The following is a 72,089-nucleotide window of genomic DNA, read 5'->3' on the forward strand; positions in this document are numbered from 1 at the left end:
ACCCAAAGGATTATAAATCATGCTGCTATAAAGACACATGCACACATATGTTTATTGCGGCACTGTTCACAATAGCAAAGACTTGGAATCAACCCAAATGCATGAATTTTTTAACGTAGTCATCCTGTGACCCTCTCAAGGACTCTAGAATCCTGAAACACCATTGTGCGAAGATTTACAATACTACCTGCGTCCCTTCTGACACCTCTTCTCTTTTCAAACATTACTCAAACAATTAACACCAGGAAGCAGAGCAGAAGCACAGGGCGCTGCCAAAGGGAAACATGGACAGGACAGCACCTGCTATTTGTCTTGTATTTGTCATGTAAATCACCTGAGCCTCCATGACTACCATGGACACTGGCGCAGGGACCAGGGGAAGGACTAGCTCTGGGCACCTCCAACCAGCAGCCTCCCCAATCCTGATACCCACAGGGGACTATGCTTCTTTATTCTGAAGGTTGAAAAAAGCAGTAAGTGTGCTGAACTGTTTGTCAGAAAACCCTGATGGAACCCAGGTTCTATGACTAACTTCCTCTGTGACTTTGCTCAAGCAGCGCCCCTCTCTGGGTCTCAGCATTCTCATCTATGAAATGAGGAGCTTGCCTTTGACAAGTATTTCACAAATTCAGAGTTGTGATCCATCAAGAGGTCTAAAACCATTATTTAAAAAATGAAATAGACTGGAAAAGAAAATATTGGAATGCTTTGTGCTTTGCAAAGGCAAGTATATTTTTGAGAAATGTTGTTTCCCAGGTGAGTGAATGTGGATACAATCTACATATTAAAATGGGTAGCAGTAAAGTTTAAATGACATCAGGTCATATGATTTCTAAATTTCCTTTCAACTCCAGTTTTTCTATTCCATGAGCGAGCCAAGAAGAAGACAGAGACATCCTCAGAACCAGAACCAGAGGATATCAATGACTTGCTCTGCTCATAGCCCTGTTTTATATTGGAGCCACATCAGAGAATATTTATAATTGCTGGGCATGCCACAAACAGCCAATCTATTTCCTTTGCCAGGAATATCCCTCCTTTCCTAACCATCTCACTCTGACCGCTTGTGTACCTGGTGAAGTCCCACGGATCCTTGAAGAGCCAGTTCAAATATCACTTTGTCAATTTCCCCAAGGCCCCAGACAGAATGAACTGCTGCTTCCTGGATGGGTCCTGCAACTCTGTACATAACACTCTACCAGCACTTCTTGTTTTATTTGAGGCAGCTGTTTATGTCTGCTTCCCCCTGCAGACTGGGAACTCGGGGAGCAGGATCTGTTTATTTCATTTCCTTATCATCAGCCTGAGACACAGGCTTGATTATGCTGGTTGAATGAAACTGAATTCTCTTTTCAGCAGATCCTACATCTGCTGGGCAGTTCAGGAAAAGAAATCACTTTTACCTCATGGAAGAACCACACACCCTATGGGACTTGGTGGAGCACTGTTGCCCAACTCTCTGCAAGCCCCTGGTCTATTGCTGGCAAGGAGAAGCCACTGCTCAAAGTCCCCCATGATGCACGCTGCTCTCCAGTCCTCCTCCAGCAGATGTTCTCTAGAAGAAGCTCCTGTGTTTCACTTTCCTGCAGTGCCTTTGGCTTTGGCCTTTTCCAGACTTGATAACCAGAGGCTGCCACTGATGGCATCTGTGCCTTCCATCCTGCACCTTTGATCCTGCTCAGCTCAGCTCCTCTTGCTCTGCCAGAGATGCAGCCTGCAGAACTCAGGGTGTACAATTCCAGGCAGGATATATAGCATGGCAGAATGAGATTCTTTTTCATGTCACTCATTACTTGAATTGCCTCACTCTCTCCTTCAGTGCTGATTGACTTTTCAAAGGCGACTGCAGTCAGCATTTTTGCTCATTTTATAAATATCCAGATGCAGACAGTTGCCAAGATCATCAAGGTAGCAGCCCTATTAAACGTCCCGCTGTGTTAACTACCAAATGGCAGATGCTCATTTACATATTTTCCTGCATACTATTTATGTCATATTTAATTATCAAACATCCATGTTTCTCAGAGCTTTGATTCCCCTACCAGACACAATTCTCTCCTGAGAACTTTAATACTTGGGTTACAATATTTTAGCGATAGACTGGGCACAGTGATTCATGCCTTTAATCCCAGTGCTTTGAGAGACCAAGGCAGGAGGATCACTTGAGCAAGGGTTTGAGGTCAGCCTGGGTAACAGAGTAAGACCCCGTCTCTAATAATAATGATGATGATATAGGAATAGTGTTATTAACTCAGTGATTTCCAAAATCTGCCTGCACACCTGAGTCATGTAGAGAACCTGACAATACAGATTCCTATAACTCTACTTCCTGAAAATAAAAAAATGGCTGGTAAGGGCTCGGGCATTTTTCAGAATCTCCCCCAATGGATTCCATGTCCCTGTTTGAGAGCCACTGCTTCATATGACACTGTCAGGGAATGAGATGTTCCCTATTCATGAACTCCAGATAAATACCATTTACGAATTCAAGAATTTAACCATTTAACCATTTATGTAATATTGCTGTAAAATGCAATTTATTAAATTTAAACAGAATGTAGGGAACATTATTAGCCTTTCTATTCATGACAAATGTCACCTTGAATCTTAAGTACTATGATGTAGTCTAGTGATGCGCTCATGTACAATTGACTGTACAGTAAAAGAGGCGTTGTTTGCCCCTTCACTGAATGGCTCCACATAAAATGATGTTAAAAGAAGGAGGATCTCCAGATTTTGGTTGTAGGGCGGGGTGGGGGGCAGTGCATCACTATCTGTTCATATGTACAAACTCTTTACAATGAGTTCTTTTCTGTACACACATAGGATGTGGCTTCACTAGTATATGGAGTTTGAAACATTTCCCAAGTGTTGGAGTGGGGAGTTCCAGGGGTACTTCTTGGTGATAAATGCAATCTCTGCCCTTAAGGACAATCATTTTAAATGGCTGAAATGGGAATGGAATCTTTCAAAACTATGTTCAAATTGACATAACTAATTGCTTCTCAAACATTACTATGAGGGAGCATCTCAGTTGCTTGTTTAAAACACAGGTCTTATAGCCCTACCTCTAGAGATTCTGATTCATAAGGTCCTAGGATGAGGCCCAGAATCTGCATTTTATATAAGAGCTTCAGGTATTCTGATGCAAGGGACTGGTCAACACGTGCTTCTCAAACTATTTCTGAACGATCAGTTTTATTTTTTGCATCTCAATTTGCTGCCAATATCTAGTCCCTCAGCTCATTCATGGAACTTAACCACACATATTTGACTAGATCCAAACTGGTCTGTGTCCTATTCTACAAAAATTATCTACTGATGATGTCTTGGAGGTTGTGCCAATAACAGTTTGCTTAAAAATTTCTAAGTACTTACTCTTGAAGACTGGCACTGGTGAACAGAGCACACTTTCACTAGTACTACTATATAACAGATGCTAAGAAATACCTCATTAAAGTATGAGTTGCTGAGAAGTCCCTAACCCTAGTAATCCTAGGGGGTCCTAACAATCATGGCTTTTGACACAGATGAATATCTAATTGGTTAAAGTGTAGGTTAACGAGGAGGGAAGTTTGGCAGCATGTGATTTAGCTCGAGGAGAAGAGAATGGAATGATTCATCTGTGACATTGATTTGTTTCCTATATGGTAAAGGAGTGGTGAGGAAAGAATTGTAAGAAGACAATTGTCTTTGTCATTTCAGGTTGCTGTAATAGAATACCATACACTGGTGGATTAACAATAGACATTTATTTCTCATAGCTCTAAAGGCTGAAGAGTCTAAAATCAAGACTCTGGAAGACCTGGGGTCTGGTGAGAGCCTACTGTTCACTTCCTGGTTTGTAGAGGGCCATTGCCTCATAGTATCCACGTATGGCAGAAAGTAGGGGTGGGGGTGGAAGTGGATCCCAGTGTCTCCTCCTCCACTCTCATGACCTAATCTGATTACCTCCCAAAGGCCCTACGTCCAAATACCATCACACTGAAGGTTAGAATTTCAGCATGTGAATTTCAAGAGGACACAGTCAGCCTGTAATAACAATGGTACAGAACTCTTGCTAAACAGTTCTGTGTTCTTAACCTAGATAGGATCCAAACCACAGGTGAAGCTCGGGGGATCCCCAAAGGACAAATTGGCTACATCCTAAATTTGGGAATTGGGACAGAATAGACTTTTCCTTTAAGATGCCCCTGAGGATGCTCAGGTCTAAGGCTTCAGCTGGAAAGCTTGGCTTGGAGAAGGGAAGGGATATCTGAAGACTACGAACCCTCTGTTACCCTACAGCCTCCTCCAATCTCTCTCACTAGGGGATTGCAAAAACACTGGAATTAACTTTAGAAATAGAAGGCCAAGAGCTATCATTATAGCAACTGTTTACTATTGCTCCTTAATTAATATGCCATAAAATAATCATCATGTGGTTCACCAGATGCATGTCAGGGTAGCTTTGATGACTACACTAAAACATCTCTGCTACATTTTTCATGTGTAATGAAATGATCTGTCTACAATCTGAGGGAAAATATTGTCTCCAAACACAACAGGGCTCCATAGGTTATGCTCACTGTCTCCATTTCATCAGCTATAACAATCATCAGAAAAGTTGAATGGCACAGACACCTAACCTTAAAATCCTAGGATCCCCAGCAGGCTCCTTCCACAATCTCATTTTCCATATCTGATTCATTTGTAACTCCTATAACAACTTCCTTGCAGAGAAGATGGGACAGATACAGAATACTTGAGAGTGCACAAGTTTTTTTCAGTTTCTGGTCCTGCCTTCACTGCCATTTTGCAGCAGAATTATGGCTTGAAGATGAGAAAGAATAATTATTTCCAGCAAATTATTAGTGCCTGTGGGGGTTCACTTATATCTAATTTGTTCCATCTTTTCTGTGTTTGTTGCCGCTTTCTTTGTTAGTTTCATCTCTTCCTTCTGAAATCGGCATAGCCACCAAACCAGTCTCCCTCTTCTGCTCATTTCCCTCATCTATCTTCCTTCCATGTATGCCCAGAAGGGTGAAGTGACAAAGTCACTCTCCAGTGAATGTCCTTCTGTAAAGTCACCTACTGGCTAGAGTCCCAGTACTTGAGCATGGTGGAATGCCTCATGACTTGGTTTTTTGTTGCCTCTCAAGCAACATTTTCCACCTCTGTCATCACCCTGCCCTCTGGCCATGCAGAACTATCTACTGTCTCTCAAATGAGGAACAGACTTTCCTCAATCTTGTTGGTTCTCTACCAGGAACCTCCTTCGCCTTAGATTCTGCTAGGAGAATTTCTACTCATTCTTTAAGACGGAGCTCCAATGTCTAAATTTCTGGCTTCTCCAGGATACCAAGACCTATTTGGCAAATAAGGACTGGGTTTAATCAACCTTTGTGTCCCCAGAGTGCAGGTGGCAGAAATCTAGTAAGCACTTAATCCACATGTGTTAAGCACCCTCAGAAGAATGGTAGAAGCATGATGAGTCAGAGTGGAATGAGAAGGAGAGGAAAGAGGGAAGCTTGGAATTCTAAGATAGTACCAACTCCTCCCAGTCTAAAATCAGCATTCTATTCACCTGAAATTTTTCAGATACGTTACATGAAACATCAGTGAAGGAATAAAGCCAGAAAATTAAGCATCGAAGTAACTTGTGATCTGATCCATCAATCCCTTTCTGTGTTCTTTAGAGTGAAAGCCTCAGTTGTGCCCTGTTTGGCTAACAAGATTCAGCACTTAAATAGGAACCACTTTCTCTCCCCTTAATCACTGCTTATACAGGCTCCTGGGGTAGAAAATTGGTGCACAGAAAAATAGCTTGTCACTTCTGAGTTGTGACAAAGTAAGACTATCCATCCATTACAGCTCCTGTTCTAAACCTGCTGGGCAAATCATAAAATAGTAAAGAATAACTTGGCAGGTGTGGACGGGCTGAAAGGATGCAGCTCACTTTTCTCTTAACCTCAGGGCATCTGAGCTTGGCAGATGTAACCTCAAAGACATTGTGTCCTTCTCTTTCTTTTATCCAGCACTCAACACGCACACACACACACACACACACACCCCTCTGACTTCTAGAGATTTACTCTCGGCAGCAGTAGAATAAATGTATTTATTGCTACTTTTCTGGTCATACATATGAAGTTGAGGTCTGGGTTGCAGTGAGGTGTTGAAATATAAATTATAATTTCAAAGTTTCTAAGGTTCTTTATGCAGTTAAAGGGGAAGGCTTTCATTCATTTACTCAATAAGTAATTAGAGAGCCTTCACTTTGATCCAGGTACTTTTCCAGGTTTCGGAGATACATCAGTTAATAAAACAAAGTGCCTGCCCTTACAGAGCTTACATGATGGAGTAGGAGATAGATAATACATAAATGAACTCATAAGTATATCACATGTCAGAGAGTGATGAATGCTATGAAAAACAGTAAATCTGGCTGGTGTAATGGGGATAGGGTGGTGAGTGTATGTGTGTGTGTGCGCATGCGTGTAGAGGGGGCTATTTTTGTATGAAAGGGTCAGAAGACATCTCCCTTCCATTCTTTTCCAGCTTCTGGCAGCTGTCAGCAATTCTTTGACTTGTGATTGCGTCACTCCCACCTCTGCCTCTGTGGTTATATTGCCTCCTCCAATCTCCTTCTGTTTCTCTCTTGTAAGGATATTGTGATGGCATTTAGAGCCCACCCAAGAATCCAGGATAACCCCCCCTTTTCAAGATCCTTAACTAAATCTTATCTTTTCTATAGAAGATAATATTCACAGATTTTGGAGATCAGACCATGCATATATTTTTGGAGGGCTACCATTCAGTCCCCCGAATGTGAGGAATAATATTACCCACATAATATGGTAGAGATAGGATATCTGGGGGAGCAGTGCTTCAGAGCAAGAAAACAGCACGTGCCAAGGCTCTGAACCAGCAAACCTTGCCTGATAAAGGAGGGGTAAGAAAGCCAGTGTGCCTGGATTGAAGACGAGGCTGACAGAGTGTAGCTATGAAGATCATGTAGGCCGGAAAGGACTTTTGTAGAAGTCACCAGAAGGTTCTGAGCAGAAAAGGGATATGAACTGACTGTGTTTCACCTAAGGACTCTGCTTAGATTGCAGAGAGGGACTGGGCACAAACTCCACCCTAACAGACAACTGATACATTTTTGAAGATGTGCAGATAAGCCTAGAACAAGCTTTCAGTGGCCCTGGAGTTTGAAAAATAAGAATTCTTAAGCAAGAGAGAAACAAGCATTTTGGAGGTTACAAACTGGTGGCAGGAAAGAGAGAAGGGAGGATAGAGTGGACTACAGAGACAGGTCCAGTAAGAAGAAGGCAAGCTGGAACCTAAGGCAAGGCAAAACTGGGGAATGACCAGCGGGAAATGATCTTTGGTGGGCAGGGATATCTGGGTTATCTTAGCCACACAATCTTCAAAATCTTCATTGCTAAGTTCTTGCCTATATTGTCTCTTTAACTTTTATTTTAGGTTCAAGGGTACTTGTGTAGGTTTGTTATATAGGTAAATTGCACGTCATAGGAGTTTGGTGTGCAGATTTTGTCACTCAGGCAATAAACACACTACCTGATAGGTAGTTTTTTGATGCTCACCCTCCTCCTACCCTCCACCCTCAAGTACACATGTATCCGTCTGTACTCAATGTTTAGTTCCCACTTATAATCGAGAATATGTGATATTTGGTTTTCTGTTCCTCCCTTAATTAACTTAGGATAATGGTCTCTGGCTCCATTTATGTTGCTGCAAAGGACATGAGCTCATTCTTGTTAGTGGCTGCATAGTATTCCATGGTGTATATGTACCACATTTTATTTATCCAGTTTACTGTTGATAGACGTTTAAGTTGGTTCTTTATCTCCTCTACTGTGAATAGTGCTGCAGTAAACACACATATGCATGTGTCTTTATGGCAGAATTATTTACATTTCTTTGGGTATATACCTAGTAATGGGATTGCTGGGTCAAATGAGAGTTCTGTTTTAAGTTATTTTGAGAAATTGCCACACAGTTTTCCACAATGGTTGAACTAATCTACATTTCCACCAACAGTGTATAAACATTCTCTTTTCTCTGCAACCTCACCAGCATTTGTTATTTTTTGACTTTTTAATAGTAGCCATTTTGGTTGATGTGAGATGGTATTTCATTGTGGTTTTGATTTGCATTTCTCTGATGATGAGTGATGTTGAGCTTCTTTTTTTCTATTGTTCCTCTTCCATTGTCCTAAACCTTCAGTAAAGATTTACTACCAAACGTACCACCCTTGGGTTAGAGTTCCTTTGGATAAAAGCAATTCCAACTGTTCTAAAGCACTTTGGGACTATTGCTTGGAATCGGAACCAAAGTCAGGTAGACTTTAACTCAAATTTCATTTCTAGGACTATTTGGGGTGGGCAGAGGCAGGCAGAAGATACTGAGAAATGAAAAAATGATAGAATTATAACTAACCTTTGTAGAGCACAGGAAAATAACATCCCGTTAATCGGTCAGGTCATTTTATCTCTCTCTTTCATCAGACGACCACACCCTGGTCTCTAGCTGGTGTGGGAAGAGCTATGCCTTGTGAAAATGTAGCTCATAGCAGCTGTGGAGAAGGCCAATGTAGACCCATCATTTGTTGGGCACTTAACATGTGCCAGGCCCTGTCCATAAATTCTCTTTAATTTAGTGCTAACAACAACCTTAGAAGTAAACTATTATTATGGCCACTTTACAGGTAAGAAAACTGAGGCCTGGGGGAATAAGGTAAAATTGTTCGAGGTCATATAACCAATAAACAGCAGGGTTCAGATTTCCACTAGGCATCTCTGATTCCAAAGAGCCCACATTCTTTACATCAGACTAAAATCCTAGGGCTCAGTTAGGCCACTCTGTCCAAGGACTTCTTACTTCTCTGGGAATTTATTGACTTAACTAAGTCAGACATTGCACAGATCCTGCATTTTGGATTTCTGCTTCCATCGTGGACACTCCTGTGAGTCACAGACCTCTTTCAATGCCTGCCCAACCCAGTGACCTCCCCTGGCTCTCACAAGGAACTCAGCATGCTTTGCGTTCAGGGCATAAGCACTTCCCCCAGACATGAAGCCTGGCTTCTTTCTCTATAGCTTTGCTAGCTCTCTAGGACACCTCATCCAAATTAAAGCATTCAGACCGGATGTAATGGCTCCTGCCTGTAGTCCCAGCACTTTGGGAGGCTGACACAGGAAGATTGCTTGAGGCCAGGAGTTCAAGACCAGCCTGGGTAACATAGCAAGATCCCATCTCAACAACAACAAAACCCCACAAAAATTAGCTGGGTGTGGTGGCATGCACCTGTAGTTCCAGATACTCGGGAAGTTGAGGTAGGAGGATTAATTGAACCCAGAAATTCAAGGTTGCACTGAGCTATGATTGTAATACTTCCTTTTAGCCTGAGACCCTGAGTAAGACCATGTATCAGAAGAAAAAAAAAAAAAAAAGCAAAGCATTCAACAAGTAGCTGGGTGGGTTTCCTCTGACCTTGTCCTGATGTTAGTCAGTCAAAGGGCTGAAAATAGTTACATTGCTCTTAAAAGGCCTATTTTTCCAAATCAGCAATATTCCTTATCAATACACAGTTTGGGCAAGTGTTGATGGGGGCCCTATATTTAGCATCTGTATTCTCTTGCTTGCACAGTACACGGGTCTCTCTAAATAAGCAGTTTCCACAAGTTTATACTACAGTGAGCCATTGTATAAAGATTTTAGGCTGTTTATTTGGGACTTGGAGCACCATTTAACCCTTACTGCTATTTGGAATTAACCCAAAATTCAGTTTTGAAACAGGCAGTTTAATTAGGATAGCAATGATAGCCAGCATTCACTAGTGCTAACCTCATTCTGAATACTTTACATGCACAGTCTCATTTAGTCCTCACAATAATCATATAGGAATCCATTTAATAGAAGAAACAGGCTGGGCACTGTAGCTCACGCCTGTAACCCCAAGACTTTGGGAGGCCAAGGTGGGTGAATCACGAGGTCAGGAGATAGAGACCATCCTGGCCAACATAGTGAAACCCCGTCTCTACTAAAAATACCAAAAAAAAAAAAAAAAAAAAAAAAAAAAACCAATTAGCTGGGTGTGGTGGTGTGCTCCTGTAGTCCCAGCTACTCAGGAGGCTGAGGCAGGAGAATCTCTTGAACGCGGGAGACGAAGCTTGCAGTGAGCCAAGATCATGCCACGGTACTCCAGCCTGGCAGCCTGGTGACAGAGCGAGATGCCGCCTCAAAACAAAACAAAACAAAAACAACAACAAAAAACAAGAAACAACTGAAACAGTATTTAAGTACAGTCGTTTCTGCTACAATGCAATATATACATTCCTAAGCAATATTATCCTCCTATGCTAAAATTATGCTGAAAATCATAATTTCACTCTGCAAAACCATGAAATAAAATCCACAGGGCTTATGAGAAAATTTGGATTGCATCTGCATTAGTGTCCTATGGTTGCCATCAAAAATACCACAAAGTGCATCTCACTGTTCTGGAGGCCAGAAGTCTGAAATCAAGGTGTGGGCAAGGTTGGTTCCTTCTGAGGACTGTAAGGTTCACTCTGTTCCATGCACCTCTCCTGTATTCTGGTGGCTTGCTGGCAATCTTTGACATTTCTTGGGATGTAGATGCATCACCCTGCTCTCTGCCTTTATGGTCACACGGTGTACTCCCTGTGTGAGTTCACAGATTCTTCCTCTGTACCTGTCTGTCAGCGTCCAGATTTCTCCCTTTATAAGGACAGAAATTACAATGGACAAGGACTTACCTGATGACTTCGCTCTAAATTCATTACTTCTGAAAAGACCTAATGTCCAAATAAGGTCACATTCTGAGTTATTGGGGATTAGGAAGACTTCAACATCCTAATGGTTGGGAAGCACAATTCAACTTATAACAGGTACTACACTCAAGAAACTTCATCAATGACACATTAAAATAAAGGTAGGGAACTCATAAAAACAATAGTATAGTTTTGGGCATATTACATAGTTAAGAAATACACAAATACTACAGTAAATATGGAACTTCACCTTTCACTTGTGAAAGCAAACTTGGGAAGTGGTAGAAGGAGGATCATCTGAAATCAGAAGGCAAGTTGTAGCACTTCTTGGATGGGTGTGGTTCATAACACATGCAGTGGACTGAGGAAGTCATTTGAAATGTGTGCATTTTGTGTATTCCTAAATGCATATTTAGGGTGCCGTTTTTTTTGCATTCACTTAGTATTCCATGAGAAGGAAATTGTGCGTAAGCAAATGGGAAGCCTGCCTGATGCTCAAAATCTTCCTATATGCCAGTGTCTCTGGAACCATTGACATGTTCAAAACAGGCACTATAGCAGAAGGGACTTTAACTTGCCCAAGGTCACACAGCCATAGTTGAGAAGCTGTGTTTTAAGCCCAAGCAGACTGACACCATGGCCCACGTCCTGTCACTAAGCTGCTGAACTCTTGGTGCTAGAAGGAAATTAATAAAATAAACAATTTAATATCATGCCATCATGACAAGGCTTGGTCATGCTCCCTGTGGAAAGCAGAATCTCAGGATCAGGTGGCCCACCCTGATTCCTGGGACTGTGAACATCATGAGATATCATGCCTGAGATCACATTATGCTTCCTGGCATAAAGGATTTTGCAGATATGATTAAATTATTCATTGGTTGATTATGAATTAATCAAAAGACATGCTAGCCAGGTGAACCTAATCTAATCACAGGAGCCCTTGAAGAGTCAAGTGTTTTCTCTGGCTACAGGCAGAGAGAATCAAAGCATGAGAAAATTCCAAGCAACTTGGCAGGCGTTGAGCGTGGAGGTCCCCAAGGAGAGTGGTCTCTAAGAGTAGAGAACAACCCCACACCAACAGCCAACAAGGAAAAAGGGTTTTCAGTCCTACGACCACTTGAAACTGAATTCTGCCAACAAACTGAATGAGCTTGGAAGCAGATTCTTCCCCAGACCCTCCCAGACAAGACTCTAGACCACCAAAACCTTGACTTTGGCCATGTGAGATGCTGTGTAGCAAACTCACCCGACTTCTGACACATAGAGCTGTGAGCTCATAAATGGGTGCTGTTTTAAGCTGCTAAATTTACAGCAATTTGTTGCAGAGCTTAAAAAACATACTACCAACCAGGCACGGTGGCTCACGCCTGTAATCCCAGCACTTTGGGAGGCCGAGGTGGGTGGATCATGAGGTCAGGAGATCAAGACTATCCTGGCTAACACGGTGAAAACTCATCTCTACTAAAAATACAAAATATTAGCTGGGTGTGGTGGCGGGTGCCTGTAGTCCCAGCTAGTCGGGAGGCTGAGGCAGGAGCATCACGTGAACCCGGGAGGCAGAGGTTGCAGTGAGCCGAGATTGCGCCACTGCACTGCACTCCAGCCTGGGTGACAAAGCAAGACTCCATCTCAAAAAACAAACAAGCAAACAAACAAAAATACTACCTCACTCCCTGTGTCTACACTGCGATGCAGACAAAGTAAAACAAAAGAAAGAGCAAATTCCTTACTGGTTCCTCTAGGCAGATGGGTCTCTATACAGTGCAGACCCTTTCTAATTTGTAACAACTCTTTTTTCCAGCTGCCCTGGGGGCACTTGTGCAGAAAGGCTACATTGTTTTTCTTTTGTAAACATATGCTTTATGATAATCTTTCTTTTGTTTTCTTTTCTTCTTTTACATATCTTGTTGCAAGCTTTCAATGTAAGAGCAATTTGGAAATGCCATCCAATTAAGTTTGTTTCCGTAAGTGACATATTTAACTTAGTTCTAGAAATTATTTTAGGTGGGGGAAATGATACTCTCCCTGTCGCTCTCCATGTCCCCACATGAAGTTTACATAGACATTACAGGGGATTACACATCAATTCAATTAGTTAATACATTTACCTCTGCAGCACTAGCTGGAATCACAATCCTCTCAAATCAAGTGCTGTTCTTGACCACATAGTCTCTGGCTCCTTTAGGTTGGGTCAGTCCTGGGCATCTCCCTCTTTGGTTGAAATAACTCAAATCTGGACATTATCAGCATGGAAAAATGAGCTGGCTCCCAATTTGCTTTATAAGGAAGTCAATGCTTTGAACACAATGTTCACTTCTTTTCAGATAAAAACATTTCTTGATAAGTGGAAATATTTTCTCAACAAAGAACCTGCTGCTCCACATTTGTTAAAAAGCTGGTTCAACAATCTGTTTCTATTCCTGTGTGAAATGTTGCAGTGAAAAGAAGGTTGAGAAACGAATTCTGTGTGTGTGTAGGGGTGTGTGTGTGTGTGTGTGTGTGTGTGTACGTGTGTGTATGTGTCATTTGTTTGGAAGAAAAATGAAGTATTTGAAAAATAAATTTTAGTCGATAAATAAATCCTATTCATTTAAAACACATATTGCAATATCAGTTGTCCAATTTTACTCAATGACCTTGTTGTATCATGCCTACAGTTTCATGTTGTTTTACAGTTTGATTAACGTTTTTACCATGTGTCTGTCATTTTTGTTGAACCATTTGCCAACTTCTTTGCTTGGTTGGTATAGGACTTTATATCTCTCTTTCAGGTGCTACCATTCTCTATGGAATTCAGAATATTTTACTTATTTCAACAAGAATTTTTTGAGGCGCTACTACATCCTATGCTTTGGATCAGCTGCTGGGAGGAAAACAAGAATAAAGAGTGCACCAGTCTCTGCCCTGAAGATGCTCATAGTTTGTAACAATTGTTCACAAGTGTGTCTCAGAGATGGAGACACAGAATTCCTCATACTTTTTGCAAACACGTTGGTATTGGTATGATATATTCAAATTAAAGCGAACACCTAGCCAGGCGTGGTGGCTCACACCTGTAATCCCAACACTTTGGGATGCCTAGGTGGGAGAATCACTTGAGCCCAGGAGTTTAAGACCAGCCTAGGCAACATAGGGAGAGCCAATCTGTACAAAAAAATTAAAAAATTAGCCAGATGTGGTGGTGCGTGCCTGTAGTGGCAGCTACTCAGGAGGCTGAGGTGAGAGGACCCCCTGAGCTTGGGAGTTTGAGGCTGCAGTGAGCCATGATTGCACCACTGCACTCCAGACTGGGCAACAGAGTGAGACCCCATCTGAAAAAAAAGCAACATGTTACAATGTTATGATGGGCCAGATACAATTTTGTATTAGAATCTAGTATAGACAGTGTTTGTGACTACCAAAGTTAAAGAAAGAAAAGCAAAAAGGCAGGAGAACACCCTAAGCACAGAGACAATTCTACACCTAATTCTCTCTGTAGATTGGGAAAGGGCCATTGCTACTTTAGGTGACCATGGTTTGGGTTCATTGTTCTATTAGGAGAAGTCAGTGTGGAAGCAAATTGAATATGGTGGGTTAGAAGTCCTTACAACATTTACCTTTCAGGTGACAGCTCTCTTCCTGTGCTTTTCCCCTCCAAAATTTCCAGCTCTTCTCTATTGCAGATAGGTTGGAAACTTAATGGCTTACCCGCACCCGCTACTCAGTGCTCACATTCTGGCTCATACACAATACAGCGCCCCATTTCACTCCACGACATGCTCTGCCCTAGCCACTCAGAACCGCATTCTGTCCCCACTCCCACCTAGACATGCTCAGCATCTTTCTCCACACATTTTCCCACAACAGTTCTTCCCTCACAGCCCCATCTTTCTAAGAAACAAGTCCAACTCGAGTCCACAAATCTTTCCCTGATATCCTTCCCCTTTCAACAGTAAGCATGGATGCTTTCTTTTCTATCTTTCCCGTTCATATTGTATATACTTAGCAAAGTCTCTCTTGCCATGGTGGTAGTAGATGCCATTTTCCAGCCAATATGTGCCAAGTACAAGGTTATTATCATGCACATATTTAGATGAGGAAACAGAGGCTCAGGGAGCTGACGCTGGAGATGACCCAGATGGTAAATAGCAAAGCTACAGTTCAAATATCAGGCTTTCTTTCAAAGACAGTGCTGCTTCCATTATACCCTAGAGCCTTCCTTCACTATTTTTATGGGGATATAGGCAGAGATGGTTCCTTTTCCTGTCTTTGTGCCTTATGCCTGGCAGCCACTCAAAATACATCTATTGAATTGAATTGAATTTATATTAGGGGGAGAAAAAGATAATATCACTTTTCCTAGCTCCTACTGGCAAATCTTAAAATGATTGATACTATTCAGTATTGGAGAGCAGGTAGAAGAAAAATAATCTCTTTAATTCATTGTTAATGGGAGTGTTAATTAAAGCAGCACTTTAGAACTGTCTATTAGAATAAAATTATGTACATGCCCTGGCATGCAATTCTGCTTTTAGAACTTTCTTCCAGAGAAATAATTAGAATCAAGTGCAAGGACATGTATATGGTGTATTTATTGCAGTATTATTTATGGTAGTAAAACCTTATGCAGTCTAAGAGTTCATCAATAGGAAAATGAGTAAATACATCAGGGGATGCAGTATGATGGAGTATTATGCAGACATTAAAAAGGTTAATGTAAATGTGTATGTACAAAGACAGAAAGGTATTCACAATATATCAGTGACTAGATAAAAGCAAGTTTTGATATGATAAATAGAGCACTTTCCTATTTTCCTCAAAATGAAACAAATCGCTCACCCTTTTAAAATCTTCTCCTCCACATACGTTCATACAAATGCAAACTTTTCAAATTGACAAGTGAATTTTTTTTATCAGTATAGTGGCTACAATCCGAAGACAAGAACAAATGCTAAGCAACCTACATTGTAAGGAGAGCCACTAGCAACTGGCTGTGGCCACCCTCCTCTAAGCCAAGTTAGACCAAGCCAGAATGGATTCTACTACCATTATACGTGTGCTTCCTTTTTCCCTCCTCTGGGCCAAAAACAAGAGTTGCTAAAGAAGCTATTAGCCTTGTGAGGTATACAGGGGTGGAAGTGAGAGGTTATTATTCCTCTTCTCAAGGGGGAGGGGAGCACAAGGGAGGACAAAGCTTACAGAAAATCCCATCTTAGGGTTGGAAGTATGTGCTGTAAGGAGGAATCACAGTAATTTTCCCTGGATGGATGTCAGCCAGGAGAAAGGAGAACAGGACGAAGATAGGTGGAGGGAGTCATGCCCCCGAGGTAGCTGGGGAGGAGATGAGAGCGGAGGCTGGAGACAGGGCCTCTGCAGTACTAGGGGATGGGGAGGCAGAGAGGGACATATCAGAGAGATGTGTGGTGACTGCCACCAGCTAGAAACCAGCTAAAAGGAGTGACCGGATGCCTCGAGGGGCTTTCAATGCCTGGCAACTAACGACTCATTTCCCCACACTGAAGCCACCAACCATCTTCATGGGGTTGACAGACAGACAACAAGATTGGTAAGTTTGTCTAACCAAAGAGAGAAATGCAGTATCACCAGTAAAGTAAGGAGCTTTAAACTTTTCCACCCCTCCCTCCTTATCCCTCTAAAACTGGTTTGTGAGTAGAAAAGGGAGATGGGATGTATCTTGAAGCCAGGGAGTATGTTACCCTCAAGTAGCTAGGGCCATACTTCTAGCTGGTACTAAAAAAACGAGATGCATTTATCAGTTTACCAGACAGAGACTTTTAATAACTTAAAGTGGTTGAAAATTATAAAAGTGGACCTAGATATCATTAAAGAAGGTTCTACCTGAAGGGAAAGTAAGAGCAACATGACTTAGGTATAGATGGTTACTGGAATTAATAAAACCTCTCATGCCTATACTTAATGGATTGAGCCTCAGTAAACTGTACACACACACACACACACACACACACCCACACACACACACAAGTATGTACACAGAAAATATTCTATAGTCGAGGGCAGAGGTCAGCAAACTCTTTCTGTAGAGGGCTTTGCAAGCCATATAGGCTCTGTTGTGACTACTTAACCCTGACATTGCAGTGCCAAAGCAGCCATGGATAATATGCACACAAATGAGCATGGTTCATTTAATAAAGTTCCGACAAAACATTATTTATAAAAACAGGCAGTTGTCTAGTCTTGATCAGTGGCTGTGCTTTGCCAACTTCTGTTCTAGAAGAACTAGCAGGACATCCATCACAATGTTCCCTCAAGGACTGGGAGGGGTGCTTCAACACAAATTGCAATGAAGAAGTGGGTCAATGGGAACCTTTTGAAAAAGTTTTTGGAGGCTGAGAATGGAAACGGATGTCACCATCAAGTGCAGGGGAACCAGCTGCCTGTGATTCCACTGGTGATGAGCTAAACTGAAAGGCAAAAGTCACAGCAGGAATCTAGAGCAGAAGGTAAGGTTTTTAGAGAGTGCTGAGTACAGAGAGACACAGCCCGGATAAAGAAACCACAGTCTCCCTGAAAGGACGTAGTGGGTTCCATGTGCTTTCCAAGGTCAGGTGAGGCATCATGGTCACTGTTGTCCATGGTCACTTCCCTTCTGAGAGTGAGGAGTTCCTGTGTAGTCCACAGTGCCCTTCTGGGGCAATCCAGGTCATGTCAGTGGCCAGATTCACCCATGGCTAAGGCTTAGCCAATGCCTTGTTCCCCATGATAGGCCCAGAATGTAGTCAAAAGTAGTACAGACACAGAATCAAACAGATCAGGGAACAGATCCTGGCTCCATCAGTGCCATCACTGTGACTCTTGGATAAATTACTTAACCTCCTGAGCTACTCTCCTCAGTAGCAGTAGTGGCAGCAGCAACAACCAACATAAGTGTTTCCTATGTACCATTTTAGACACATCATCGATGGTCTTCAAAAACTTCCTGCCAGATAAATACTGTTAATAATAAATGCCTAAAAAGGAGATGATACTATCCCCCTGGCAGAATTATATTGAGAATCCAAGGTAATTCATGCTAAATTCCTACTGTGGCACTTGACCTAGTATTGGAGTTCAAGAAATGATACTTATTATTATCCTTTTTATTAATCATTTTTCAGGAGTAGTGTGAACCTGGCACTAGGCATGGAGCTAGAACAGTCATCTACTGCAGGTCTCTGTGACTCTTTAGTAAGTTTCCATAGGACAATGTGCACATGTCTCAGATAACCAATAAAAGAAGACATTGTGGGCTAGGCCAGTGTTCCTGGAAGCCAGGTCTGATGCCCAGGATGGGATTATCCCCAACATATGGTTCAGGTAAGAAGCCCTAGACAAAGAATCCAGGTGAAGCCTCTGGCTAGCCTGATGAAAACCTTAAATGGGGGAAATCTGAAAATTCACTGACAAATGGGGAGAGTGGCAAGAGAAGACACTGGAAATGTGAATTTTGAAACAGTAACCCTTTTCCCAGTGGAGGCCAATCCACTTTCAAACATAACAAATTGATTTTTATTTTTTTTTGAGATGGAGTTTTGCTCTTGTTGCCTAGGCTGGAGTGCAATGGTGTGACCTTGGCTGAGTGCAACCTCCACTTCCTGGGTTTGAGTGATTCTCCTGCCTCTGTCTCCTAAGTAGCTGGAATTACAGGTGCCTGCTACTATAACAGGCTAACTTTTGTATTTTTAGTAGAGATGGTTTCACCATGTTGGCCAGGCTGGTCTTGAACTCCTGACCTCAAGTGATCTGCCTGCCTTGGCCTCCCAAAGTGCTGGGATTACAGGCGTGAGGCACTGCACTTGGCACAAATTGATTTTTAAAAGCATATTTTCTCTACCATAAATTCTATATTTTATTTATTAAATTTTAAATTTTTATTTAGAATAAATTATTTATTCTAATTATCTATTTAATGCTATGTTTATTAAATTATATATGTTTTCCACTGCCTTGTAGGTTCTTCACATTTCCTTCTTTTGCATCGTCTAACAACTAATCTTTTTTTGTGTCTTAAATTCAAACTCTGCAAAGAGAAGAATCTAATTGGTCCAATTTGTTCATCACAGCCTGCTTACAAGCTTGAGTCAGATGTTTTCTCCTGATAAACCACCTGCCCCAAGAATGACATCATCATGAGGTGGGGACCACGGTAACCTGAGCAGAAACAACCACCTTGGATTGTACTCTCAGCAGGGAGCTTTGAGTTGAAACAAACGGTGTTGCTGCTTCTTGAAAGCCCTTTGTTTTCCATTTGCTTGGTAGATCTTCCTCCATCCCTTTATTTTGAGCCTATGTGTGTCTCTGCATGTGAGATGGGACTCCTGAATACAGCAAACTGATGAGTCTTGACTCTTTATCCAATTTGCCAGTCTGTGTCTTTTAATTGGACCATTTAGTCCATTTACATTTAAGGTTAATATTGTTATATGTGAACTGGATCCTGTCATTATGATATTAGCTGGTTAGTTTGCTCGTTACTGGGCATATACCCAAAGGATTATAAATAATGCTGCCATAAAGACACATGCACACGTATGTTTACTGAAGCAGTATTCACAATAGCAAAGACTTGGAATCAACCTAAATGTCCATCAGTGACAGACTGGATTAAGAAAATGTGGCACATATACACCATGGAATACTATGCAGCCATAAAAAGGATGAGTTTGTGTACTTTGTAGGGACATGGATGCAGCTGGAAACCATCATTCTCAGCAAACTATGGCAAGAACAGAAAACCAAACACCGCATGTTCTCACTCATAGGTGGGAACTGAACAATGAGATCACTTGGACTTGGGAAGGGGAACATCACACACTGGGGCCTATTGTGGGGAGGGGACAGGGGGAGGGATAGCATTAGGAGATATACCTAATGTAAATGGTTAGTTAATGGATACAGCACACCAACATGGCACACGTATACATATGTAACAAACCTGCACGTTGTGCACATGTACCCTAGAACTTAAAGTATAATAATAAAAAAATAAAAAATAAAAAAGAAAGTCCTTTGTTCATACACAGATGGTCATCCCACAAAGGAGGAGAAGTCAGTTGCCGGATGGTGGGCCTGAACTTCATTGTATTCATTTCCTAAAGCTGCCATAAGAAATTATCACAAACCCAGTGGCTTAAAACAATAAAAATTTATTCTCCCTCAGTTCTGGAAGCCAGAAGTCTGAAATTGAGGTGTTCGTAGGGCCGTACTCTCCTTGCCTTTTCCAGTTCTAGTGTTCCCAGATATCCTTGGCTGGTGGCTACATCACAAGTTCTGCCTCCGTCTTCACATGGCCTACTCCTATGTGGTTCTCTCCTCTGCACGTCTCTAACAAGGATACTTGTCAAAGGGTTTAGGACTCACCTGGTAATCCAGGATCACCCCATCTCTTAGTTACGTCTGCAAAGAGCCTTTTTTCAAATAAGGTCACGTTCACAGCTTCCCAGGATTAGGACGTGGACATATATACATATATTTTATTTATATATATATATATATATTTATTTATTTCTGGAGGGCAACATTTAAACAGTGAAGGCTAAGACACAACTATGAAATATTTAAATTGTTTAATTTAAATATTGAAATATTTAAATTAAATATTTAACATTAGTCCAACTCCTGAACAGCCTGGCACATATTAACAAATATTTGTTGGATAAATCGAACAACTCAGTACTTTAATTTTACCAATTGGGAAACTGAGACCAGGAAAGGTGATTTACCAAGATCACATATCTAGATTCTATTAACTCTTGAACTGAGCCCAGATTGTCTGCCCTGGGTCTGAGGCTCCTGACTCCACAGTAAGCCATCATTTTATTGCTGTTGCATTACAAGTAAGAATAACTGAGTTTCAGAGACACTTGACCAAACTCATTAACTTGTTACGAACTAGCCTACGTCCCCAGACCCTCAGCCCAGAGCCACTTTCATCTCATACCACAACTTGAAGGCTTTCTCCATCAAGCCTGGAAAGAAAGTTTCAGATAGTAAAATGAAGTTCCAGAAAATCCAAGGAGAAAACAAAGAATAGCATCTTTTATCAGTACTAAAGAAGGTTGATGACAGAATCACATTCTATTTTCTCTCCTTTTCTTACAAATTCCTCAAAGATACACTGTCAACACACAGGAAGGACCAGGCCCTTGCCCAGTGGAAAAGCTTTGGGAGCACAGCTCAATATTTTCAGATACACAGCCAGCCCACACGATAGAGGCTCAGTCACCTCAGAACTAAGACGGCCTCTCCTGACTTCTCTGAGGTGCTGCAAAGCCAGGAGAGCAGTGTGAGAGAAAAACCAAATGTGTCTTACAGGGAAAATCAGGTCTTTATTCACACAACATCCTTCATGGTTTTTATCTAAATGCAAAAGCTATGAAAGAAAAAAGGGAAGAAGGAAGTTATCCTTTCCTGGTACCCCATTCTTGGTTGCCATGACAACATCCAACTACTGCACATCCTGTTCATCCTCTTGGTTTCCCTTGTCCCCACTCTCTGAAGTGGCCATTTGCCTTCTGGTGCCTCCCATTGGTTAAAGCTAACCAAAATATGTTTCTAGAGGGTGCCTATTTCTTTCTTAAATATTGAGAAAGTTCAATAGAAGTCAAGATTTCCTGCTTCTTTGGGAACATCCTCAGCTCATACCGGAGTCTGAATTCCCACAGGGCTATATAAGGGGCTTGAATTTGGAGTTTGATGATCCCTCCGAGTACAGCCTCTCTAGGTCGCCCCATTGTTCCCACTTGACTGCTTCTTTCCTTCATGGTACCTGCCTGAGGGCATTTTAATTTTACTTTGAATCCTTTCTTTTTGTCAACTGGTATCCATTCAGCAGGTTTCAGCTAAGCATGGCATTTACATTGTTGTAAGATGACTACTCAAGAATAGGCAAGTGCTATTCATACCTAGCTTCACTTACACTTTCAAAAGTGACTTCCACAAATGAAGGTCCTATCTAATCTCTCATACAAATTTGAGCTTGAACATCTGATTGGATTTTCCCTCAGCCACCTTAGCTCTGCATCCCCACAATACCAGAGGTTTCTGCTCTTTGGATGCCAGTTTCTTCTGAGTACTGGACAGCTCCACTTTCATATTCTGCTTAAAGTCAGAATATGGGCATCTAAAAATATCTCAGTCATCACTGCACTGACATAATGCTTTGGTTGTTCTAAGAGCAGATACTCTGTCAAAAGAATCATTTCAAGAGCCAGTTTGGTTTAAGTTCAATAGCTACTTGTGAAATGACTTTGAGCTTTCATTTTCTCTCTCTCTCTTTCTTTCTCTCTGGATGTAGAAGCTCTTTTTAAAAGATCTGGATATGGCAAAATAGTAGGAGGGAGTGTGGAGAACAATTCTGCCTGGAAATGTAGAGCATGCTTTGACTTAGCATGTGCAAAGGCATTAGTCCCAAGCATATGTCTGACACACGAAAGGTGCTCAAAATACATTGGAGGGAAGATGGAGATAGGCTTCAGTTTCTCCACCTTGTTTTAGTGACCTTTATTGAGCACCTACAATGTGTAAAGCATTCTTCTAGGAACAGTTGAGTTTCATTATTCACTTATTCATTTATCCATTCCCTGAGTGTCCACTTGGCTTCCCTACTGTTCCATTTGCATATGTGATTTCACTTGTCGACTGTCAGCTCAGAGTCTTATTACTCACCAAAATATTCTTTAAGAGCAAAAGGCTGCTCTTATCATCAGCAGTTATCACAATACATTTGCTATCTAAATTTAACAGGAAATCTCCTATATTTGTTTCACATGGTATACAAAAGAATCTCTGCAACCACTCAGGAAGAAAATTCTCCAGTAGCTTTGTCTGTAGGCTGGAGTGACTCACATCATCTCAGATTCACCTAAATCCTGGAGAGCTCACTGGGACAGGTACAATGGCAACTGGTCCACTGGACCAAGTTCACTGAATGGTACCTTGCTAACATCTAGAGAGTAACTCATCAACAAGGAAGTCATTGTGTTGTTTCATCAGATTGTGATCAAGCCCGTCCACCTCCCCAAAGCATAATACTTGACAGGGACTAGGCACTCAACATACTTTTGATCCATGAATGCATGAATGAATGCACAGAGAATGAATGAACAAACAAGCCACCAGGTTTTCAAGTAAAATGGAGACCTAGAAATCCCTGGGCTTCTGTTCTAACCACTAAATCAATCACTGTCCTCTCCATCAGCAAATCTTGTTCTCAATGGGCTGAATGCACAACCCTTTTCATTTTATATAATAAATTCAGAACTCTGACAAGGCTCAGTGCCTCATGTTGTTGTTATTTTTATTTTATTTTTTTTGTGGTAGGGATTTGAGAAAAAAAAATGCAGCAGGTTTCCTTTACCATCTGACAACAGAGCCCATGGAGATTCAAAAATGTCAAATCTTCCAGACAAAACTTGGAGAAACCAAAAGGACAAAAACAAAAACAAAACAACAACAACAACAACAACAACAACAAACTTGGTGTTATCATGAAGCAGCTTGGGCAGAGGAGAAGTTGAACTGAGGTCTAGTTTCCATAAAGGCTTCAGCTGATTTGTATGGGAGCTTGGAAACTGGGATGTAATACTAACTGGTAGCTAGTCAGATATGAACAGGGCAGGAGAGGGACCCCAAACCCCACCAGGAAAGTCAGATGGCCATCAAGTGATGGTCAGGCTGTTGTCACACTGCCTCTGTAAAATAATAATTGGTCGCAGTCAGCACCAGGGAAAGGCAGTTTCCCTGTAGACAGAAAAAAAACCTAAAACTGGTGATCGGCAGCTTCCTGATAAGATCTCAGGAGTTGGGGGCATGGGCTCACACATGCCCACTCAGAGGCAAATGGCAGAATTTTAACTGGTATATGACCTTCCAGGGGCATTCCACCAGAAAAGTGAAGAAAGTCTCAGGTAAGCATTTGTACAACTCCAGTAAAAACACACTGTGTTTTGCTTACCTCCTAAGTGTTAGCAGGCAACCAAGCATGCAGGCAGCTCACCCTAAGGGAAGAATCAAGGGAAATGGAACACAAGATGCCAGAAGTAGGTCAGCATATAAAATCCTAAGTCAGGCCAGGTGCAGTGGCTCATGCCTGTAATCCCAGCATTTTGGGAGGCTGAGGCAGGCGGATCACCTGAGGTCAGGAGTTCAAGATCAGCCTTACCAACATGGTGAAGCCCCATCCCTACTAAAAATATAAAAATTACCTGGGCGTGGTGGCGGGTGCCTGTAGTCCCAGCTACTCTGGAGGCTGAGGCAGGAGAATCGTTTGAACCCTGGAGGTGGAGGTTGCAGTGAGCTGAGATCACGCCACTGCACTCCAGCCTGGGCAACAAAGTCAGACTCTGTCTCAAAAAAATAAAAATAATAAATAAATAAATAAATAAATAAATACATACATAAAACCTTAAGTCAAAAGGTCAAACGCCACACTTGTCCTTCAAGTCGCCAGCTTGGTCCACTTCCAAGTGTACTTTCATTCCTTTCCTTCCTGCTCTAACACTGTTTAATAAACTTTCACTCCTGTTCTAAAACTTGCCTTGGTGTCTTCTTCTGCCATATGCCTCTCAGTCGGATTCTTTCTTCTGAGGAGGCAAGAATTGAGGTTGCTGCCGACCTGCACGGACTCACCACTGGTAACAAGATGGACCTTCAGAATCATTTTAAAAGGAGGCAAGGGGCCAGGTCTTTGTATTCCACGCTCTTCCAGCATCACCAGATGTGAGTTGCCCCTCAACCCTGCAGAAGGGGCTTTAAACATGGAGGAGGCAGCCCCCTTTGACAGAGGGCAGTTTCTGGGGAGGGATTCAGTGATGAGCCATCAACAGCTAATGGCTCAGGCATGTGGGTGAATGTGTGTCTTGTTCTTCAAAGGGCAACTAGGTGGCACACTACAGACATATACTGCATTATATGCATTTTCCAAAACACACACACTTTCTATGTCTCTGTGAAAACATAAAACATGTATACATATACAAATAAGGGAAAATAGAGCATAATAGTTAAAGACACACACTCCGTGTTTTTAATTTATTTATTGTAAATAGATTACCTTCCCTCGTATGTGTCTTTTAGTCTGCTGAGGGTGCCTCTCAACTTAGAGGCTAAATTTCCATGTGCTCAAATGTGCCAATGTTTTTTACAGAATATAGATTCAGAGTTCTGTGCATGTAGGCAGTGCAAAAAGGGAGTCACCACCTTGTCATGGTCTGATGCAAAGCTCCCTTTTATACTCAGAACTGCAAGATTTTGTATTGTTCCCAAACTCTTTATCTGCCTAGAGCAGGAAGCTTCTTTTTCCGTCATTTCTCTTTTTCTTTTTCCAGCCCAGTCTTGATAGTTAGAGTCTTAGACAATGTCTAATCTGCAATCTCATTCTCACAGTATCTTTCACATGGGTCTTTCCTCTCCTCCTCTTTCTGACTCTATTTTTTCTTTTCACTTATTTTGACTGTACCTGGCTTGTGAGGATGAATAGGGTAGGTCAGCTTCCAGGAGTGTGTGCCATCATCTGGCTGTGGTCACTTTTCTGCTAGGCCCCAGTGCTGGTATCATCCTCCATTTGGTCCTGGCACTAATGGTGCTGGTTCTGGCTCTGACTGGTTGCTAGGTGTGTGATTGGAGCCAGTACAGTGGGGAGGCAGAATGGAAGTGTCTATGTTTTCAAAGTGTTTTAGTGCATTGGGAGTGCTTTCTGATGCTATGGAGGCATCTAAGAAGTGCATCATTCTCAAGCAGCATCTGTTTCTGCTGCCTTGTGGCATGAAGGCCTTCCTCGGGGGCAGTTACCTTTCCCTTTGGCCCTTGCCACACTCCTTATGAGAAACAACTTTTGGCTCCTTTTCCACAGATAGACTTCAAGCTCTGGCAGTGGGGGTTAGAAGAATGAGCTGGTTCTATTCGTGAGCCCCACTCCTTTAAGAGCTACAAGGCACTTGGATGGAGTCTTCTGCCCTCTTGATTGCTCTAAAATGCTGGCCTGTCCCATCCCGCTGGTGTGGTGTACTTTGAAAATCTTCCTGTCTCTAAAGTGAGAGCTGTTTGCTATGTGTCCCCTGTGGAAGAAGTGGCTAGGAGAGAATTAACACCTTACCAACTGTGCTTTACTCAAGAAAATAAGTCTTCCTCCTTTTCTCCACATATATGGAGACTCAGAAAGGGTGACATTCCCACACAGCTTCTGGAGAGAACCACTGCTGAGTGATGCAAATGTTCCAGAGATACATTTTGGCTGCTTTTGTCTGTCAGCTCCACGATGCCTGCCCAGGATATCTGTGATTCTGTGACTCTCAGAAAGAGAGGACTTATTATGAGAATAATAATAAGAGTATTCACTCATTGAGTATTTCTGGAGTTCTGCATTTAGTATAGTAAAATAATCCCCCAGCAATCTAACATGCACAAACAGCAGTTATAAACTCTGGAAAAAATATTAAAAGAGACAATATACTCAAAGACTATGGACAGCTAACAAAGGTATATGGATTTTAGATTGGAGCTAAAACTTGGAAGGAGAGATCAACAGAGGATGAGCTCCCCCATTTTTTTCCTGCAATTTTGTCCTAGGGATGGTCCATAGTCATAGTATGATACAGGCTGTCTGAAAGTGTAAGAGAAGATCTACCATCTTTGTGGCCTAAGGAATTGAAGATATAACCCAAAGTGGCCATAGCTTCAAGAATGGGAAGAAGGAAGCCCAGAAAGGAAAATGACAGAGTAGGGGAGCCCCAGGTTTTATGTGTCAACTCTGGCTAAGTCTCTACCTTACTCCCAAACCACACATGCATAAAGAAGACTAAAACTAGCCCAGCTAAAATAGTTGAACTGAGATTTGAGCTGCTGCCTACCACAGGTGTCTTACTAGACAGAGTATGCAATTTGAATTTAAACAAATTTACTGCCTGCTACAACAAAAACAGTAACACTCTTCAGAGGAATATAATGGAATCTAGAATCTCCACAGCATACCAACACAATGACTGGAACACAATCTAAAATTTCTCCATGAAATAGAGATAACAAAAACTTCTTTTTAAGAGTGGTCATGAGACTGAAACGAGATAACGTATGTAGCATAGTGTTTGCAAAGTACCTGGCATGCAGCTAATGGATGGGTCACAACCTATGTCTCCTTGGTTCTGGAGGTGATATCACAGGGAACTCCCACCAAGAGGCTGCCGAATGCAGTAAACATTCCAAGGTGGGAGAGAAAGCACATCTGTCATTACCAGCACATTTAGGATCCAGAACCCTAGAAGTAGGGAAAAGGCATACATTGAAAGGAAGATCAGCACTTGAGTTACTCATCAAAGTTGCCAATGAATTGGCCAGAGAAAGGGAGTAAAAAGTTGTTCAGAAAGTACACAAAATAAGCCAAATGTGAAAACAATAGGAGCCAGGAGGCCAGTCCAAAAAGTACCAGGAGGGTGAAAAAATCACACACAGGTATGTACATGTCAGGGTTAGAATAAAGACAAGAGCAGGACCACTTATGAAAAAGTTGGTGAGGGTCAAGGATTTGAGAATTTGGGAAAGCAGATTTAGATCAGGTCCACAAGTTGCAGCTGAATTTTCCTTGTGATGGTGGGCACATTCTGGCTATCTATGAAGGGCATCCTAGCACTGCAATCCAAGGTTCTTTATCCCTTTATTGTCTCAAAAGGAAAGCATTTCAGAGGATGAATCAAGGGTTACCATTACCCTCCATGGGTAAAATGGAAGAATACAATGGTTGACCAACATAGTAGGGAAGCCTGTCTATTCTAGATGAAGAAGTATCACCTTCTCAATTCAGGACCAAGGCCAGCATAAGACCAAGTTTAATTTCTGTCCAATATTATCTACCTCCCTCACACAACAAAGCCATTGATAACATTTGATTTGGGTGGTCTCCTTGTCCATCTATTACTCCTACTCAGTGTTAGATCAAAGTTTTACCTCCATGTTGAAAAATAAAGAGATATAAGAATGTAAAATCTTAGCAAAGATTTTATTTCTGCTAACTATAATATCACAACCCTAGAGATATCCCAGAAATCGAATCTATCATAAGACTAATGTAATTCTCATTTTTGGAAAGGTAGGTTGGTGACAAACAGAAGAGAAATGCTACCTGCTGATGTTTACTCAAAAATATTTTAATTTTTTTCTTGTCTTTCTGTTTTATCCAACAAATTACCTGCATATAATAATTATTAAATTGTATCAAACAGTGTGCTGGTTGCATTACAAATGTTACTTCATTTAGTCCCTATAACAATACTATAAGGTAGATGCTATTGTTATTAATCTCATTCCACAGATGGAGAAATGGAATCTTAAAGAAAGCAAGCTGCATTTGAAGGGTACACAGTAACTGGCAGAGTCAGGATCCAAACACAGTAATGTGGATTCAGAGCTGGTGATCTTAATCATTGTTCTCTGCTATCCCCTTGTGGTGCCCCCATAGTAGAGGCTCACTAAGTGAGGGCAATTATAACAACAATGAGAATTATATCTTCATAACATAGTGAAGGCAATTCCATCATGCATTGTCAATGTATTAATTCAACTAGCAGATTATGCAAATGTACTGAGAGCTTGTATAATGAAAATGTGCTTCCAAAATGTGAAAAATAAATAAAATCATTTCTCTCTCCATGTACTTCTGCAATACTCATCTCTGGTATAGTAGCAGCACCTGGTGCCCTGTGGGTGTTGAACAAATGCATATTAATTTATGGCTCACACTGGTTATAGAACAAAATGATATAAATATTACTAGTAATATTACAATTGTTATGGATGAGAACTCCATATTACAGAAAAGTGCTATTGAAATATTAGTGTACAGAACGGATCTTACAGGGGTTCAGACTGAATGACCTTTCCAAAATGTAGCAAATTCCAAATTGTGTATCAGAGATAGATAGAGATGCCAGAGCAATTAGTTCTGTTCTGTCCTGTAATGGATCAAGAGGGTTAGTCTGTCTTTGAGGAACAGCATTTTCTGAAAAATGTGTCAAGCCTCTCAGTCTTGTCGTCAAGTTTGACCAATTCAGAAATTGTACAAGGGGATGAAAAACTATCACTTGCCTATGCCTGCCATCAGTGCTTGATGTGGTCAGTCTTCAGGATCCCAGTTAACTTCTGTTTGAGAAAGCTTGCAGAACTAGGAACAAAATAATTACTAATGCACAATGTACCAGGCTGCAGTGTTCCAGCCCCTCTTCCCTTTCATGTTAAATTCACTGCCTTAACTAAGTGGCCCTTTGCAAAGCCTGCCTTGTGACTAATAGGCCTTTGATCAGGTTTGGCTTCCTGACAGCTGTACATATAAATGAATGTTTATCCCAATTAAGTAATGAACATTGATTCTTTCTACCTTCTGACTGCAAAGGGGCCTCTCATCTCAAAGTACCTCCATTGTTCTTATGCCACGAATAATATTTTTCATTTGGAAGAACTCTGCTTGGGGCTGGAGCATGTGCAATTTAGGACACTTTGGAGAAAAAGAGCAGAACTTGAGGAGGTGCTGAGAACAGATTTTCTAGAATTTGTTATCATGCTCTAGTTTGGGCAAGAAAACTACAACTTTTTGAATACCTGCAATTACTGGTATGCAAGGTACTTCACATACATTGTTTCATTTTAACTCACCTTATGAGTTAAGCATCATTAGTTCCATTGTACAGAGAAGGAAAATGAAGCTAGGGGCTAAATGACTTACTCATGGTTATGTGGCTTGTCAGTGGCTAAATCACAATTCAAATAGCCCAATTCCAGGTGCTACATGACTCTGCAGTTTTATTTTCCTAATACCTTGGACTCTCATTATCTCTTCCTTATACAGCAGCAATAGTACTGGGCTTGAGGTTTGGGTCTGTTTCCTGCTAGCTTTATGACCTTGACTAAGTTCCATATCATTTTTAATCTGGACTTCTTCATCTGCAAAATCAAGATCCACCAGCACCTTCTTGCTTTACCTGACAAGGTTGTTGTGAACCTGATTTGCACATGATAACGTGCTGTACAAAATGTGGTGGGTTATTGGCATGCTTACAAACAGCCTTTGTGGCTGGCTCTGCTCCGCTCTGACTCTCCCTTTGCTGCTTCCCTTTCCTGACTCTCCTAAAGCAACACTTGGGTATGCTTTGCCAATAACAGATTTATTTTCATTATTAAGGATGATTCTGTTTTGAAGTTGGAACAGAAATGGCAACTGAATGTGCTTTCATGGGAATTTCAAATATTCCATTTTTCTGAGGGAAAGAAGAAATAGGAGCTAATGGGACAGCAATTAAATCCATAGTTTAAAAACAAATGCTACTAAGGCACAGATGATATCATGCAATAGTTGGAATTTCTCCTGTTTTCTCAGGCTCGTGGAGCAGGGGCAGCCCTATGAAATCCCTCACCAGCTGTCAGTGCCTGTTTCAGAAGCTACCACTCCCAAGCATTTCTTTGGCAAATTCCTCTCTCCAACTCAAACCTGTTGTACTGAGCTCCTAGCAGAACCCAGGAAACCATGAAGTGCTGCTTCAGCCACCAAGGGCTCATGCAGTGTCAGAGGGGTCTCGCTCTATGTGGTAGTTTCCTGGAATGGAGACTCATTGATCATTCAACAGGAACCACTAGCTGAGCTGTGGGTGTCCCTGCAGGTTATATCCACTGGGTCCCTCTAATGCCAGGTGAGTTGACATGCCTACAGGAGATGAGAGGAAACTGTAGCCTGTCTAATCAATCCCTCTTCTCACATGCCACTAAAATCCCTGCATATTTTATCCAGAGAGGAAGCTACTCAAGGGAAAAACTGAACAAGAGAACGATCTAGATTGAGCAAGTGATTTCCCAGGGTTCAAAAACCTCCTACCAGGGAAATAGTTTGACAGTTCCTCAAAAAGTGAAACATAGAATTACCATATGACCCAGAAATTCTACTCCTAGGTATATACCCAAATGAATTGAAAACAACCTCTGAAACAAATCCTTATACACAAACTCTCAAATAACACAATCTCCAAAAGGTGGAAACAACCCAAATACTCATCAATGGATAGATATACAATTCACGATATTTGTATACAATGATCTCATTCAGCCATAAAAGGAATGGAGTACTGATATGTGCTAGAAGTGGATAAAACTTTCAAACATTATGCTAAATGAAAGAGGTCAGACACAAAGACTATATATTGTATGATTCTGTTCACATAAAATATCCAAAATAGGTAAATCAATAGAAACAGAAATCAAATTGGTAGTCGCCGGGGACTGAAGGGAAGACAGAATGAGGAGTAACTGCTTAATTGGTAAGAAGCTTTATTTTGGAGTGAAGAAAATGTTTCGGAACTATACATAGGTGGTGGTTGTACAACATTATGAATGTACTCAATACCACTGAATTATTAACTTTAAAGTGGCTAATTTTGTGCTCTATGAGTTATAGTTTTTTAAAGAAAAACACTACTAAATGTCTGCTGCTTCCTTTGAAATGCACAAAAAATAAAGATGAACTGACAAATGAACAGACATAAATATGGAATAAAGCACTAAAAGTAACATGCTAATTGTAGAACCCAGGTGGTAGACACATGAGTATTCACTGTAAAAGTCAATGTTTCGATATGTTTGAAAATTTTCATAATAAAACGTTAGGAGGTTAAGAGAATAATAAAACCTTACTTATCTCAGCAGGCAGTTAGAAAGGAGGTACCAAAATCCTGCTTTCTAATATGGGTCTTCTGGTCTTGGTCCTGGCCAGGATACATTTGGGAATTTCTCAGGATATTCTGTGAGACTTATACACCTCTGTTACAGGCCAGTGCCTGCGCTAGGTGACTTACATTCACTGTCTCCAATTCTGAAAACACTCTAAGTGAGTTACTGAAGAGAAACCTGCTACAAGGATGAGCAACATCAGACACAAGAGTACATACGTTTCATACAAGTACATTGTATATAAAGTAGGAAAAGAGACAGACAAAATGAATTTATGTTGTTAAAAGGGAAGATAATGCTACCTTTGGGAGGCAGCATTAGAAGAGCTCATGAATGGGGGTTCTGGGAAGTTTCCTGGTATGGAGACTTATTGAACATGCAATAGGAACCATTAACTGAGCTGTGGCAGTACTATTTTGTTTCTTGATCTAGTGTTGATTATACTTGTGTAATCAAGTGTATTTACTTTGTGGAAATCCATTGAGCTATACTATGTGTACCTTTTTATATGTACACTACATATCAATAAAAATTAAAAAAGGAAATGAATGAAAGACAGTTAAGTAAAATTAATCAGTAAGCCAGAAGTCAATTTACTGAACAGATTAATTAAAAAGATAAAAAGAAAGTGAAAACACAATTGATTAATATTAGGAATAAGAAGAGATATAACTACCAACACAGAGAGAGCTAAAATTTTACAGCAGAATACTGTATACAGATTTACCCCAATCGCCTCAAAAATCTTAATGATATGGATGCTTTTCTAAGAAAATGACTAAAACTGAGATTGCAAGGGAGCAGCAACCAATCACAGATGCCGCCGCTGCTGTCTGGAGTCTGAACAATAGTTGAATTCACAAATCCCTGGTCTCTTGCTGTGCCTGGAGGGCCCAGCAACATGCACTCAGAATGACCAATTAGCAAATGGCTAGGGGCCACTGTGAATGGTAAGTGCCTTGTTTTGCAGAAACTCCAAAACCCTGCCTATGAACGATGGTGAAAGTCACTGTGGTTAGCATTTAAATCCATTTCTTATGAAATTGCAAAGCACTGGGACATGTCCTTGTCTTGGTTGTCTTCCCAAGACCAGGTGTGGTGACCAGATTAGACTAGGATGGCTCAAACCTATTGAACAGGTGCAAAGTTACATTGGGAGATGGATATAGTGTTTTTTTTGTAATAGATATCCTTTTATATATATCTATATATAAATATATAAAAACAAGAAGCCACCTTTTGTCCACTTTACAGGCAATTGGAAGTTATTTTTGCATTAGATTGATTCTTAAAGAAAAGTGAACCCAGTTGATATGGAAAAGAGGGAATATAACAAATGTTAAGTTTGGAAAACAATCCATCAGTATCTAGGCAGAATATTATTGAGGGAGTTTTTCTTTTAGCTGGAGAACCCCTGTAAACCCTAACTTTATACTCCAAGATCAGAGAGAAACTTCAAACAGGAAGAGTCATTGCAGAGGGAATCACAAGGACCAAAGAGAACCAAAGTTTATGGGGTTAAGTAGGGGTTGAGCAACCTGAACTTTCCTAGTAAATTCAAAAAGGCAGTTTTTGCAATGAGAGCAAAACTCAGCCCAGAAATCGGTGCAAAATGAAAGAGAGAAGGGATCCTTCCTTGGAATGGTTGTGGAGGGGGAGGCTTTTGTGAGGTGTTGGTGGTGTTAGAAAGGAGTTTCTATGTCAAAAATAGAATCAGTTAGAGAGAAGCTTGTTTGTTTCAGGTCAGAGCATACTTTTAGGATGAAGGGAAGGATCAAGTCAAAAATGTTAAAAATACAAAAGAGGCCGGGCACAGTGGCTCACACCTGTAATCCCAGCACTTTGGGAGGCTGAGGCAGGTAGATCACGAGGTCAGGACATTGGCACCATCCTGGGCAACACGGTGAAACCCCGTCTCTACTTAAAATACAAAAAAACAGCTGGGCATGGTAGTGCACACCTGTAGTCCCAGCTACTTGGGAGGCTGAGGCAGGAGAATCGCTTGAACACCAGAGGTGGAGGTTGCAGCGAGCCGAGATTGTGAGACTGCACTCCGGCCTGGTGAGAGTGAGAGTATGTCTCAAAAAAGAAAAATACAAAAGAGAAAATGGAAATTATCAACAGAACCAGATCCTAGATTCAGGAAGATGAGACAACATGGACTCAAAAGGAAGGTTTGGCTTTGGAGAGGTGGCAGTTTAAGAGAACAGTCATAAACCTCTATAGTGGGGGTACACAGTCACCCCAAAAAGGTATATTCATTTCCTAGCCCCTAGTACTCGTGAATGTGACCTTATTTGGGAACAGTCTTTAAAGATATAATTAAAGATCTCCAGATTAGATTATTCTGAATTTAGGATGGGCCTTAAATCCAATAACTGGTGTCCTTATAACAAAAAAGAGTGGAACATTTGACACAGGCACAGAGGAGACACATAGGGGAAAGGGCCATATAAAGAAGGCGACAGAGTCTGGAGTCACACAGCCCCATGCCAAGGAACTCCTGGAGCCACCCGAAGCTGAAGAGGCAAAGAACAATTCTCCTCTAGAGTCTTCTCCCCTAGAGGAAAGGCAGTCCTTCCCGGACACCTTTGTCAGAGGCGTTTGAACCAGAGCAACTCCATCTTGAGTAGGGGTGAGGTAAAATGAGGCAGAGACCTAGTGGGCTGCACTCCCAGATAGTTAAGGCATTCTAAGTCACAGGATGAGTTAGGAGGTGGGCACAAGACACAGGTCATAAAGACCTTGCTGATAAAACAGATTGTAGTAAAGAAGCTGGCAAAATCCCACCAAAACCAAGAGGGGCAAGAGAGTGACCTCTGGTTATCCTCACTACTACACTCCTATCAGCACCATGACAGTTTGTAAATGCCAAGGCAAGGTCAGGAAGTTACCCTATATGGTCTCAAAAGGGGAGGAATGAATATTTTACCCCTAATGTAGCGTATAATCAAGAAATAACCACAAAAATGACCAACCAGCAGCCCTAGAGGCTGCTCTGTCTATGGAGTAGCCATTCTTTTGTTCCTTTACTTTCCTAGTAAACTTGATTTCACTTTACTGTATGGACTCGTCCTGAATTCTTTCTTGCGGGAAATCCAAGAACCCTCTCTCGGGGTCTGGATCCAGACCCCTTTCCAATAACACCTTCATTTCAGGATTCTGGCCTTTAGATCACGGGAGAATGAATTTCTGTTTTCTAAACTACCCAATTTGCGGTAATTTCTTATGGCAGCCCCAGGAAACAAACATACCCTCCAAACTCCAGGTCAAAGATTGACCTAGTAGAGGGAACAAACCAAGATGCACCAACATACTTCAGAGATGTGTCCTCACTCAATGGTTTGGTTAGGAGGAATGTCCAGTTGTTGCAGTGAAACTTTGTTCCTGGAATACTCATGCCTGTGTCAACCTCTCCCTTAAATGTACTCTTCATGGTCAAGGTACAGTCTCAGGTCAGCCTTTGCTTTTCACTGCTCTAACTGGCATTTCGTGCTGTACCCCAGACACTCCATTCCATCACTTCAGATACAAAGCATTAAACCCTCTGGTCTCTCTCTCCTTGCCACATAGGTTTATATGGAAAATCCAATTAAACAGGCCAGGAAAAAGTTTTATTATATATGAAACTTCTGCTCCCGAATTTTTATTCAAACAACTATATTGTTCTTCGTGAGTACCCACACAAACACTTCTTTTCATGGTTGGCCTAAATTACTGCTAATTCCTTCCACTTAAGTTCAATTTCCTCAATTCCTCATGACTTAATGTGCCACCAACTACAGAATAATGAGGCACTAATAATCATTCATTTGAATCATTTTAACTCCCTTGCTGAGATTCACAGGAGAGAGACATTAATTCTATACATCTAATTCATTGAGAAATTCCTATTCTAGAATCAACATACATCATGTAGGTTCCAAAGAGGGCTTTAGAAATACATATGTGATAAAGGAATACCTCATTTACTCTGTATGTATTTAATACTTACTCTTTACCAGGTATTTTGCCAGGTGTTAGAAATATGTGTATGAATGAGAGGAAGGAGTGTGACCTTCAAAGAACTCATTGTCTTTGTCTCATATGTAGTTGGGGAAAAGCATTTCATTGAACAATGTGAATAGAATATGAAAAAGATTATCCTGCAGTGTAAACGGTGCTGCTAAGGAGTCTTGAGAAGGGAGTGTTTCTGGAGAAAGAGTTTGTGGGATTGCGTTGGACAGTTTCCGCTTGCCCTCTGAATCTACTACTACCTTCTTCCACCTGCTCTGTGCCCTGGGGCTGCTGAGCTCTATGGGCACTCATGCCATTTGCCTTTCAGATGGCTCAGTCAGTGGGAGAAAATGGCAAGACATGAGAAAGTGTAAGAGGGACATCTGTTTTTCTGCCACACTAGTTGAAGTCACTGGTCTACCTAGAGCACTCTTATGAGTCTGGCCATGTCCTAGCAACTCCTTCCTTCTTCCGGCTTCCAGCAGCAGCCTTAGGCTGCTTCACTGTTTCATCTCAATTTCTCTTAACACTGCCCACACTTCTGTAAATAGTTCCATCATTCAAGTCCCTTTAACCACTCACTGGAGTGTGACATCTATTTCCTGCTGGGACCCTGATGGATACTGGCGTCAAGGGATGCTTCATAGAGGGGTGACCTTTGAACTATGCCCTGATGAATGGGTAAGGTTTCACCAGATGCATACAGGTGAGATGGGGTCTCCCAAGCCAAGGTACAAGAAGTATGAAGGCTGGGAAGCCCAGGAGTCCACTGCACATTTGGGCAGTAATAAGAAATACTTGTCTTCACACAGAGAGGTCTGCAGGGAATGGTGGAAAAGGAAACTGAAAAGCAGAAAGGCCTTAGATGTTTGGCTAAGGCTTTGGGGTTTTATTCTGGAAATGACGAGAAATTCCAAAGACACTGATGACATTCCAATGCCTTGCATCTCTAGATGCCCAGGTCTTTCCAGGAGAACTGTATTCTCGAAATGAGAAGCTGGTGTTGATCTCTGCTCTGAATTTATGCTTTGTTGGTTTTTGCACTCTTCCCTGCATGATAGTTAATAAAATTTACTTGCAGCTAGTAAGCTGAGTAAACCTGTTGACTTTTTTAAAAATCAAACTACTTCAAAATCTTTTCTTTCTCAGTCCCAATTTATTGGGTCTTCTACTTGTGTATTAAGGAAAAAAAGGTAAAATTCCTCTTGAGAAATGTCAGTTTCATCTAATTGCAAAAAAACTTAGCTAAATATGACAGCCTTTCATAGATCTTTATAATCTTAGTGGTTGATCAGAGCTGAGATTCTTGGCTTAGGTGTTAGGGAAGGGGAAGGAGAGAAGCCAAACTAACACCTGGCGAAGGGTAGTTGAGGCTTCATGTATGGGAGTGAGAAAGAGAGGCCATGAGATAAAGGAGGCATCAAGGAAGACAGAAAAGTTCAGAGCAGCACTGTTCAATAGAGATATAATGTGGGGGGCACCCAAGATGACTGAATAGGAACAGCTCCAGCCTCCAGCTCCCAGCATGAGCGACACAGAAGATGGGTGATTTCTGCATTTTCAACTGAGGTACTGGGTTTATCTCACTGGGGCATGTCGGACAGTTGATGTTGGTCCAAGGGTGCAGCCTGACCAGCGAGAGCTGAAGCAGGGTGAGGCATTGCCTCACCTGGGAAGTGCAAGGGGGAAGGGAATTCCGTTTCCTAGCCAAGGGAAACTGAGACACACAACATCTGGAAAATGGGGTAACTTCCACCCTAATACTGCACTTTACCAAGGGTCTTAAGGAAATGGCACACCAGGAGATTATATCCCACACCTGGCCCGGAGGGTCCCATGCCCACAGAGCCTCCCTCATTGCTAGCACAGCAGTCTGAGATCTAACTGCAAGGTGGCAGCTAGGCTGGGGGAGGAGCGCCCGCCATTGCTGAGGATTAAGTAGGTAAACAAAGCTGCCGGGAAGCTCGAACTGGGTGGAGCCCACCGCAGCTCAAGGAGGCCTGCCTGCCTCTGTAGACTCCACCTCTGGGGACAAGGCATAGCTAAACAAAAAGCAGCAGAAACCTCTGCAGATGTAAATGTCTCTGTCTGACAGCTTTGGAGAGAGCAGTGGTTCTCCCAGCATGGAGGTTGAGATCTGAGAATGGACAGACTGCCTGCTCAAGTGGGTCCCTGACCCCTGAGTAGCCTAACTGGGAGACATACCCCAGTAGGTGCAGACTGACATCTCACACCTCACATGGCTGGGTACACCTCTGAGATGAAGCTTCCAGAGCAAGAATCAGACAGCAACACTTACTGTTCAGCAATATTATATCCTCTGCAGCTTCCGCTGCTGATACCCAGGCAAACAGGGTCTGGAGTGGACCTCAAGCAAACTCCAACAGACCTGCAGCTGAGGATCCTGACTGTTAGAAGGAAAACTAGCAAACAGAAAGGACACCCACACCAAAACCCCATCAGTATGTCACCATCAACAAAGACCAAAGGCAGATAAAACCACAAAGATGGGGAAAAAGCAGTGCAGAAAAGCTGGAAATTCAAAAAATCAGAGCGCATCTCCCCCTCTAAAGGAACGCAGCTCATCGCCAGCAACAGAACAAAGCTGGATGGAGAATGACTTTGACAAGTTGAGAGAAGGCTTCAGTTGATCAAATTTCTCAGAGCTAAAGGAGGAACTACGTACCCAGCACAAACAAACTAAAAACCTTGAAAAAAGAATGGAAGAATGGATAACTAGAATAACTAAGGCAGAAAAGTCCATAAACGAACTGATAGAGATGAGAACCATGACACGAGAACTACGTGACAAATGCACAAGCTTCGTTAACTGACTTGATCAACTGGAAGAAAGAGTATCAGTGATTGAAGATCAAATGAATGAAATGAAGCGAGAAGAGAAGTGTAGAGAAAAAAGAGTAAAAAGAAATGAACAGAGCCTCCAAGAAAGATGGAATTATGTGAAAAGACCAAATCTATGTTTGATTGGTGTGCCTGAAAGTGACAGGGAGAATGGAACCAAGTTGGAAAACACTGCAGGATATTATCCAGGAGAGCTTCCCCAACCTAGCAAGGTGGGCCAGCATTCAACTCAGGAAATACAGAGAACGCCACAAAGATATTCCTTGAGAAGAGCAACTGCAAGACACATAATTGTCAGATTCACCAAAGTTGAAACGAAGGAACAAATGTTAAGGGCAGCCAAAGAGAAAGGTTGGGTTACCCACAAAGGGAAGCCCATCAGACTAACAGCAGATCTCTCAGCAGAAACTCTACAAGCCAGAAGAGAGTGGGGGCCAATATTCAACATTCTTAAAGAAGAGAATTTTCAACCCAGAATTTCATATCCAGCCAAACTAAGCTTCATAAGTGAAGGAGAAATAAAATCCTTTACAGACAAACAAATGCTGAGGGATTTCTTTACCATCAGGTCTGCCTTGCAGGAGCTCCTGAAAGAAGCACTAAATATAGAAAGGAAAAACCAGTACCAGCCACTGCAAAAACACACCAAAATATAAGACCAATGACACTCTGAAGAAACTGCATCAACTAGTGTGTAAAATAACCAGATAGCATCATGATGACAGGACCAAATTCACACATAACAATACTAACCTTAAATGTAAATGGGCTAAATGCCCCAATTAAAAGACACACACTGGCAAATCAGATAGAGTTAAGACGCATTGGTGGGCTGTATTCAAGAGACCCATCTATGTGTGCAAAAACACACATAGGCTCAAAATAAAGGGATGGAGGAAAATTTCCCAAGCAAATGGAAGGAAAAAAAAGCAGAGATTACAATCCTAGTCTCTGACAAAAAAAGACTTTGAACCAACCAAGATCAGAAAAGACAAAGAAGGACATTACATAATGGTAAAGGGAACAATTCAACAAGAAGGGCTAACTATTCTAAATATATATGCACCCAATACAGGAGCACCCAGAGTCATAAAACAAGTTTTTAGAGACCTACAAAGAGACTTAGACTCCTACACAATAATAGTGGGAAACTTTAACATGCCACTGTCAATATTAGACAGATCGATGAGACAGAAAATTAGCAAGGATATTTAGGACTTGAACTCAGCTTTGGATCAAGTGGAACTAACGGACATCTATGGAATTCTCCACTCAAATCAACAGAATATGCATTCTTCTTAGTGTTACATGGCACTTTTTCTAAAATGGACCACATAATTGGAAGTAAAACACTCCTCAGCAAATGCAAAGGAACTGAAATCATAACAAACAGTCTCTCAGGCCACATTGCAATCAAATTAGAACTCCAGATTAAGAATCTCACTCAAAACCACACAACTACATGGAAGTTGAACAACATGCTCCTAAATGACTCCTGGGTAAATAAGGAAATTAAGGCAGAAATCAAGAAGCTCTTTGAAACCTATGAGAACAAACAGACAATGTACCAGAACCTCTGGGACATAGGTAAAGCAGTGTTAAGAGGGAAATTTACGGTACTAAATGCTCTCATCAGAAAGCTAGAAAGATCTCAAATCAACACCCTAACATCTCTAAGAGCTAGAGAGGCAAGAGCAAACTAATCCAAAAGCTAGCAGAAGACAAGAAATAACTAAGATCAGAGCAGAACTGAAGGAGACAGAGATATGAAAACCCCTCCAAAAATCATAAATCCGGGAGCTGTTTTTTTTTTTTTTTTTGAAAAATCTAACAAAACAGATAGATTGCTAGCTAGACTAATAAAGAAGAAAAGAGAGAAGAATCAAATACACACAATAAAAAAATGATAAAGGGGATATTACCACTGACCCCACAGAAATACAAACTGCCGGCCGGGCACGGTGGCTCATGCCTGTAATCCCAGAACTTTGGGAGGCCGAGGTGGGCAGATCACCTGAGGTCAGGAGTTCAAGAACAGCTTGCCCAGCATGGAGAAACACTGTCTCTATTAAAAATACAAAAAATTAGCTGGGGTGGTGGCAGGCATATGTAATCCCAGCTACTCTGGAGGCTGAGGCAGGAGAATCATTTGAACCTGGGAGGCAGAAGTTGCAGTGAGTCAATATCGTGCCACTGCACTCCAGCCTGAGTGACAAGAGCAAAACTCCATCTCAAAAAAAAAAAAAAAAAAAAAAAAAAAAAGACAAACTACCATCAGAGAATACTGTACACACCTCTATGCAAATAAACTAGAAAATCTAAAGACATGCATAAATTCCTAGACACATACACCCTACCAAGACTAAACCAGGAAGAAACTGAATCTCTGAATAGACCAATAACAAGTTATGGAACTAAGGCAGTAATTAATAGCCTACCAATAAAAAAAGCCCAGGACCAGACAACTTCACAGCCGAATCCTTCTAGAGGTACAAAGAGGAGCTGGTACCATTCCTTCTGAAACTATTCCAAACAGTCGAAAAAGAGGGACTCCTCCCTAACTCATTTTATGATGAAGCCAGAATCATCCTGATACCAAAACCTGGAGAAGACACTACTCAAAAAGAAAACTTCAGGCCAATATCCCTGATGAACATCGATGTGAAAATCCTCAGTAAAATACTGGCAAACTGAATCCAGTAGCACATCAAAGAAATATACACCATGATCAAGTTGGCTTCATCCCTGTGATGCAAAGCTGGTTCAACATACATAAATCAAAAAACATAATCCATCACATAAACAGAACCAATGACAAAACCCACATGATTATCTCAACAGATGTAGAAAAGGCTTTTGACAAAATTCAACATCCCTTCATGTTAAAAACACTCAATAAACTAGGTACTGATGGAAAATATCTCAAAATAATAAGAGCTATTTATGACAAACCCACAGCCACTATCATATCAAATGGGCAAAAGCTGGAAGCATTCCTTTTGAAAACCAGCACAAGGAAAGGATCCCCTGTCTCACCACTCCTATTAAACAATCAGGCAAGAGAAAGAAATAAAGCATATTGAAAAAGGGAGAGAGGAAGTCAAGTTGTCTCTGTTTGCAGATGACATGATTTTATATTTGGAAAATCTTACCATCTCAGCCCAAAAACTCCTTAAAGTGAGAAGCAACTTCAGCAAAGTCTCTGGATACAAAATCAATGTGCAAAAATCATAAGCGTTCCTTTACACCAACAATAGACAAGCAGAGAGCCAAATCATGAATAAACTCCCATTCACAATTGCTACAAAAAGAATAAAATACCTAGGAATACAGCTAACAAGGAATGTGAAGGACCTCTTCAAGGAGAACTACAAACCACTTCTCAAGGAAATAAGAGAGGACACAAACAAATGGAAAAACATTCCATCCTCATGGATAGGAAGAATCAATATCGTGAAAATGGCCATACTGCCCAAAGTAATTTATAGATTCAATGCCGTTCCCATCAAACTACCATTGACATTCTTCACAGAATTAGAAAAAACATGTTAAATTTCATATGAAATCAAAGAAGAACCTGTATATCCAAGACAATTCTAAGCAAAAAGAACAAAGCTGGAGGCATCATGCTACCTGACATCAAACTATACTACAAGGCTACAGTAACCAAAACAGCATGGTACTGGTACCAAAATAGACAAATAGAACAATGGAACAAAATAGAGACCTCAGAAAACCACACATCTACAACCATGTGATCTTTAACAAACCTGACAAAAACAAGCAATAGGGAAAGGATCTCCTATTCAATAAATGGTGCTGGGAAAACTGGCTAGCCATATGCCAAAAACTGAAACTAGACCCCTTCCTTACACCTTATAGAAAAATTAACTCAAGATGGAATAAATACTTAAATGTAAAACCCAAAACCATAAACACCCAAGAAGAAAACCTAAGCAATACCATTCAGGACACAGGTATAGGCAAAAACTTCATGACAAAAACACCAAAAGCAATTGCACCAAAAGCCAAAATTGACAAATGGGATCTAATTAAACTAAACAGCTTCTGCACAGCAAAAGAAACAAACATCAGAGTAAATAGGCAACCTACAGAATGGGAGAACATTTTTGCAAGCTGCCCATCTGACAAAGGTCTAATATCCAGAATTTACAAAGAACTTAAACAAATTTACAAGAAAAAAACAACCCCTCAAAAAAAGTGGACAAAGTATATGAACAGAGACTTCTCAAAGAAGACATTTACATGGCCAAAAAGCATATGAAAAAAAGCTCAACATCACCAATCATTAGAAAAATGCAAATCAAAACCACAATGGGATACCACCTCAGGCCAATCAGAATGGAGATTATTAAAAAGCCAAGAAACAATAGATGCTGGTGAGGCTGTAGAGAAATAGGAACTCTGTTACACTGTTGGTGGGAATGTAAATTAGTTCAACCATTGTGGAAGATAGTATGATGATTCCTCAAGGATCTAGGACCAGAAGTACCATTTGACCTAGCAATCCCATTACTGGGTACATACCCAAAGGATTATAAATCATTCTACTATAAAGACACATGCACACATATGTTTATTGCAGCACTATTTACAATGGAACCAACCCAAATGCCCATTAACGATAGACTGGATAAAGAAAATGTGGTACATATACACCATGGAATACTGCACAGCCATAAAAATGAATGAGATCATGTTCTTTGCAGGGATGTGGATGAAGCTGGAAGCCATCATCTGCAGCAAACTAACACAGGAATAGAGAACCAAATACTGCATTATTTCACCTATAAGTGTGAGTTGAACAATGAGAACACATGGACACAAGGAGCGGAACAACACACGGCAGGGCTTGTTGGGGGAGAGGAGGAAAAGGGAGGGAACTTAAAGGATGGGTCAATAGGTGCAGCGAACCACCATGGCACAAGCATATTTATGTAACAAATCTGCATTCTGCACATGTATCCTGGAACTTAAAGTAAAAAAGAAAAGCTGGAAGGTAGCAGAGGTTGATTCATGAGGTTTAAGGAAAGAAGCTGCCTTCATAACATAAAAGTGCAAGGTGAAGCAGCAAGTGCTGATGTAGAAGCTGCAGAAATTTTTCCAGAAGATCTAGCTAAGATCGTTGATAAAGGTGGTGACACTAAACAACAGATCTTCCATGCAGATGAAACAGCCTTCTGTTGGAAGAAGGTAACATCTAGGACTTTCATATCTAGAGAGAAGTCAATGCCTGGCTTCAAAGTTTCAAAGGACAGACTGACTTTCTTGTTAGAGACCAATGCAGCTGGTGACTTTAAGTTGAAGCCATTGCTCATTTATCATTCCAAAAACCAGGGCCTTTAAAAATTACGCTAAATCTACTCTTTTTGTGCTACACAAATAATGTAAAATAATGCCTGAATGACAGACAGCACACCTGTGTACGGCATGGTGTACTAAATATTTTAAATCCACTGTTGAAAAGTACTGCTCAGAAAAACAGATTTATTTCAAAATATTACTGCTCATTGACAATGCATCTAGTTACTGAAGAGCTCTGATGGGGAGGAAGATGATTTCCGATGGAGATCTACAAGGAAATTAACGTCGTTTGCATGCCTACTAACATAGCACTGATTCTGCAGCCCATGGATCAAGGAGTTATTTCAACACATTTTGTTTTTTTTTGAGACAGAGTCTCACTCTGTTGCTCAGGCTGAGTGCGGTGGCACAATCTCGGCTCACTGCAACCTCCGCCTCCTGGGTTCAAGTGGTTCTTCTGCTTCAACCTCCCAAGTAGCTGGGACTGCAGGTGTGCGGCATGAAGCCTGTCTAATTTTTGCATTTTTAGTAGAGATTGGTTTTGACCATGTTGGCCAGGCTGGTCTCGAACTTCTGACCTCAAGTGATCTGCCCACCTCTGCCTCTCAAAGTGCTGGGATTACAGGTGTGAGCCACTGTGCCCAGCCTTCAAGTCTTGCTATTTAAGAAATATACTTCTTAAGTCTATAGATGTTGTATATAATAATTCCTATGATGGAGCTTGACAAAGTAAATCAAAAGCCTTCTGGAAAGGATTCCCCATTCTAGATGCCATTAAGAACATTTGTGATTCATGGGGAAAGGTAAAGGTATCATTAACAGGAGTTTTGAAGAAGCTGGTTGCATCCTCATGGTTGACTTTGAAGGACCCAAGCCTTCAGTGGAGGAAGTAACTGTAGATGTGGTGGAAAGAACAAGAGAGCTAGAATTAGAAGTGGAACCTAAAGGTGTGACTGAATTGCTCCAATCTCATGATAAATCTTGAGTGGATGAGGAGTTGTTTCTTATGCATGAGCAAAGAAAGTGTTTACTTTAGATGGAATTTACTCCTAGTGAAGATGCTGTGAACATTGTTGAAATGACAACAAAGGATTTTGAATATTACATAAACTTGAGTTGATAAAGCAGTAGCAGGGTTTGAGATAATTGATTCAAGTTGTGACAGAAGTTCTGCTGTGGGAAAAATGCTATTAAACAAAATATGCTACAGAGAAATATTTTGTGAAAGAAAGAGTCAATCAATTCAGCAAACTTCATTATCTTATTTTTAAAGATTGCCCATTTATCTTTTTTCATTTTTGTTGCATTTTCTTTTGGAGTCTTCATTATAAATTCTTTGCCTAGGCGAATGTCCAGAAGAGTTTTTCCTAGGTTTTCTTCTACAATTTTTATAGTTTCAGGTCTTACATTTAAGTCTTAATTCATCTTGAGTTAGTTATTTATATATGGTAAGGGATAGGAGTCCAGTTTCATTCTTCTGCATATGTCTAGCCAGTTTTCCCAGCACCATTTGTTGAATAGACTGTCCTATCTCCATTGCTTATTTTTGTCAACTTTGTCAAAGATCAGTTGGTTGTAGGCACTTGGCTTTGTATTTGGGTTCTCTATTCTGCCCCATTGATCTATGTGTCTATTTTATATGAGAATCATATTGTTTTAATCACTGCAGCCTTGCAGTATAATTTGAAGTCAGGCAATGTGATCCCTTTGCCTTTTTCTTTTTTTATTTCGCACTTAGAATTGTTTTGGCTATTCAGGGTCTTTTTTTGGTTCCATATGAACTTTAAAATTGTTTTTTCTAATTCTGTAAAAAATAACATTAGTAATTTGATAAAGATTGTGTTAATCTGTAGATTACTTTTAGCAGTATGGGACTTAATTAAAATAAAAAGATTCTACACAGCAAAAGAAAAGAATCAACAGAGTAAACAACCAACCAACAGAATGGAAGAAAATATTTGCAAATTATCCTTCTGACGAAGGACTAATATCCAGAATCTACAAGGAACTCAAACAACTCAACAAGAAAAGAGAAAAACATTAAAAACTGGGCAAAGAACATGAATAGATGTTTTTCAAAAGAGAAAATATAAGCAGTAAAAAAAAAGAAAAAAACATGAAAAATGCTCAACATCAATAATTGTCAGAGAAACACAAATTAAAACCACATTGAGATATCTTATGCTAGTCAGAAAGGCTATTATTAAAAAGTCAAAAAACTACAGATGTTGATATAGATATGGAGAAAAGGGAATGCTTATACATTGTTGGTGGGAATGTAAATTATTTCAACCTCTGTGGAAAACAGTACGGAGATTTCTCAAATAACTAAAAATAGAACTACCATTCAACCCAGCAATCTTACTATTGAGTATCTACTCAAAGAAAGAGAAATCATTATATAAAAAGACACCTGTACTCATATGCTCACTGCAGCATTATTCACAACAGCAAAGTAATGAAACCTGAGTACGTGTCCATCAGTGATGGACTGGATAAAGAAAACGTGGCGTGTGTGTGTGTGTGTGTATATATATGTGTGTGTGTGCATATGTATGCATATATGTGTACATACGTATATGTGTGCATATATATGTATATATGTGTGTACATATGTATATGTGTGCATATATATGTATATCTATGTGTACACATGTATATGTGTGTGGTATATATATGTATATATATGTATACGTGTATATATGTATACATATATGTCTATATGTGTATATATGTATACGTATATATACCACACACACATATATATGTATATACCACACACACATATATACCACATTAGGCATACACACAGACATAATGGAATAATACACAACCATAAAACAGAATGAAATCATGTCCTTTGCAACAACATGATTGAAGCTGGAGGCCATTAAGTTAACTAACTCAGAAACAGAAAACCAAATACCATATGTTCACACTTATAAGTGGGAGCTAAACAATGGGTACACATGGACATAAAGATGGAGATAATGAACACCACTAGGGACTCCAAAAGGGAGGAGAATTGGAGGTGGGCAAGGGTTGAAAAACTACCTATTAGATATAATGTTTACTATTTGGGTAATGGGTACACTAGAAGCCCAGTCCCCTCCAGTATGCAATATATCCATGTAACAAACAACCACATGTGCCCCCTGAATCAAAGAAAATAAGAGAGAGGAAAAAAAAGAAACTGCCACAGTCACCTCAACCTTCAGCAACCACCACCCTGATCAGTCAGCAGCCATCAACGTTGAACAAAAATGTTATGACTCACTGAAAGCTCACATGAGCATTTGTATTCTGTAGCAATTTAAGTTTTTTATTTGTATGTACTTATTTTTATTTTTATTGTTTTTGAGACAGAGTCTTTCTCTGTGACCCAGGCTGGAGTGCAGTGGTGTGATCACACCTCACTGCAGTCTTGACCTCCCAGGCTCAAGTGATCCTCCCACCTCAGCCTACTGAGTAGCTGGGACTAATTCTTGTATTAGTCTGGTTAATTTTTGTATTTTTTGTTGCCCAGACTGGTCTTGAACTCTTAGACTCAAGTGATCCGCCTGCCTCAGACTCCCAAAGTGCTAGGATTACAGGTGTGAGCCACCATGCTTAGTCTGTAATTAAGTATTTTTAAATTCAGGTATATGCATTGATTTTTTAGATATAATGCTATTGTACATTTAATAGACTACAGAATAGTTTAAATATAACTTTCATATGAACCGGAAAACCAAAAAATTCATGTAAATTTTGTTTTATTACAATATCCACTTTATTTTGGTGATCTGAAACCAAACCTGCAATGTCTCTGAGACATGCCTGTAATAGGCATCAGGGTCAGACTCACTAGCTCTATGACCTGGGACAAGTTGCAAAACATCTCAAAACCTGAGTTAGTTTCTTGGTGAAATAAGCGATATGGATGGTGGCTATTTTTCATGGATGTTGTGAGGATTAAATAAAAATTCATGCACATGTTTAAGTGTCGTTTTCTTATTATGAATTCTTCTCCTTTGGGTACATACCCAGCAGTGGGGTCACTGGATCAAATGGTAGATCTACTTTCAGCTCTTTAAGGAATCTCCATACTGTTTTCCATAGTGGCTGTACTAATTCACATTCCCACCAGCAGCGGGTAAGCATTCCCTTTTCCCCACATCCACGCCAACATCTTTTTTTTTTTTTTTTTTTTTTTTTTTTTTTTACTTTTTAATAAAGAGTGATATAACGGACTTTAGAGACTCAGAAGGGGGAGGGAGAAGGGCGACTAGGGAGAAAAAAACTACCCGTTAGGTACAAGGGATATTACTTGGATGGCAGGTGCACTAAAATCTCAGAATTCACCACTGTAGAACTCAACCACTTGTACTCCAAAAGCGACTGAAATAAAAATTTTAAAATAATATTTTTTTCCTCATTAATTAAGGAAATTGATTAAAAACCAACATCAAATGCTAGTGAAGATGTGGAGAAAAGGGAACCTACATGCACTGTTGCTGGGAACGTAAATGAGGATGACCACTGTGAAGAACAGTTTGGAGTTTCCTCAAAAAACCCAAAATAGAGCTACCATAAAATTCAGCAATCCCACTGCTGGGTATATACCCCAAAGAAAAGAAATCAGTACATTTGAGATATCTGCACTCCCATGTCTTTTGCAGCTCTGTTCACAATAGCCAAGACTTAGAAGCAACTTAAGTGTCCATCAACAGATGAATGGTAGAGAAAATGTCGTACATACACACAATGGAGGACTATTTAGCCCTGAAAGGGAATGAGATCCTGTCATTTGCAACGTCATGGAGAGAACTGAAGTTGTGGTTATGTTAAGTGGAATGAGCCAGGCACAGGAAGACAAACTTTGTATGTTCTCACTTACACTTGTGGGTGCTAAAAATTAAAACAGTTGAACTCATGGAGATAGACAGTGGAAGGCTAGTTACCAGAGGCTGGGAAGCGTAGTGAGGTGGTATGGGAGAGTGGCAAGTGGGGCTGGTTATGAGTACAAAAAGTAGTTTGCAAGTTTAAATAAGGCCAAGTATTTGATAGCACAACAGTGTGACTATAGTCAATAATGATTTAATTGTACATTTAAAAATAACTAAAAGAGCATTATTGGGTTGTTTGTAACACAAAGAATAAAGATATGAGGTGATGGATGCCCCATTTATCCTGATGTGATTATTACAAATTTTATGCCTATATCAAAATATCTCATGTACCCCACAGATATATACACCTACTATGTACCCACAAATATTAGTAGTAAAAAAATTTATGCTCAAAGCCCCTATAAAAAGTATCTGGTACATAGTAAATAGCATTAGTCACTATTGTGATGTTGTCATCTTTACTGTTATTATTACTAGTGCATTTTAGCTGCACAGTAGTGTTTCAAGGCTCTTTTAGAACTTTTTTTTTCTTTTTTTTTGAGATGGAGTCTCGCTCTGTCGCCCAGTGCAGTGGTGTGATCTCGGCTCACTGCAAGCTCCGCCTCCCAGGTTCACGCCATTCTCCTGCCTCAGCCTCCCAAGTAACTGGGACCACTGTATTTTCAGTAGAGATGGGGTTTCACCATGTTAACCAGGATGGTCTCGATCTCCTGATCTCGTGATCCGCCCGCCTCGGCCTCCCAAAGTGGTGGGATTACAGGTGTGAGCTACCGCGCCCGGCCTCTTTTAGACTTTTGATCATTCCCTCATCCCATGTTAAATGAGTTGATGGTCCAGTGATTAAGAATGCAGACTCTGGAGCTAGACTGGGCTCAAATTGTGGTCCTACAACTTTTAAGTGGCATGAGACCCTTTTCTCTTCTGTCATGCCTTCTCATCCGCTGGCTGGCATATGTGAGACCCCATCTACTCTCCGGTATAACTTCCTTGTTTCTCATTTTTAAAAGGGAAATAATAATAGTGCACACCACTAGGGTTGTTGTGAGGTTGTTGTTGTTGTGAGGGTTGTTGTGAGGATGACATGAAACAATGTAGATAGAACACTTAAAGCATGGCCAACACACACAGCAAGCTGTAGGTAAGTGGAAGCTGTCATTATTAGGTGAGAGATGGGAATGCATGCAGTGAATAAAGCTGAAACCACATTTGCCCTCCTGAAGTATAATTTTGCAGAAAAGCTAGACCTTAAACCAATAATACATGAAAGATTGAGAAGTGTTACCATTTAGAAAGTCCTCCTAATGTCTTCCTTAAATACTATCGTTTAAAAGCCTCTTACCCTCTCCTTAGTGGACAAAAGCTTTATTCTTTCCCACAGGCCATGGACACACCATTTCTCCTGTCCATTCTAGATGTCCTTTCCTTCCTGAACCACTGCCCCACCACTTCCACTTGAAATCACACTCAGATCAGACTCCAGCTTCCAGTAGTTCCCCAGTTTTATAAAGCAGTCCTTCTTCTAATAAGCCCTTGCAGTCTGAAAAAATCAGTCAAGCTTCTAAAAAAAAAATCACATGTATCAAACCTGCTTCTATATGGTAGGAAAGTCTTGCTCCCAAGACAGTGCTATTTCCCACTTGTGCAGGTCAGAGTGGGCAAATGCATGCTGAGCTGCTGTGTGGCTGCCACTGGGCACCCTTGGCCTTTGCACAAATTATCATTGAATGAATAAAAGAGATTATCACTGAAGCAATTTATAAGTGAGTTACCTAGGAGGTCAGGAAAGCACAGATTAATCTCCAAATGGATAAGACACAAAGCAGGAGAAAATAAAAGAAAAGATAACTTGAAAAAATTGTCCTCACAGCAGGTAGAAACTGAAAAAGAAGTATTCTAGAAATCTGATTTGATAGGGGTTGACATTCAGAAACCCTTACACCCTGTCTGGCTTCCATCACTAAAGCGCATGCACTTGTGAGATCATTACAGGGCAGTGGAAATCACAAGACATGTTCCTTTTTTTCCCCCTGATTACCTTTGCTAATCTTCACCTTGCCCAAAACCCCAAACCCACTCTGCCAGACATGAGCTTCAAATCCTGCCCAAGAAATGGGCTTAGCTCTATTCTGGCTCTGTTAGGGGAGGGAAGGAAGACAGAGGCCCCAAGGCATCTGCCAGGATTGAGCTCTAGGGCTTGGAAATATTCCAGGCTGGCTTCCCCTCGTGTAAACCCTGGCTCATGATTTTCAGGTGCCCTGGTACAGGGTGGAGATCTTCTACTTTTCCCTTCTTCATCCTTTACAGGATGGAAATGAGAGGCTGCTGAGCTTGATTTCCTCATGCCTGTCATGGACAGAGTGAAGGCACCTGGGAAGCTGCAGGCCTGTCCTGGGGAGGACAAGAATGCTTGGCTCACTAGGAGTCAAAGCAAGCTTTAAAAATGAGGGCCAGTACCATTTTACAGCTCCTAATTTAGGGAGAGAAAAAAATAAAGAATGTGCATCAGGCTCTAGATAATTGGTGTTTATCTGGACCATATTATTGATGATTTTGAAAAATAGGAACATGTTTCAGAGAAGAGTCTGGTAACAGGCATGAAAAGCCATAAAAAATTCATATTTTCTTATCTCAGTAATGTCAATGTTGAGAATTCATCCCCCCAGGAAGTAAAAACTCTTTGGGCACAGGAATATTCATAAGTGGCATTACGATTATGAAAAAAACTGTAAGCAATTATATCCAACAATGGCTAAACAGATTACAGCATATCCATATAGGGATTCATTCATTCAATCCAACCACAATTGATAATCTGTATGAAAGTTGTACTGAAATAAGGGAAAGTATTATGAAATAATACTACAGAATAAAGCAAAACAAATACCTATATCTAAACCATGGTTACAATTATGTCAAAAATGTATACATGGACAAAGATTGGGAGATGGCACAGGGAAAAATCAGAGGTGCTAAAGGGGTGAGATTAGGAGAAGATCCTTTAAAAACACTGTAACGTTTCTGCGATGCATTAATAGTAACAGGAAAAAATAGAGTCGCAGGCATCAGATTATTCATATTGCCCCATTTTGTTGGCTTTTCCTGGGTTGCTTAAATTAGCTCTTCTCAACCTGTCTGCCAAGGCACACCACTGTGTCATGGAAGGGTCCAGATATGGTGTTGGCCCCTAGCATTGAGCCCTGTCCACTTGGACGACCACTTGAGCCCTCTTGCTACTCATCACCTGATTGGAACAGCTTTCTCCGTTTACCCCCATGTGTCATGGTGGGAGAAAGCATGGGGAGAACTGCCTCAGTGAAAGAATTTCTTGTAGAAGACAGATGGTTCCTTTCTCTCCCCAGTTCCCATCCCCTGGTTCATATTTCATTGTATGTCCCATAGCAACTTGGGAGCTGGGGCCCTGACCGTCCTGCGTAATAGTATTCAGTTGTGCATCCAAGCATCCGGCTGACCACACCACTCCTGGCCAAGTTCCAGCGCAGAGTGCCTCAGACCCTTCAACCCTCATTACACAGAGCTGCTGCTCAAAGCCAGCTCTAAGGATAAACAGAGTGCCCCTCCATGCTCCTTCCTTCTTCCCCCTTTCCACCTCTCTTGGAGATGAACTAGTGTGCATTTACTGCAGATTCCCAAATATCTAGACCTTCAGCACGACACGCTGAGAAACATCAAAGCCTCTAAAGAAAGAAGCAGGGCAGGGAGGGGGATCCTGTGTCTTCAGACAACTAGGATATAGGTAACTTTATGACCAGATACACTTTTGCTCAGCACAATATTTAGCATCAGTAACGACCATTACCCAAAGGTATACAGCACTTTCCTACGCTAAGACAACCTGATGCTCACCGCGAAAGTGTTTTACAGCAAAATCATCCTTACCTGTCTCCTTTCAACTTCAATCTATCCAGCGTTCACAGATAGCAAATTTCAGGGCTTAATTAAAAAAAAAAAAAGAAAGGAAAAGGAAAAACTTTCCCATAGTTCAAAACAGGTGTCAATGCTGAAATACCTTGTTATTTTCCCCAGGCTGAGAGGATGGGTAAAATGCAACTCATGCTTTTCCGTGCCCAGACTGTGTTCTTTGAACACATTCAGCATTGACAGTTGAGAGGTTAAACCATATTGGATTTGGTGCTGTTTACTACCGGCAACTCCAGCTGAGAAAAAGAGGTACAAAAGTCACCCTCATCTTTTTGCAGCTAGAGGGATGGAAATACCCCTCCAGATTGAGGAGCTTGATGGCAAAGAAATAGCGATCACAAATCTGCAAAAGAAACTTGGGAAAGGAACCCTCTAGGGAGTTCTTTCACCTGGGAAAGCTCTTCTGGACAGTGATGTCTTTCTGCCATGCAGCCCACTTTAAAGACTGAAGAAGAAGAAGGAAATAAAAAGAAAATATTTCCCACCTGCTGATATTTTTTTATGATCTGCAGAGAAAATGCAAGTGCGTGTGGGCACTCTCCTGTACCTCCTTTGGAAGAGGAGGACAGGTTTCAAATGCACTTGTTAATTGCTCCCAGCCTCAACCCACACACATATGCCCACCTCACAGCTGAGCCCCCTCCCCAGCATTCCTTTCCCAGCTGCAAAGAAATCATAAAATGCTACTCACATGCGGCAGCCTCAGCCTCCTTTTACCTCTTCCCAGCTTGTGCACGGGCTCCAGTCGCTGCTGCTGCTGCTGCTTTTCCTGTTGCAAATGAAACAAACCTTCATCGACAGAGATGGTTTTCCTCTGGGCTGCTTTGTCTGAGATTCCCCAGATGAACACCGACTCGTTTATGTCATTATCCGTGTTCGATAGCTCCCCTAACACAGGCAGGGCTTTGGGGCTGTTAGCTTCCACCGGCTGGGCTTCTGGTGAGAGAAACAACAGACCTGAAACTGACAACTGATCGCATCAAAACACTCCAGGGGATGGCAACCCAAGACAATGAAGTAACACATTAGCTAACAACGATACCATACAAAGCCATAGATCATCTGTCTACATTGGCACTGTGAGCCTAACCAAGTTGAAGAGACATTATTTATGAACTTACAGCATCCAGAATGGCACCAGGTAAAGCCATATAGGCACAGTGTCATAGAAGGATTCTACAACCCTCAGACATGTTCAACATTGTGGAAATCAATAACGAGGTAATATCATTTAGTTAAAGGCTTTCAAATAGACCAGGGCTTACAGAAATTTAAGTAGACTTAGGTTTAAATGTGAGTTCTATCACTTCTTAGCTACGTGAATTTGGGCAAAGTCCTTGCCCTCTCTGAATCTCTTTCTTCATCTGCACATTAGAGATAATAATACTTACCCCATAGGATGGTTGCAAGAAGTGAGATAGTATATATAAATAATTGCTTTCAGTGCATATCACATAGTAGGCACCCCATAAGAAATATAAAGATCCACCACTCTGCAGCAGTTCACTTTGGGGACTCGTCGTCTCTTAATGAAAGTCCTTGTAGTTGTATTATAAAATACCAGGATCATTCCAATGGTCCATTTGAACCTTAACTGCTTCCTCAGAGGAAACAGGTTATGACACTTACACATATTTGGGGCAGCCCTAAATTCCAGGTCTCAAGCATGTAAGAATTCTGGGATGTCCAATTCTCAGTTGTAGGAAACAGAACCGCGGATTGATCAAGTATGCTCAGTACAAAGAAGACACTGACTTCTGCTGCTTTCCCTTAGAAACAGCCTCATAAGTAGAGAATGGGGAACTACTTTCACGGAAGCTCTTTGTTTAAAAAGGCTGGGGGTTTCTCAGGACTGACCGGTTTTGACAAGGGGACCCTCAGTAGAGAAATCTGTGTTCACTTCAAAACTTAAAAGAGTGTGTTCAAGTGATGAAAAAAAAAATACAGAGTGTTAATGCGTGAGTAGATCTCTAGGGCATTCTCATCCTAACTTCTCTTTTCCCAATTGAGAATATTGATGTTCAGGGTCTGGTCTTTACTGACTTCTCTCCTGCCTCCCACTACCCCCAACACAGAAGAAGAAAGCTTGTCCTGTACCCCAACCCTTGGAAAAATGCCTATTGCCCTGTTTCAAGGGCTTTCTACTAGTGAAGCCAACATAAAGTAGACCCAGGGTTGGCAAATAGCTTAGCCCAGTCTACTGCGCCCTATCTAATCCCACAAAGCAAGTTAGATGGAAAGTATGCTTCTGTGTCCCAGACACTACTATCTCAATAGATCAGGGTGAATGAGCAAATGTTAGCAACCTCAACCAGATAAGTTGCTGGTCAAGTCTTCTCTCATGGGGATGATATGAAGGGATATATCATCGCTCATGGCTTTAAAAATCAATTTGTGAATTTGTAAATGAACTTAAGATACCAAGGGAAAACTGAAGAGGTAATCAGTCAACGAAGTTACACACTGGTTCCTTCTAAGAGCTTAGAGAGCCTTAATAAGACCCCATGAACACGGAAATACCATTTTGTGAGGAATGTATACCAAGTACTTGTACCAGTGTCTGCTACATTGTAAGTGCTCAATAAATGCTAGTAATTAATAATAATAACCAATAAGGAGGAAGATGAAAGAATTCCTATAATTTGAGCTCATAAGTTGTATCAGGCATCACATCAGCATTTTACATATGTTGTCTTATTCAATGCTCACAACCACCATGGGAGATATTATAATTCCCATTTTTTGGATGAGGAAATTGAGGCATAGAAACTGAAGCAATTAGAAGAGAATGTTCACAAAGTTCCATGACGACACTTGCCCAACTGCTAGTATCTGTGCCTGCAGGCTCTGCCTCCTCCATTACTGTCGATGAACTGTTGCTTTCCTCATCTAAGGACACCTCCTGACTACTCAAGGACATCACTGCAGCAATATTCTTAAATCTTTATTTCCCTATCAATATTTCCTTCTCTACTGGATAATTCTCAACAGGTTTATGCTATTTGTTCTCTTCTTAAAAAAAAAAAACACAAATACAAACTTCAGCTGATCCCACATTCACCTCCAGCTTCTGCTCATTTAGATATTCCCCTCTACATCAAAAATTCTCTCAAGAATAGTCAAGATCATTGTTTACATTTCCTTTCTCTCTTAAACTTACTCTAATCTGACTTTTACTGCCACCCATCAACTGAACTGCGTTTGTGAAAGTCATTGATGACCTCCAGAATTCTACTGTCAATCCTCATCTTTTTTGGCCTAACAGCGTCATTTGACACAGGTGATCCCTCTGCTCCTTCTTGAAATGCTTTCTTCAGTTGACTCTCAGGACCCCACATTGCTCTGTTTTTCCTTCTCCCTCACCAACTGTCCTTTCTGAGTCTCCTCTGTTGCTAGCATCTCTCTTCTAGTTACAGAAGAGTGTCAGAAAGCAGTCAAAAGCCCAAACTCTAAAGGCAGAAAGCCTACGTTGAAATCCTGGCTGCGTAAGTCAGTAGGTGTATAATCTTAGGAAAGTTACTTAATCTCCTTCTCCTAGTTGTGTCATCTATCAAATAAGAATAATAAAGAGTTCTTACCTGATGGGGTTGCCGTGAAGATAGTAAAAAATTAATATATGGAAGCACTTAGAACAGAGCCTGGCACCTAGTAAACACTGCATGAACAGCAGCTATTTTGATTATCCACCTCTTAACACTGAGCACCTGAGGTCTTGGTCCTTGCATGACTGCTCTTCTCTGAGCGACCTCATCTCTTATTGCTTTAAAAATCATTTACAGGCAGATTTAAATCTACAGTCTAGCCCTCTCTTCAACAAGGTGGTCCCAATGGCCTAATTAGGATTTCCTCTTAGATGTTTACTGGGTACCTCAAAATTGAGAAATCAAAAACCAAACACCTATTTTTCTCAACAAACTTGTTCCTCCCTCAGGTTTCTTCATCTCAGTTAATGACAAATCCATCTTTCCAATCGCTCAGGTCAAAAGCTTACCTTTCCCTCGACTTATCTTTCCCTCACACCCAACATGCAGTGTATCAACAAATCCTGGTGGCACTGTCTCTAAATATATTTAGAATTTGCCACCTCTCACTTTATCCATGGCTACCTACCTGGTTCAAGCCACCACGATCTCTTGCACGGATCATTTCAATAGCCTCTCACCAGTTCTATGTGCTTCCGTCACTTCCCTCCTGCAGACTATTCTCAACACAGTGGGATCTTTTAAAACCTGGCGCGGTGGTTCACGGCTGTAATCCCAGCACTTTGGGAGGCCGAGGCGGGCGGATTGCCTGAGCTCGGGAGTTCGCGACCAGCCTGGGTAACAAGGTGAAAACCCGTCTTTAGTAAAATACAAAAAAAATTAGCCGGGCGTAGCAGCATGCGCCTGTAGTCCCAGCTACTTGGGAGGCTGAGGCAGGAGAACTGCTTTGAACCCGGGAGGCGGAGCTTGCAGTGAGCAGAGGCCGAGATCGCGCCAACACACTCCAGCCTGGGCGACAGAGTGAGACTCTGTCTCAAAAACAAAAAACAAAAAACGAAAACAAACAAAAAAAAAACCAAAAAACAAAACAAAACCTGCGGCCAGATCATTCCACTCCTCTGCTCAAAACTCTCCAGGAGCTTCCCATTTCACTCAGGAAACAAATGCCAACGTCTTCATAATAGTTTCTAAGCCCCTAAAAGGTCCAGCTCTCTGCTTCCCCTCTCAAATCTCTTGAGGCCCATCACTTCAAGTGCCCTAAACACACAGACTTCTTGCTGGTCTTTGAACACACCATGCTCCACTCTGACCCCTGCCCTTCCAGGGCTTATAAGCTTGCTTTCTATCTGCCTGGAGCACTCTACGCCCATATACCTACTTGATTCATTTCTTTACCCCTTCAACCTTCTTTCCAATGTTACCTTCTCAGTGATACCTTCCCTAATCATCCTATTTAAAATTGCTTTCTTCAGCCAGGTGCGGTGGCTCACGCCTGTAATCCCAGCACTTTGGGAGGCCGAGGCTGGTGGATCACCTGAGGTCAGGGGTTCGAGACCAGTCTGCTCAACATGGTGAAAACCCATCTCTACTGAAAATGCAAAAATTAGCTGGGTGTGGTGGCAAGCACTGTAATCTCAGCTACTCAGAAGGCCGAGGCAGGAGAATTGCTTGAACCCGGGAGGCGGAGTGAGCCAAGATCATGCCATTGCACTTCAGAATGGGTGACAAGAGCAAAACTTCATCTCAAAATAAATAAAATAAAATAAAATAAAATAAAATAAAATAAAATAAAATAAAATAAATCGTTTTTTTCTCAGCACTCTCTCTTCTCCAACTGTATTTTTCTACGTAATACTAATCACTGAATAACATGCATTTTCTACTTGTGTGTGAGTTGTTTTTCTTCAAACGTCTCCCTTTATAAATATGTAAGCTTGATGACAGTAGTTTTCTCTCTCTCTCTCTTTTTTTAACTGCTGTCCATCCATTGCCTAGAAAAGAGCTTGCACCAAATAGATACTCATTAAATATTTCTTGAACGGATGGATGGAACTAAGAGGATGAAATCTCTTGCCGGAGGCCACAGAGTTAATGCATGATGGAGCTGGACTTAAACAGATCTTTCCGCTTCACAGCCCTTGTTCTTTCCAATGCACCAGTACTGTCTCTACCGAAGTGTTGTGAAGACCATACTAGACTTACTAGTGCCCACCTAAACAATGTTTTAAATTCTTAGTGACTGGTGGGTCTTATGCTACATTTCACTGACTTCAGGCTGCCTGGCTCTCTGTCACTGCTTGCTAACATTTCTATCAACAAAATACTTCGTGAACTGTGAGTGTATTTTACCAAAAGGCAGAACAGCCACTTTATTGCTTTGAATAGATTTATTGGAAGTCAGCATTCTGACTGAAATGAGAATTTTCCTTATGGTAGATGTCCTTGGCTGTCCATTCAAAGACAACATGCTGTCTGCAAGGCCTTTTAAATGTCTTTTGTGCGGCCGGGTGTGGTGGCTCAAGCCTGTAATCCCAGCACTTTGGGAGGCTGAGATGGGTGGATCACGAGGTCAGGAGATCGAGACCATCCTGGCTACCACGGTGAAACCCCATCTCTACTAAAAAATACAAAAAACTAGCCAGGCGAGGTGGCGGGCGCCTGTAGTCCCAGCTACTTGGGAGGCTGAGGCAGGAGAACGGCATGAACCCGGGAGGCGGAGCTTGCAGTGAGCTGAGATCTGGCCACTGCACTCCAGCCTGGGTGACAGAGCAAGACTCCGTCTTAAAAAAAAAAAAAAAAAGTCTTTTGTGCACAAAATTATTTGACAAAAAAATAAACAATACCCTGGAATAACTGAGTTTTTGAAGCATGTTTCAGGACCAGTGGCTGAGCACTATGAGGGATCAGAGACTTTGTGAGTTGTTTTCAATAATACGTGAGAAAATAAATTTGCTTTTCACTGATTACCTTTTGAATCTCTTTAGTGTCCATTGGGAAGGACATGCTGTCCTTACAGGGCAGTCTAGGAAGGACCCTCCACTGGGAGAGAACTCTGGTGAAGTGCAAAGACCTCTGGCTTAGCAGACAAAAATCCTAGGTTTCATTCCCAGTTCTATCCCTGACCTTCTGGGAGGCCTTGGGGAAAGCTCTTCAATCCACTTGATTTCTGCTTCTTTATCTATATAAAGCAAAGACTGAACTAGCTTATCTTTGTTGTCCCTTCTAGGTTTAAGTTTCTGTTAGATGATGAGTTCCATTCCCAGTTGTGAGGGTGAATGTGTGTTGTGCTACAGTGAAGTGACTGGTGACTGAGTTTAAGCCTGTAGACTACTCTGGTTATAAGCAGACCAAACCTACCTGGTCAGTGTTAGAATGTATCCATTCATTCAGCACCTATTAGATATTTGCCTCACTGTTATATGTTAAGTATATAAACAAGAGTAAAACAGTTTGTATATTAAAGGAGTTCATAGCCCAATGTGCAATGCAGCAAAGCACATAAACAATTATAATCCTATGAGGATGAGGGAAAACAAAGGAGGGCCATTTGATTAAGTCTAGGACTTAGGGATGGCTTTTTGGAGGATGTGACCCTTAGGCTGAATCTTGAAGAATGAGAAGGAGTTGTCCTGGAGGAGAAAGGCAGGAAGGGGTAAAATGGGTGATCCAGACAAAGAAAAACATCACCTGTAAAGGTAAGAAAGCGCGAGAATGGGCTCATGTTTAACCAACTGAGATTTTTGAGTAGAGTTCTGACTTTATATCTTATTTCTCCTACTATTTTCTGTAAATTTAAAAACTCTTATCTTTGTTCATCGCAAGGATAAGAAAGGAGATTTGCATTTCAAATTCTATTCAATAGCATTGTATAAGAAAGATGGTGAAGAAATTGACCCAAAGTGATATCTGATCATTATTTTTATATTTCTTTGCTAATGTTGTCTTTGAGTCCTGCCATCTGTGTCTCCCACCCTGGCCCTCACTATTCTGCTGAATAAATTATGTACGTGTACCACAACCTGCCAGAATGTGTCAGCATTCATCAAGTAAAGATGTAACACAGCCAGATAAATCTTGCATGAGGAAATGTTTTATCCTGCGAATTAGGGTGGGAGGCCCAAGGCACACACATCCTGGGCTTGAGTTCTGCCTTGGCACTCATGTTTTTCGTCTATAAAATGGGAGGAAATGACAGTATTTACTTCAAAGGTTTGTGAATTAAAAGAGATAATTCATATAAAGCTATTGGCCCAATGGCTGGCACAGGGGAGGAGTCTGATGAATTTTAGTGGATTAATTCTAGTATTGGCATTTTCTTAGAAATAGGCATCTGAAACCCAAAACTTATTTAGTGTTGTGTCACTTGACTCAATGCACTCCCTATATTAAACTATAAAACTTGGAAATTAATTATTAGGTTTTAGCTAGAATGCAGATATCATTGTTCAAGCAACTGTGAAAGTAATCCTATCAGACCCTAACTTGCCAATGTTCAGTTACTGGGCAGCCAGCGGCCAAGACTGAGGTACATGTTTAGCCAGGGGATCCGTGAACTAAGACCAGGCTAGATCTGCCAAGGATGTTGCTCTTTTTAAGGTCAATTACAGTTTACAAACCTTTTTTTATTTGAGTTCCTGGGGCATGGATTGTCTTCAACTTTATATCTTCAGTGATTAGCACAGTGTGTGGCAATTGTAGGTGCTTTTCAAGGCTTTGCATTCATCTGCCATAATTGGTACCACTTAGGCCTTCTAGATAATTAACTGCACACGTCCACTGACATCTATCATTGCAGAGTTACATGGTAATTATGCACCTATGGGGTCCAGTCACTGTTACAGAACTTGTGGGCAATGTAGCAAGATGGCATGTAGGTGCATACCAAGAACTTGGACCCTCATCCCAGATATGTATCATGGACATGAGACTCAAAAGGCAGCTTTTGCAACCATTAAGGTAACCATGTTGAGATTTCAGGATCCATGTAGAGAGTCTAAGAAGCTTGGCAAGTCTTTCTCAGGGTTTTCCAAGATCTGGCAGCAGCTCGTATTGGGCAGGCAAAATCCCCTAGCCACTGATCTGAGCATATTCTTCATAAGGAACAGGGGAGACTTAATGCCACACTTTCTGAATTCCCCCAGTCCAACATCTCCTGATACTCTTCCCAGAGAAAATATCCTTTCAGTTAATTACGACTTCTATAAGATGTGCAAGTATATGTCAAATTGCTCATTTTCATCAAGCTTAACCCAGTACTCTGCCGAACAGTTTCAGATGCTCGATACATTTCTGTGGAATAAGTAAAAGCATGCATGAAAGAATGTTTTCATCCCTGTGATTAAATAGGGGTCATTTTCTTTCTGTCTCCCCAAGAAACAGAATGCTCTAAATAAACCAGAGGTCACTTGCTGATAGGTTTTGGGCAGGAGGGGCCATTGGCTCTCATATTTCAGGGCTGCTCTGTGGCGCCTCCGGTTTCGTCAGGATGTCACGTTTTCAGTAACAGCATCTGCTGTGCTTCTAACGAACAGCCAGTGACAAACACAGAGCCTCTGCCTCTCCCCAGGACCTGCAGAGGACAGAGAGGCCGCAGCTGGGAAAGACAGACCAAGCCCATATTTCATAACAATTACTCTGGATTATCAGGAAAGGTGGCAAGAAAAACTATTAGTAAGTTGGTAGAAAGAAGATTTATGGCTTGGCAGCCCAAAGGTGTGACAGGTTTCTCCTCTGATGAAAAATCACTTCTCTGGAGGTGAGAAAAGGGTAGGCTCCCTGTTCATCAGATGGGAATCTGTCAAGTTAACCTCACTTTTTTGAATAATTGTTAGTCTCAATCCAAAAACATCCCTTTGACTTCTTAGGGCAAATAATTTCTTTTTTATCCCAGGGAATATTGCAAGTTTTGCAAGGTTTAACATGGCCACCTCCACCAAAATCCTGTCTTATTACCTATATATTTATCAGTGCTTTATTTTTTTAATTTTAATTGACAAACATTGTACATATTTATAGGGTACACAGTGATGTTGCGTACATATATAGTGATCAGATCAGGGTAATTAGCATATCTACCATCTCAAATGTTTATCATTTCTTTTTTGAGAACATTCAACAACATTCATTCTTCTAGCTATTTGAAACTATGTAATATGCTATTATTATCTATATTCATCCTATAGTTGTATAGAACTCTAGAGCTTATTCCTCCTATATAGCTTACTTTTGTAAACTTAAACAAATCTCTCCCTATTTCTCCCTTCCCCCCACTACCCTTTAAGTATTCAAATTCAAACAGATTAGCTCAGGAACCAAGAAAATTTCAAATACAATATATTTTCCAGATCCCTGTGTTTACACCAAAATAAAGTGTTGACACTCACAGAAAAGGGACACAGGGAACAAAGGAAGGACCCTTCAGAGTAAATAATTTTTAAAAATTTTTTGAGACGAGTCTCACTATGCTGCTCGGGCTAGTGTTGAACTTCTGGCCTCAAGTGATCCTCCTGCCTCAGCCTCCCAAAATGCTGGGATTACAGGCATATCACAGCGTTTTAAACCAGTGGACCATCCACTTTGAGAGAAGTAAAGAACATATCAAAGTTAATATATTATAGACATCCTTGGGGGACATATTTTTTGGAGACAAACTCCACCCTTTCTCCAGTGAGCAAACAGACGTGGCTGCAATGTGTTGAAGGTAGTGTATTGCACCTACTCTCATGAATCCTTATGCTGTGATACCGTGTTGAAACTTGAAGCTGAGAAGTGGTAGGGACTGGCAGCTCCAGCAACTCCTGCCTTGTCCAATAGCTACTAAACATTGTATATTTCATTATTTTGACATACATCATTTTACTTCCTTCTCATGGCAACCTCATGAATTAGGCATTGTCTTTCATTGTGCAGATTAGAAAATCGACGCTCAGTTCCCCAAGGTGAAGTCAGCACTAGGTCTCAAGCTCTGGACTCCTTTGCTAATGCTCTTTCCATGACACCTCCTTCTGGCATTGTGCAAGATGAGGAATGCTCATCCTCACTCCTACACACATACTTCTCCTTGGAATTGACTATTTGGTATCGGTGTCCTGATGGGAACATATTATACATGATAGCAGACAGGCTGAAGCCAAAGAAGCCAACAAAGTAAGGAGCAATGGAAAGTGCCTTGGGTATCAGCCTAGTGTGGTTTAGCTTCAAATCGGATTCCGTGTGCTGCTTTGATTTGAAAATAATAGCAATAATAATATTTCATTTGTGCCTCACAACCATTTGCCAAGGGGGTTTTCCCATCCTAGATTTACCTATGGCTGAGGCTAAAATAATTTTTTACTGAGGCTCTCAGTTGGCAAGAAGTTACCGATTCATAATCAAATTCAGAGTTTCTTGGCTCCAAGTCCAACACTTTTAAAATAACCTCTTAAAGCTTATATGAACAAAAATCAGGTTCATTAGATAGCCTGATAAGAAAGGAGCTTATAAATTTTCCAGATCCTGCATGGAATTAAATAATATGGTTAATCTGAATAACAAAAAGAACTATATTAGGACCGACCCTTTAATGATAAAAGTGTAATGCCTCGTACATAGGGGGTACTCAAGAAATGTCTGCTAAGTAAATGAATGTATGAATAAATGAATTGAACTACACTGGCACATTAGCATACCTTGAAAGGTTGGACAACCCAGTGACGCGATTCACTGGTGTACAACTGACCAATTCACTGAATACTAAACATCAAATATCAAGTCTTCTGAAGTCATATGAAGCATCTCCTTACAACCCATCAGGGAGGTCAGACAACTTCCCCAAATCCAAACAGTGGTGATTTGATTTCAGGAGCACACAGAAGGCCAGGAGGCAAGGGGTCTAAGCAATCATGAAAATCTTCCCTGAAGGGGAACATCACACACCGGGGCCTATCATGGGGAGGGGGGAGGGGGGAGGGATTGCATTGGGAGTTATACCTGATGTAAATGACGAGTTGATGGGTGCAGCACACCAACATGGCACAAGTATACATATGTAGCAAACCTGCACGTTGTGCACATGTACCCTATAACTTGAAGTTTAATAATAATAAATAAATTAAAAAAAAAAAAAAAAAAAAAGAAAATCTTCCCTGGGTGACCCTCACTGAGAGCAGGAGGTTGAACAGACTGGCACTTTGCTCCCATGGCCCTCCAGTTCCTACAGCTGCAGTCACTTGACTTTGACCACAAACTCAGCCCCATCCAAGCCTCCTAGGTCAAACTGCTGCTGCTGAAGGCTCTTTAAGGAGATAGGACTTAGTAGTCAGCTTCCTACGGGTCAAGACAATCTTGCTTCCGGTCCAGGGCTAACCTTGTGCTTTTATTGGGGACTTACCTCATTCTTATGCTTAATCTTTTGCCACCTTTTATTTTATTCCCTTGAATCCAAGTCTCTATTTTGATAAACTGAGAAGTATCTTATGTTCTACAAGCCAGGCCCTGCCTTGTTCCTATCAACTCTGTAATAGCCATGACAGACCTGCTTCAGGCTGCTATTGGTAACACTCCTAAATTCTGTCTGCACAGAACAACTCTTCTTATCGCCAGCTCCCAGCCTCCCTAGAGCTATCATGCTCTAACTTCTTTCTCCTATAGCCTTCCCTTCCCTACATCTATCCAGTCAGTGGGTCTTGCTAAACACACTATTGCATTCAGCTGTCACTGCATTAATATAGACCTATCTTATATCTCATCTGATGGATATAATAGGCATTCAAAATGTAATCTCTCCCAACAAGATGGTCTACATTGCCAGCAGAAGAATCTTCCCTGACTAATACCTATATGTATCCTCCCTATAACCCTGCTTAAAATATTTCCATTGTTCTCTACTATGTGTAGTGTGCTTGGTGGTGTAATGGCTCCTTAAAGATGTCCTAATCCCCAGAACATAAGAACATATTAGGTTACATGGAAAAGGATAATTAAGTTTGTAGATGGAATTGAGATTTCTCATCAGCCAACTTTAAAATAGGTAGATTATCCTGGATTATCTATGTGAGCCCAGTCTAATCACAAGAGTAGAAGAGAGTAGCAGAAGATGGCTCACAGAAACGTGACTTCACAGGCATTCAACCTGTGATTAGTTGTTTTGAAGATGGACAAAGGGAACCACAAGCCAAGAAATGTGGCAGCCTCTAGAAGCAGGGGATGTCAGTTTACAGCCAGCAAGAAAACGGGGACCTTTGTCCTAGAACTGCAAGGCAGTGGATCCTGCCAACAGCCCCAGTGAGCAAGGAAACAAATCCTTACCTAGAGCTTGAGTTTATCCCCATGAGACCTGTGCTGAGCATATGACTTACAGATCAATAAGATAATAAATTCGTGTGGTTTAAATCCTACGCTTGTAGTAAATTTGTTACAGCAGAGATAGAAAACAAATACTAAGAGATAAAGATAAAGCTCTTCCCATGGACTGCCCTGGAATATGGCCCAGGGTGATGTCTGGGCGATAGAGCAAGATTCTGTCAAAAAAAAAAAAAAAAAAAAAAAAAATTTGTGGGACTACAGAGAAATGGGCAGCTCCTGCCCACATCCAGAAGGTTCAGTTTCTCGGTTCTGAAGGAACGGCTTCCCTCTGTTCCTTTCAGTGTGCTCTAGAACTCACTCCTTCCACCTCTTCAAGGTATCTGCTTCAGCGATTTCTACTCCATCTCTAGCATTGCAATTATTTTCCTCCCAACCAGATAATTTTCATCAACATATAGTAATGTTTTCCCAGAGAAAATCTTTTGATACCATGTTTCTCTCTAGCTACTGTCCCATTTTTCTGTACCCTTTCCAGCAAACTACTCTTGAGTTGTCTGTGCTTGGTGCCTCTCAATCCTCTCCTCTCATCCTCTCTTGAGCCCTTTCCAATCCTGCTTTTGTTTCCACACTTACATGAAACAATTATTGTCAAGGTCAAACATGACAGCCAATGTCCCCTTCTTAACCTTCATTTGACCTATCAATAGCATTTTACATTATTGAATTATTTTTCTTGAACCATTTTCTTTGCTTATAGGACTGTCCTCTAACAAGCCATCCCCTACCCAGTTTCCTATGTTAATTTCTCATTTCTGTCCAACTTCTTACATAGGAGTTGTCCAGTTCACTCTTCTCTGTCCACGTCCACTCCCTTAGCACATTCATCCAATCTTAGGCTGCTAAATATGATCTGAACACTGTGGAGTATGCTCTTGACTTTAGTGTGGATCTTTCCTCTGAACTCCAAACTAATTTGTTGAATTGCCTCCTCACTATCTCCACGTGGATGTTAACACACATCCACATGGCTTAAACAAAGCCCACCTTCAGCCTATTCCCTCCTAAGATGTCACCATCTTGAAATTGTCATGTTCTGAATCTTGTTCTTTTTCTTTCATACATCTAACCCGACTAACCCATCATCCAAAGTTGACTCTCCCTTCAAAACATATCCAGTACTTTGCCATAATCCCACCATCCTCACCTCCTGCACATATGCCCCAGGTCCAAGCAAGTCATCTCTTGTCGGGCTGTGAACGAGCCTCGTAATTGGGCTGTCGACTTCTGCCTTTGTCTCTACACAGCAAAGGGGAGATCTTTACAAAGGTGGTTCTGATTCTAAGCACAAAGCCAGAATGATCTTTTCAAAATGTAAGTTTCAGTTCCTGAATCACTCAAAATAAAAGCCACAGTCCTGACCATGGCTTTGAGGCTATATGGGATTTGGTCTCTGAGACCCCATCATCCACCACATTTCTCCATCCTCATTTAACTCAGCCACGTTGACCTCCTTTCTCTTCCCAAAAAAATGAGAAGCAGGCTCCACCTCAGGGTCTGGGCACCTCCCTTCTCCTTGGCTTGGAGCACCTTGTTCTTCGTATATTCATGACTCACTCTCCTGCTCTCCAGATTTATCCTTCAATGTTACCCACTCAGGAGACCCTCCCTTGGTCACCCTACATAAAATAGTCTTCCCTTTCCCACAGCAAAAGACCCAAATTTCTGCTTTTCTTCCCTGTAGCAAGAACAAAATATGACGGAGGGGGAAAAAAAGAAAAATACAGAGAAGGGAAGGGAGATACATCCTTATCACAAAATAACATCCAATCACAAGAGAAACAAGAAAATAAGGAGAGAAAGGAGCCAATTTCATGATGGGCTTGGGGCACATTGAGTGTAGGGGTGCAGGGAAGACTCCAAAGTGGAAACGCCCAGTGGTCAGTTATTTTACCAGGTATCTCCTGCAGAGACAATGCTTTGAATTGCTGGAGCATGAAGGAAAACTGAACAGGTAGCCTATTTTGTCAAGACTTGACTTGAAGGACATGATCACACCACCAAGGATGATGTGAATCTGGAATGCAGCCCCTTCTGATTGACATACCATCATCACAACTCCTTGTGTGTGCATAGAACTTTAGAGTTTGTAACTTGCTTGCATACATGTGGCTTTGTGTGACCCTCCCCACCCTGTGATTTCAATGGGGCCGGCATTACACGTTCACATCACACAGGAAGGATGCTTGTCATGTAAGCCTACCAGAAGGGAAAGAGGCAGCTGGCAGCTTGCAGGATCACCATCCTCAGCAAACAACAACAACAACAACAACAACAGCAACAAAAACTAGCATACTTTTTAAATGTAAAAAAAAATACATAAAAAAACCCCAGAGTTTCCTGGGCCTTACCCTACTTATTCAACTAGTAGTCTCTTGGTGTATTCAGGAATCTGCATTATTCCCAGGTACTCCAGGGAATTCCTAGGCACACTAATAATTGTCAAACAACCTCGATCTTTGTTGTTTACAGTTGATATAAAGTGAACCCTCAAGTACATTTGTAAAACTCAGGCCACACAGGCTGTGAGTTATGAAACTCAGGCTACATTCAGCAGGGAGATTATCCCAACCACATAGCAGCTTTCCTGTCACGAGAATCAGATTGGCTCTAAGGTAACCTCCAGACCCTACAGGATCCAGCAGGTCTTCCCTGGGCTCCTATCCCATGGAAGCAACGATCACAGGGTGATACAGGAAGGCCCTGTAGAGCCCTGATGTCATAGGTGTTATCCTCATCTGCTAGGTTATTCCACAAGCCAAGCATCCATTTCTGTGAAGCCCTGGCCACCTGCTGGTCTTAGGAGTAGGCGGTAGCTACCAGGGTTGAGTGAGAAAAGAACCCCTCTTGGTGTGTTCTAAAGGCTAACCAGAGCAGGGATTACCCAACGTTTTCTGTAACAGGGAAGAGAGTAAATATTTTCAGCTCCATGGGCCATCTGGTCTCTGTCACAACTACTCAGCTCTGCCACTGCAGCTCAAGAGCAACCATACATAATATCTAAATAAATGGGCATGGGTATACTTTAATAACACTTGGCATACAAAAACAGGCCATGAGCTGGGCTGGGCTGGGCTGCCAGCCCTACATTGCCAACCTCTGCACTGGAGTCAAGACAGATGTCCCATCTTCTTGATTTTCTAAACTGATAAAGGTGATAAGAATAATTCAAAGCAAATGAAAATATCTTTTAAAAAGCCTAAAGCCCAGCATTCCCCACACTCACGATATAGCTTTGGAAAACATTACACTAGTCTTGTGGCTGCAGATTTAGCTTTCTAATTATGTTTTGCTCAGGATATTAATATGGGCTTACATCCTCTGAGCAGATCCCATTCAGGACTCAGGAGGAGGCCACGAGTGAAGGTGCAGAGCAAAGTGAAAATAAAAAAAAAATAAAACAAAACTGGCCTTGGATTAAAATTAGCCACAAGTAATTGAGAAAAGACTGCCTATAACCTGCCAGTGGGAATGAGAGATGCGCTGTGAGTGGCTGTGGGTTTATTAAATTTGAAAATGGCATCTCTCACCTTCATTTACTTGGTTCCCAAAGGCCCATGTTCAAGCAGGTGAAAGTCAGAAGGGCAGGGAGGTCTCTCCTGAGCCAAGGAGGATATTCTCCTGACGTGCACATTCTAAATCAGGGAAGCAGGAAATGGTGGAGAGTGTTAGCATTTGTTGATTGCCTATCACCTATGAGATATGTTGTAAGTGGCTTTACGAATAATAATAATAATAATAACAGCTAATATTTTTTGAGCACTTGCTCCTTACTAATTTTTTGCATAAGTTATTTCATTTACACCTCCCAAGGACGCCACAGATTAAGTACTATTATTATACCCTTTTTACAAAAACTTAGATTAAATGACTTTCTCAAATTCACAGAACCATTTAAAATAGACAGTATGACTCCACAGTGCTCACTTTTAACCACTATGTTCAATTGCCCCTAAACTATCTATTTCTCACACACACAGACACACAAACCTTTCTAAAAGGGTGGTGTTATTAGCTCCACTTTGCAGATGAGAACGCTGAGAATATAGGTGACATCTCCGGCTGAATACAACGTCAGAGGCAGCCCCAGATCCAGGTCTGTTTAACTGAGAGTCCATGTTCTATTCACGGCCAGTTGCTACCTGGTGGCCTAGGCCGTGTCATTGACCCACCTAAACCTCCTGCCTTCTGCTGTAAAATTAAGATAAGAGTGTCTGTCTTGCCTACCTTCCAGGACTGGTAGAAGGCTTAAATAATAATCCTACACTTTCAAAATCATATACTTTAAAAATGAGACAGTATTGAGTAATTGCAGCTTATTGATTAGAGATATAAGCTTTGGAGTCTGATATATCTCAATTCAGCTTCTGAATCTGTCACTTGCCAGCTAGGTAACCTTGGGTGAGTTCCCAAGTCTCTCTAGTTTTACATGCTTTTATCTGTAGAGTGGCTGTAATAGTACTATTGTACCCAGAAAGTTGTTGTAAGTATAAAATGAGATCCTGCTAGATCTTGCCACCAAGATACTCGAAGTATATAATTCCTTACTCATTTTATATTGATTAGAGAAATGGAAGAACTCAGAGGTTTTAAAACATGAGATTAAGAACTCTGGGAGTACAACTGCAATAAAAAAATTAATAACTTAGAGAAAGAGACTTTTGGCAGAGGTCATGTCCTTGCCTCCTGCTAGATGACTCCTTTCTTCTTGTTCAGATATATCCACAGCTGTGGTCGTATGAATGCTTCTGCAGGCACTGTGAAAATAACTCCCCTGGATCCTATTGAGTGATCTGCTTCCATTAACAGAAACATATACAGCCATAAAGACTAGGTATATAGCATTTATTGCAAGCAGGAGAGTCAGTGGGGAAGCCCAAACTTGGTTTCCCAATTCTAGAAATAAGGAAGTGGCTGCAGACCCAACTCCGTTGCCTCTGAGCCCACTGACAGCCTCTCCAAACATGATAGAACAGATTAGGGATTTCTGTAGATCTGTGCAGGCTTTGTCAGAGTTGAAGCAATTGGCCCGCCAATGACAGAGACCCTGACCTGCAGAGTGTTCCAAAGTCATCTTCCTGCAAGTCATTTCATTCGAAATTAGGAGCCACTCCACCCCTATAAAAACAAGACAGTGGCTTGCTTCCCAGGCCAGGCCTCACATAGTCTTAAGCTGAGGAATAGCAGCCCTAGAGTAGTAAACTCATTAGGACTGCCAGTTTCAGTCTTTGTTTCCCCAGGAAAATGCATTACATATCCCATAGCAAGACAGGCATGAAGACCCAGGGATGAGCTGAATCACCAGCTGCAGCAATATGAGCCATTCAGTACCATGCTTTGGAGAGCCAGAAAAATTAGGGGGTCAGAGAAAATGAGACAGTTTTTTTTGTAAAGCACTAAACAGATAAGAGGCACTTTTGTTATTGCTGTTGTGATGGAGATCACACAGACCACAGGTGACCAAGACTATGAAAGAGATTTTCCTCCATAACCGTGAAGGCTGCTTTCCACTCTGTGCATTTTAAGACCAAAAAAAGGACAATAATATTAGATATCCTTATCCTTTTGAGGACTTTGGAAAACTCTATGTAATCTCTTTTACAGAACTGCTATTGGGAGATTAGCACTTTTCTTAAACGCTGACTGTAACTATTAATATAATGTCCATTTTCATTGAGTACTGACTGTGTGCCAGATACTGTGATTTATATTGACTGTTGTGAGTACTTGTAACAACTCTGAAACGTAAATATTCCCACTGTCATTTTACTGCTGATGAAATTGAGACATCAAATTTGCTAACTGTCCCAAGGCCATGTAACTAATAAGCGGTTGAATTGGTATTAAAGCCCAGATCATTTTGACTTCAACAGTTGCCTTTTTCTACCACATTATCACTCTGTTTCCTCAGCCTTTTTCCAGTAGACTTTCTTTCTATATGGGTCAGTTGGAAAAAGCCATTTGCTCTGTGCTGAATTTAGAGCCTGCTGAGTTGTGTTGAAACATGGCTCTGTCTCTTTGACTAATTATCAAGAGTCATCATATGACCCCACACATGCTTTGCTCTGTCAAAGAGCTTGAGGAAAGGATTGCAACATGAGTGTGTTTTATGATAGTCCCTGGTGAAATTAGTGACCTTGGATAAGGTTTCAGGATAATTCTTTGGACGATTGTTCTATATCCACTTCCTTTACCAGCTGTCAAGGTAGTTCATATCATATTCTTCTTAATGGAAGGATCCATTTCCACCTCCACCTTGCTGCCACCAACACATACACATACATATTTTCACGCTGCTTTCAAATAACTCTATATCAATTAGCTCTTTTAGTTCCCCTTATAAAGGAAGAGAAAGAGATCCAGGCAATGGAAAGTTAAAGAGATATAGTATATAATGCAAGAGCTAAGTCACTTCTACCTCAGTCTTTGAGATGTGCTTCTCCTGGCTTTGAAAATTCACAGAAAATTTTAGTCAATCAATAAATCAATAAAATGGATGCCTCATCCCCTTCTATCCTAGACACCTGCAGTTGCTAAAATTATTTTGCAATATGCAAAGGATAGTAGACACGTTTTTCCCTGTAAGAGCATTTGCATAAGCACTTCTAGTTTATATAAGCAGTGCACCGATTTATCCAATTTTTCTTTAGAGAAAACACATTCTGCTCAGAGCCTGGTTCTGGTCTGCTTGGAGGCACATGATATCAACTTCTCCCAGCATGATTGTCATCTTAGCCTCAGTTTGATGTAGCTCT

The sequence above is a fragment of the Chlorocebus sabaeus genome, chromosome 16, assembly GCF_047675955.1.
Source record: "Chlorocebus sabaeus isolate Y175 chromosome 16, mChlSab1.0.hap1, whole genome shotgun sequence".
NCBI lineage: Eukaryota > Metazoa > Chordata > Mammalia > Primates > Cercopithecidae > Chlorocebus > Chlorocebus sabaeus.